Source organism: Chrysemys picta, chromosome 25 (genome assembly GCF_011386835.1).
Source record: "Chrysemys picta bellii isolate R12L10 chromosome 25, ASM1138683v2, whole genome shotgun sequence".
NCBI classification, from domain to species: domain Eukaryota; kingdom Metazoa; phylum Chordata; order Testudines; family Emydidae; genus Chrysemys; species Chrysemys picta.
The window spans coordinates 3,169,782-3,235,751 of record NC_088815.1 but is presented as its reverse complement, the minus strand read 5'-3'; the positions used below and the strand labels follow the sequence as shown (position 1 = coordinate 3,235,751).

Here is a 65,970-nt window from a genome sequence, read left to right as displayed (position 1 = left end):
AACACAGCTTATTGCAAATCTCTTACTATGTTAAACAATTAACTATCTTGCTCTTGGAAACGCACACATTTTCATGTCAGCCTGTGGAATGAGCCAGTGACTAATTTATCTTCAGCTGTAAAGTTCTGATAAAAGGGCAGGATCTAGGGAGAAAGCCCTGAGCAGTGTTCAGCTGAGGAACAGACAGGTGTGACGTTATGGGTGTAATATAATATTTAGTTGAAAGGTGACAGGGCCAGAAAGAGTTAATTAACTCCCAGACTGACCCATGGCTGAACTGTAAAGACTGGTTAGGAAGATAGGTAAATGAATAAAGCTTTGAAGTGCAAGTCTGCATTGTTAGAGGTAGAAGGGGAGATATTTGCTCAGGTCTTGTAATGTAAGCAAATAAGTCTTGTCTATTGCTATAACTTTAATTCAAAGATCAAAAAAGGAATATTAACATTTGTGATGATACTTGAGTAAAATAGTATTATTGTCTATATGTCTCTTTAAAGGTTGTAGTAACCTGTATCTGAACTGTTTAATGGATAAATTACCCTGTGCTAATTGCCAGGATGATTGGAAGGAGAATTAAGCCTATTGTTTTCTCAGGCCAAAAGGCTGCTGAAAATGTATAAGAACCTTGGGACATGATCCTTCTGCATCTCAGATCTGCTTTGGATTTCAAGAGGGGGAAACCTTAAGCCACAAAGATTGAGATCCCCAGTCATTGACTGGAGCCACCCTGAATATGGACATTGAACTATAACCTATGGACTATTTCTAAAAGGACTTTTGGCAACCACAAGCTCACCTCTATGTATCTAAAATTGAATTCAAGTCGGTATGTATATTGATCTTTTAACCAACACTCTCTCTCTTTTCTTTTTTAATGAATTTTAGTTTAGTTAATAAGAATTGGCTATAGGCGTGTATTTTGGGTAAGATCTAAGTTATAATTGGACCTGGGTATGTGGCTGATCCTTTGGGATTGGAAGAACCTTTTCTTTTATATAATGAGATAAGATTTTCAGTAATCAGCATCATATCTAACAGGTGTATCTGGACGGAGGCCTGAGGCTGGATACTTTAAGAAAACTGCGTTGTTTGAACTTCTAAGTAACCAGTGAGGTACTCTAAAAGCTGTTCTGTGCTGGTTGGTAAATCTAAGTATTGGGATAACCACCAGCTTTTGGGGTTTGTCTGTCCCGTTTTGTTTGCAGTTCATCCTAATTGAGTAACCTCAGCTGGCTCCCATGGGCAGCACTGTCACAACAGGGATGAAAGGTTAAGCCTGAGGAAGGCAGAAGTTGGGTTTATGTTGGTACTTTTCATTTAGGATTTTGTTGGGGGATTCCAGTGGCGAGCCCGGTGTGTCCTGACTCTGAGTGAAGGGTGAACATAGAGAGGTTGTGGGGAGAAGGGCTGGTTATAGGTAGGACGAGGCCCAGGGAAGTAGCAAGGGCAGGTCAGAATAGACAGATCTTGCCTGCTTACTATAGGGCTGTGGGCTGTAACCCAGTGGAGCAGAAGGGCCCCAATTCCCCTACAAGCCACCGGCAAGGTTGTGTGTGTCTGGAGAAGGGGACAAGGACAACAGGGGGCCTTGAGAGAAGGGCGCAGGGACCATGGGGCCCAGAGTTAGGGCCGAAAACCTTTTTGTAAGGATATTTGGACTTTTATTTGTTGGACTTTTGTGGGACTAAATTATGGCCTGGCTGGAGGGCTGAGTTACAGGAGGGTAGCAGGGCCGGAGCAAATATCGGCAGGGGGACGCTGGCAAGAAGAGAGCCTGCTACGCTATGCCACACCCAGCCATGAGGAAGCGTCACGCTTGAATGGTGAATCCACTCTTCTACGCCATCCAAAACAGTGGAAACGTTATTTTACAGTGGCAGGACAACTGGAGAAATGTACTGGGGGAAATGCAAATGTGTCAGTTACCTACTTAGCCACAAGCGTATGCAAGACATTTTATAGACATATACCATTAAACAAGAAAGTCAGACATTTTTAAGGCCAGAAGGGACCATTATGACAAAGAAGTTGGACCTCTTGCATAATACAGGCCACAGAAATTCATCCAGTGACTCCTGCATCCAGCCCACAACTTGTGGTTGAGCTAGAGCATCTCTTCTAGAAAGAGACATCTAGTCTTGATTTAAAGGCTTCATGTGACGGAGAAATCACCACAACTTGAGGTCAGTGAACTACTTTCACTATTAAATTTGACCTAGAAATAAGGCACACATTTTTATCTAGCTTTAGTTACAAGCTACTGTATCTCTGTATGATTTTGTCTACACGACTAAGAAGCCCTGTGGTATCAAGTTGTTCCTTAGTGTCAGAGAGTAAACTCTGTTCTGTTGCAGGAAAAGGAGAAGGAAAGAAACCTGCATCTTCTGGATTCCTAGTTTTCCGGTATCAACTTTAAAGTATCACCAGCACCGAGTTGTTGAAACTGTTTTTACATTTCTGCATTTCCTTTTGACATGTTGATGATTCAGTAAGTGACAATTAATTTGGGGATGTTACTACTTGTTTCCCCATCTTCTTAGGACTTATCACTATGAAAAAAAGAATAGGAGCAGTGAGTATTGGAAAGGTGGCAGAGAAGTTGTGACGGGGCGACGACTCACCGGCGCGGCGCCTCCTGCTGGTCATCCTGGGAATTACCTCTTCCAACCCAGAGCGCCCTCTTCAGGCCGGTGTCTCGCCTGCTGCTGGCCCCTATGTCCCTCCTGGACCCCAGTGCCCTTTACATCAGGGTTCTGCCCCTGCAGTAACCCACAATCTGGGTCTCCCCATCCAGGGGAAACCCCAACCCTCTATCCCCACCTTGCCTCAGTGGCTACTGCAGTCTCCATCTAGCCCCCGCTCCCTGGGGCAGACGGCAGTCTGTAAACCACTCCTCATCGGCAAGGGGGGGGTTGGACCAGCTGCCTCTGCCTATCTCTGGGCTGCCCCTCTACAGCCCCAGTGCCCTTTTGGGCCCTTAACTCGGCCTGCAGCCTGGGGCTCCCCAGCTCCCTCTGCCCTTCCCCAGCACTGCTCCACCCTAGGTCCCCTCCTCAGCTCCCAGGCAGCCAGGTCCTTCTCTCTCAGGGAAGCTAGAGAGAATGGTTTTTTTTAGCTTCTGGCCCTCAGCCCTCTTATAGGGCCGGCTGTGGCCTGATTGGGGCATGGCCCCACCTGTGGCTGCTTCTCCCAATCAGCCTGGCTTTTCCCCCACTGCAGCCTTCTCCAGGGCTGCTTTATCCCCTTCAGGAGGAGCGGGGGGGAAGTACTTTCATTAAGTAAACCGCCTGTTGGAGTTTGTTACAGCATACTTAAAAATGGGCACAAATGTGCTTCTGATAAGTCATGCCTGAATTAATATAAATATATATGTTACAACGTCAATGCACAATCTACTGCTCCTTGGTTAGAGGGTGGGTTCAGGATCTGAGTGTCTCCCTCCATGCGGCTTTGTAAAGAGGATGGCTTGGCTCCTGTAAATACATTTCCTCAGCACAATTTCACAAACATGACTTTTTATTCTTAAAGTAAGAGAGTTGTTCTTACCTCGAAGTAATGAGGGGTAGAATCAGCATTTTTAACATCCTCATAAGGAGCTCTCCAGGAAAAGAAAAGTATTGCTTCTCCTGTGTAAAGAACAAAGATTGATCAGGCAGGAGAATCAGCTGGCAGGATGTAAATAATGGAAATGTACACATTGTTCAAAGATACAAACATTACAGATTCTCATTCTTGCAACAGATCCATAATTCCAACTTTGTATCTTTTATTAAATCTGTTCTCTCCCCGTCATTGTCCAGAAATGATTGCTGAATCTTTTGGTCTTGTCTGGTTTTATGCTATATGGGGGGGGAGGGGGAATGTACTGGGACTGGCAATATGGACAACAAATAGAGTGTAATAAAGTGAAGGCAAAGCTGGAAAAGGATGTTAGACTACTGCACTTGAAGCATTGGAAGTACACTGTCCCCATGGTCCTGTAGCAATAATCAGAATCACTTTCTCAACCATCAGCTATTAGCAATATCAATTTCTGGACATTGTTGGTTATAGCTGTAAGTAGGGTCTGAATGAATTCTTCCCTGACAGCTAGCTGGGAGGGGGAGAGACTTCAAGAGCAAACTGTATTTACATGAACACACCTACTCTGCTGACATATCCAGCAGATAGAGTGGTGTATTGATCAAAGTAATCAACTTTGGCTGGTATTTGGTTACAAATCACTTTAGTACTGAATGCAGGGGTAGTGAAATGCTGTTACCAATGTTGTTATTATTGTATGAATAAAGAGGAGCAGAACTATGCTTAACCTTTGCCAAATGAGGGGGTCACCCTCAGCTGAAAGGACCACGTTAAGCCAGGGGCTCCAGTGCCAGAGCCCTGGGAAGGTAAGAAGGGTGGGGACAGGTGTCCTAGCCCGAAGGATTGTAGACCCTCCCCAAAGGTTCCCCTGGGTTGGTTTAACCTGTTCCTCCCCAGTGTTCAAAGAAAGAGCTAAGTAGGCTTCATTAGGAGCCTCTTTTGTTATTTTAAATGCTCCATCATTGAGAGCTGAAATCACTTGAGATGGGGCAGTGTCTCTCCCCAGCCTGCAAAGAGCTGAAGATCACTAAGAGACTGATCTGCAGAGGTCACAGCAGAGAGGCAGGTGGCAGCAGAAGGTGACTGACAGTCGGCTGGCGAATGAGTAGTTGGAGAGGCAGCGAGGTTGCTGTTGCCTGGTTACTGCTGGCTCCACCTGGCAGAAGGGTTACATACTATCAAGAAGTTGGGCCTTTACCTATCTTAGGTAAAACAGGCAATTGCAAGTGACATCCAGTGCACAAGTGCAATTGTGCACAACCTTTTCACTAGTTGCCCAATGCACAAAATAAATTGTAGATCCAAATGAGGGAGCAAAAGTAAACTGGTAAGCATGTTGGTCTGGTCATCTATGTATTCAAAACTTTAAGATGCAACATAGGCGTCAGCCAGTGTTCCGGGTACCAACCCCACGCATTAAAAACCATAACATGAACGTGACTAAAGGACTGCCCATAAATAGATCTGCCTAAGTGCCCCTCTCCCAACATCCTTAATGAAGGAGAAACTAGGGGCTTTGCCGCATGCCTAGAAGAGTAACAAAACTGGAGTCTGGGGGACAAAGGCAGGGAGCAAGTTCCAAAACCAAGAGCCCTGCCTGGACGACATCCTGCCAGCGGCTACCGCTCCTGTATACCGAGGGTGTTCCCGTGCCTCTGGTGACCTCAGCTGTGCCAGTGTGTCCTAGGTAGAGAGGCAGTTTCTCAGGTAACCAGGTTCCGTTTAGGGTTTTATAGCTTAAAATCAACACCTTTAATTCCACTCTGAAGCTTATTGGACACCAGTGAATATCGCGGAGCATGGGTCTTATGTGTTCCCAGCATGAAATTCCACTTACCTGGGCTGCAGCATTTTTCACTAGCTTCAGTTTCTGAATAGTTCCAAGGTATAGTGCTATGTACAGCATTTTACCGCAATCTAATTTTGAGATGACAAAGGTCGGGATAACTGTGGCATGGTCAGTATTGGAGAAAAGGTCATACTTGTCTTACCAGGTGCAGATAAAGTGCTCTTTGCTATGGCCACTACAGTGTCCTGCAGGTGCAACTCAGGATCTAACACATATTTAAGCACCCTCCCCCACCCCATTTTAATCCAGGTGTTAACCCGTGACACTAACCTGAGTCAATGAGTTTATGGGTCGGAAGGATGATTGGAAAGCTCGGCGGTCTGCTCTAATGCCATGCTCTCTTTTGGGTAAAAATAAATAAAATCCCAACAAAGCAGAAACATTTCATTCTGGCATTTTTGAACTGGAATTCTGACTTTTAGATTGGAAACAACTTTTCATGGAGAATTTTACTTCAATTTTTTATTTAATTGCTTTAAAAGGCCCCCTTCCCCCTCCCCCAAAAAAACCCGCCCTTGAGAAGGAAACAAAGCATTTTGTTTGACCCAAAACATTTTTTTCCTCAATTTTTTGTTCTGCCTTTGAACCAAAAAAGTTGATTCTTTGCACGGCTCTACCCTGGAGGCCAGAGAAAGGCAGGCCAGGCCTTTCTCACAAAAAATGGTGTAGGAGGTGCCCCTGTGCCCAATAGCTCAGTGGTTAAAGCATTCACCTGGTAAGTAAGAGACTCAGGTAAGTCTGTCTGACTCATAGGAGGGAATTAAATGCAGCTCCCCCACATCCCAGGTGAGTGTCCTACTCACTGGGCATTTTGGGCCTGGGGCTCTCGCAATCTCTCCTGTTGGAGCTTTTCCACTTTGCATCAAATACCGAAATAAATCACTCTTCCTCTGCGCATTTTGTGCAGGGCCTGATCTGCTAGACATGCTCCAAGGTGGTCTCGGAGAATACCTGCCCAGTCAGGGCCTTCAGGTGCTGAATGGCTCAGCCGCATCGGGACTTAGGTGGCTTTGCTCATGCTCACGAGCAGAAATCTAGGTGCCGAGAGGACTTTACCTGCAGAAACTTAAGCACCTATGGAATGTGGGCATCTGCAGAGTTATTTGGCAGCTGAGCAGGGGGTTGGAGGATCTATATTTTGGATTTCGGTGCCTAAAGTGGCAGCTGGGTCCTAGGAACATCAGTTCCTTTGTGGATCTAGCCCTAGAATGGCTTGCTCAAGGTCAAATAAAAGTCCTGGAGTGCAGCAGGAAACCAAACCCAGGCCTCCCCAATCTCAGGTTAGTGCCCTACCCGCTAGCCCATCCCTCCTCTAACATGCCTCACCAGTGTGCAACCTCTCCATGATAATACTGCTGCTGCACCCGGCCTTCGCCATTTCAGGAGTTTGTGATTTCAGCTCTGCCCCTGGGTCCCAGCAGTAATGCTGCCTGTGGCATTTACCTTATTTTCTGAATTAAAAATGAAAAAACTGGAGCTATTTGGTTTGCAATCCCCTTGCTCCATAGTAATTAATTTTACAAACGCCCTTGGAGTTGTAGCTACTCTGAACCAACCAGTGCTCACAGAGAGAAATGTACTTCTGTGCCCAGAGCCAGCACAGAGATTATGCACTATTGAAATCAAACTTCAGTCTAATTTTGAGGTCGTAAACTGGGGCCTGGGGCTCGTGTTGTCCCTTTGCACAAAGATGAATTTCATCAACAAGCTGCAGCTCGTGACCTTTAAAGGGACTAAACCCACATGAGGCTCAGGGGAGACGGTTTTGAACCTACTATGGTTGCACATGCTGCTGATTCCTAGAACTGACAAAATTGAGTGTGTGTGGGGGGGGGGGGGGAACAAAATATTCTGCTTTTCAGTTTCTTTCATCTGTAGTTTAAACAGCGCTCTGTGTATTGTCAGTATCACGGAGGGCAGGTCAGTAACCTGGTCTAATCCCTGGCTATTAGGTGGAGACTCTGGCTTTCACCATCAGTCTCCAACTCGCCAGTACCTCGGATTCCTCACAAATCGCAGGCACCATTAACACATGCCAGGCCCTCTCGCCAAGGGATTGTTGTCACAGCACCACAACTCTCTGGGGGATAGCTGTTGCCGATAACCTCCTTGCCCCAGCACTGGGCTTGGAAGGATTAAATTTGTATCTGTAAACGCTGATAAACATGGATTTCACTAGACACACACAAGCCAACGAAGAAATATTTCTATTGCTAATAATCAACGTGTACAGAGAGGCAGAGAAAGAGAAATGCTGCGAGAACTTGTTCGGGGATATTTACTTTGTATATTTTGATAGGACGTTGGCAATTGGTGTTTTAAGGCTAATAAAGCTTTAACTTTTTGAATCTCAGCATCTACTGTCATTAAATGATTGTCTGACCCCACCCCCACATAATTTTGTGCAACTTTGAACGTTTCAATCAATAAAAAAATTAAAAAATGCTTAATAATAAATGTCAATATGTGGTGAAATGATAAAAAAATAAAAAATCGACGTGTCCAGGCCTACCCTTCCCTGAGGCAGTCCTGCCCTGACAGCCGCTGTCACCAGTAACGCCCTTTGCCCCAATCGCTGACGGCCCATGGTACCAACAACCTGCCTCTCCCATCCCTAAAGGACTGCGGTCACCAGAACCCTTCCCAACGTCTGCACTGCAGCACAGGGCCACCCGACCTGGGCGCCTGGGGCTCAGAGTGTAGATGTCTGGACTTCGCCTGGAGCCTGGGCTCTGGGACCCTGAGACGGGGGAGGGGCTCAGAGGCTCGGCTCCAGCCCCAGCCCCCTCCCCAATTCACGAGGGATGCTGTCATTGATAAACCCTCCCCACAACTGATGGGTCAGTGTCACTGTTAACACTCCTCCCCATTATTGAGAGACTGCTGTCACCCGCCCCCCCGTCACCCTTCCCTCAGAGGTTGGTGTCACTGAGGATCAATCCCTGTCCCCTGTCACTGAGGTTTCCATGTTCCTGCTACACCCCTGGCACCGCTCACCCATTCCTGGCCTGCTTCAGGGCACCGAGAGAGGCCCCCACTCAGGTTTCAGGCCTCTAGGCATCAACATTCTCTGGCAGAAACTTGCATCCTTCTCCCACCAGACCGGGGATTGTGGCTGAAATTCACTTGCAATTGCCTGTGCTTATCCCATCAGGTCTGACTATAGACCAGCACCTGCATGTCTGCCTGGCCCAGGGACTATGACAGGCTCACCAGGGACCAGCCAGGTCCCGCAGGGCACAGGCCACTCATCTACAACAAAAGCACTGCAGAGAAAACAGCTCCGAAAAATGGTATTACCCACCACCCACATGGGATCCGGCAGGGCTGTACACGCCATCCTCAGCTCTGTTACGGAGTGCTTCGCTCCCTGTTGTCACTGATAACCATCCCCCTCCCCCCATCAATGCTGAAGGATCGCCGGCAACAATAAACACATTCCCCCCACACTGAGAGATCTCTAGCACTGATAGCCCCCCCCACATGCTGAGAGGTCGCCAGCATCGATAACTCCACGCCCCCCGAAGCTGAGGGATCGCCAACACCGATAACCCCACACTCCCCGACACTAAGAGATCACCACCACCGATAACACCACACACGCCCACGCTGAGGGACCGCTGGCACTGATAACCCCACGTCCCCCGGCGCTGCGGGATCCCCAGCACCGATAACCCCATGCCCCCTGAAGCTGAGGGATCGCCAACACCGATAACCCCACACTCCCCGACACTAAGAGATCACCACCACCGATAACACCACACACACCCACGCTGAGGGACCGCTGGCACTGATAACCCCACGTCCCCCGGCGCTGCGGGATCCTCAGCACCGATAACCCCATGCCCCCCAACACAGAAGGATTGCTGGCACTGATAACCTCAATTGCTCCACCCCAACACTGAGAGATCACAGGCACCAATAACCCACACCCTGTGATGCTCAGAGATCAGCAGCACCAATAACCCCACGCCCCCTATGCTGAGAGATTGCCGGAACCGATAACCCCACGTCGCCCAACGCTGATGGATTGCCGGCACCAATAACCCCATACCCCCCACGCTGAGGGGTCGCCAGCATCGAGAACTCCACGCAACCAGCTGCTGAGGGGTCGCCAGCACTGATAACCCTGCACCACCTATGCTGAGAGATCGCCACAATCATAGAACAATAGAATCATAGAATATCAGGGTTGGAAGGGACCTCAGGAGGTCATCTAGTCCAACCCCCTGCTCAAAGCAGGACCAATTCCCAACTAAATCATCCTAGCCAGGGCTTTGTCAAGCCGGGCCTTAAAAACCTCTAAGCCCTGGTTGGGATGCTTTAGTTGGGGTTGGTCCCGCGTTGAGCAGGGGATTGGACTAGAATACCTCCTGAGGTCCCTTCCAACCCTAATTTTCTAAGGATGGAAATTCCACCACCTCCCTTGGTAACTCATTCCAGGGTTTCACCACCCTCCTAGTGAAATAGTGTTTTCTAATATCCAACCTAAACCTCCTCCACTGCAACTTGAGACCACTGCTCCTTGTTCTGTCATCTGCCACCATTGAGAACAGCCGAGCTCCATCCTCTTTGGAACCCCCCTTCAGGTAGTTGAAGGCTGCTATCAAATCCTCCCTCACTCTTCTCTTCTGCAGACTAAACAAGCCCAGTTCCCTCAGCCTCTCCTCATAAGTCATGTGCTCCAGCCCCCTAATCATTTTTGTTGCTCTCCGCTGGACTCTCTCCAATTTGTCCACATCCTTTCTGTAATGGGGGACCCAAAACTAGACTCAATACTCCAGATGAGGCCTCACCAGTGCCAAATAGAGGGGAATAATCACGTCCCTAGATCTGCTGGCAATGCTCCTACTAATGCAGCCCAATATTAGCCTTCTTGGCAATGAGGGCACACTGCTGACTCATATCCAACTTCTTGTCCACTGTAATCCCCAGATCCTTTTCTGCAGAACTGCCGCTTAGCCAGTGGGTCCCCAGCCTGTAGCAGTGCATGGGATTCTTCTGTCCTAAGTGCAGGAGTCTGCACTTGTCCTTGTTGAACCTCATCAGATTTCTTTTGGTCCAATCCTCATAAGAACATAAGAACCTAAGAAAGGCCGTACCGGGTCAGACCAAAGGTCCATCTAACCCAGTATCCTGTCTACCGACAGTGGCCAATGCCAGGTGCCCCAGAGGGAGTGAACCTAACAGGCAATGATCAAGTGATCTCTCTCCTGCCATCCATCTCCACCCTCTGACAGACAGAGCCTAGGGACATCATTCCTTACCCATCCTGGCTAATAGCTATTAATGGACTTAACCACCATGAATTTATCCAGTTCTCTTTTAAACGCTGTTATAGTCCTAGCCTTCACAACCTCCTCAGGTAAGGAGTTCCACAAGTTGACTGTGCACTGCGTGAAGAAGAACTTCCTTTTATTTGTTTTAAACCTGCTGCCTATTAATTTCATTTGATGACCCCTAGTTCTTGTATTATGGGAATAAGTAAATAACTTTTCCTTATCCACTTTCTCTACATCACTCATGATTTTATATACCTCTATCATATCCCCCCTTAGTCTCCTCTTTTCCAGGCTGAAGAGTCCTAGCCTCTTTAATCTCTCCTCATATGGGACCCGTTCCAAACCCTTAATCATTTTAGTTGCCCTTCTCTGAACCTTTTCTAGTGCCAGTATATCTTTTTTGAGATGAGGAGACCACATCTGTACGCAGTATTCGAGATGAGGGTGTACCATTGATTTATATAAGGGCAATAATATATTCTCAGTCTTATTCTCTATCCCCTTTTTAATGATTCCTAACATCCTGTTTGCTTTTTTGACCGCCTCTGCACACTGCGTGGACATTTTCAGAGAACTATCCACAATGACTCCAAGATCTTTTTCCTGACTTGTTGTAGCTAAATTAGCCCCCATCATATTGTATGTATAGTTGGGGTTATTTTTTCCAATGTGCATTACTTTAAATTTATCCACATTAAATTTCATTTGCCATTTTGTTGCCCAGTCACTTAGTTTTGTGAGATCTTTTTGAAGTTCTTCACAGTCTGCTTTGGTTTTAACTATCTTTAGCAATTTAGTATCATCTGCAAACTTTGCCACCTCACTGTTTACCCTTTTCTCCAGATCATTTATGAATAAGTTGAATAGGATTGGTCCGAGAACTGACCCTTGGGGAACACCACTAGTTACCCCTCTCCATTCTGAGAATTTACCATTAATTCCTACCCTTTGTTCCCTGTCTTTTAACCAGTTCTCAATCCATGAAAGGACCTTCCCTTTTATCCCATGGCAGCTTAATTTACATAAGAGCCTTTGGTGAGGGACCTTGTCAAAGGCTTTCTGGAAATCTAAATACACTATGTCCACTGGATCCCCCTTATCCACATATTTGTTGACCCCTTCAAAGAATTCTAATAGATTAATAAGACATGATTTCCCTTTACAGAAACCATGTTGACTATTGCTCAACAGTTTATGTTTTTCTATGTGTCGGACAATTTTATTCTTAACTATTGTTTCGACTAATTTGCCTGGTACAGATGTTAGACTTACCGGTCTGTAATTGCCGGGATCACCTCAAGAGCCCTTTTTAAATATTGGCGTTACATTAGCTAACTTCCAGTCATTGGGTACAGAAGCTGATTTAAAGGACAGGTTACAAACCTTAGTTAACAATTCCGCAACTTCACATTTGAGTTCTTTCAGAACTCTTGGGTGAATGCCATCTGGTCCCGGTGACTTGTTAATGTTCAGTTTATCAATTAATTCCAAAACCTTCTCTCGTGACACTTCAATCCGTGACAGTTCCTCAGATTTGTCACCTACAAAAGCCACCTCAGGTTTGGGAATCTCCCTAACATCCTCAGCCGTGAAGACTGAAGCAAAGAATCCATTTAATTTCTCTGCAATGACTTTATCGTCTTTAAGTGCTCCTTTTGTATCTCGATCATCAAGGGGCCCCACTGGTTGTTTAACAGGCTTCCTGCTTCTGATGTACTTAAAAAACGTTTTGTTATTACCTTTGGAGTTTTTGGCTAGCGGTTCTTCAAACTCCTCTTTGGCTTTTCTTATTGCATTCTTGCACTTAATTTGGCAGTGTTTATGCTCCTTTCTATTTGCCTCACTAGGATTTGACTTCCACTTTTTAAAGGAAGTCTTTTTATCTCTCACTGCTTCCTCCAATTTGTCTAGGTCACGCTGGCCCCTATCCCTACCCTCCAGCATATCTACCTCTTCCCCCAGCTTAGTGTTATCCGTGAACTTGCTGAGGGTGCAATTAATCCCATCATCCAAATAATTAATAAAGATGTTGAACAAAACCAGCCCCAGGACTGACCCCTGGGGCACTCAGCTTGATACCAGCTGCCAACTAGACATTGAGCCGTTGATCACTACCCATTGAGCCCGACGATCTAGCCTGCTTTCTATCCACCTTATAGTCCATTCATCCAGCCCATACTTCTTTAACTTGCTGACAAGAATACTGTGAGAGACCGTATCAAAAGCTTTGCTAAAGTCAAGATATATCACATCCAATGCTTTCCCCTCATCCACAGACCCAGTTATCTCCTCATAGAAAATAATCAGGTTGGTCAGGCATGACTTGCCCTTGGTGAATCCATGCTGACTGTTCCTGATCACCTTCCTCTCCTCCAGAACTGATAATCCCACGCACCCATAAACTGAGGAATTGCTAGCACTGACAACCCCTGACACTGAGGGATCGCTGGCACTGAAAACTCCAACCCTGCAATGTTGAAAGATCACTAGCACTGATAACCCCACACCCTGCGACGCGGAGAGATCGCTGGCACAGATAACCCCAAGTCCCCTGATGCTGAGAGATCAGAGGAACCGATAACCCCTTGTCACCCGATGCTGACGGATCGCTGGCACCAATAACCCCATGCTCCCGCCCGACACTGAGAGATCAACAGCAATGATATCAACCCTCCCCAACGCTGAGGGATCGCCGGCTTCGAGAACTCCACGCCCCCACTGCTGAGGGATCACTGGCACCTATAATCCCACTCGCCCCAACACTGTGAAATCACCAGCACCGATAACACCATGCATCCCCACGCTGAGGGATCACCGACATTGATAACCCCACACTCCCTGACACTGAGAGATCGCCGACATTGATAACCCCACACTCCCTGACACTGAGAGATCGCCAGCACTGAAAACCCTGCATCCCCCGACACTGAGAGACTGTCAGCAGTGATAACCGAACAGCCCCGACGCTGAGAGATTGCCAGCACCGATAACACCTCACAGGCCCACGCTGACAGATTGCCGACACCGATAACTCCATCTCCCCACGCTGATAGCCCCACCCCCACGCTTAGGGGTTCCCCGGCATTGAGAACTCCACGCCCCCCAACACTGAGAGATCACCAGCACCAATAACCCCATACCTGTGACACAGAGGGATCGCCAGCACTGATAACCCTACACCCCCAATGCTGAGGGATCGCTGGAACCGATAACCCCATGCCCCCGACACTGAAGGATCGCCGGCACCAATAAACCCATGCCCACCCATGATGAGAGATCGGCGGCACTGAAAACCCCACGTCCCCCGACGCTGAGGGATTGCCGGCACTGATGAAAACCCCCACACACACACTTTGAGAGATCGCCAGTACCAATAACCCCATGCCCCCCGACGCTGAGGGATCGCCGGCACCGATAACCCCACGCTCCCGGCGCTGAGGGATCGCCATCACCGATAACCCCACGCCCCTGGCGCTGAGGGATCGCCGGCACTGATAACCCCACGCCCCCGGCGCTGAGGGATCGCCATCACCGATAACCCCACGCCCCCGGCGTTGAGGGATCGCCGGCACTGATAACCCCACACCCCCGGCGCTGAGGGATCGCCGGCACCGATAACCCCACACCCCCGGCGCTGAGGGATCGCCGGCACCGATAACCCCACACCCCCGGCGCTGAGGGATCGCCGACACCGATAACCCCACACCCCCGGCGCTGAGGGATCGCTGGCACCGATAACACCACACCCCATGGAGATGAGGGATTGCCGGCACCGATAACCCCACCCCCCCCGACGCTGAAGGATTACTGGCATCGATAACACCACGCCCAATGGAGATGAGGGATCGCCAGCACCGATAACCCCACATCCCCTGACAATGAAGGATCTCTGGCACCGATAACCCCACGTCCCCTGACGCTGAAGGATCTCCGGCACCGATAACCCCACGTCGCCTGATGCTGAAGATCGCTGGCACCAATAACCCCATGTCCCCGATGCTGAAGGATCGCCGGCATGAATAACCCTCTTCCCCAGTTACTGCTAGAATCACTGTCAGCGATAACCCCACTTGCTGGTCCCCAAGGGATTGTTATCACCGATAACCTTGGCCTTGGGAGCGCCATAGAGCAGGGAATCCAAATTCTTCTGCTAGAGCCCCTGAATTCTGAGTGACACATTGGGAGGGGCCAGGCTTGCATACAGGTTGGGGTAGAGGAACCACTGAAGCCACAGTCCCCACCTCCACCTCAGTGTCAATGTACGCACTCACTGTGGGGAGCCAATGGGTGGTTTACCTCATGTTTCGCAGCCACTCTCCTCTCTCTCTCCCTGACCGAGGCATTCACACTGCAGTCAGTGCTGGGGAAAGCATTCCCAGAACGTGCACTGCACTCTCTTTCTGGGAAGACACTGACTGAGAACACATCCCAGGTAACTTTGGCTGTGCAGGAATGGCCAGGCAGGATCAGCCATGGGGTCCACCTAGTCCAGTAACCTGTCTTCAAGGCCAGCACCAGATGCTTCAGAGGAAGGTGCAAGAGCAGTTATGGGATAACTTTCCCTCAGGGGCAGATTCCCCTCCCCCCATGGTTAGAGGCTGGCTGTGCCCTCACACAAAGTGCTGGAGATAACTTGTGTCTATGAATGCTCCAAGGGGTATTCTAAGACTAAGATTTTCAAATAAGCCTAAGAGGGTTAGGGGCCCCCCTCATTGAAATTCAATGGGATTTGGGCACCTAACTCCTTAGGGTTCCTTGAAAATTCCAGCCTAAATATCCTACTTGTTCATATCGGCTTTGACTAGGGCATAGAAGAACTAGCTCACGTCTCTGAGCAGAGCCACACGACCACACATCTCTTGCTCTGCTCTCCCCAGCTCAGCAGTCCCAGCGGGATCAGGCGGCTGAAATGCCTGGTCTATGTGTGTGTCTTCTCCTGAGAGGTGCCTGGTGGTCCAAGATGAACTTCTTGTCACTGCTTCCCAAGTTAGCATCCCCCATCCTGTAAGTGGGAACTGCATTCTTTGTTCCTAGATGTATAGGAATGCATTGGCCACTGTTGGAAGACAGGATACTGGGCTAGATGGACCATTGTTCTGACCCAGGATGGCCGTTCTTATGTTCTTCTGCATTTACGTCATATACCTCTACACAGATATCACTGGACTAGGCTTCCACGGGAGGTTGTGGAACCCCTGCCATTGGAGGCTTTAAGAACAGGTTGGACAAACTCCTGTCAGGGATGGTCTAGGTCCTGTGGTCCTGCCTCAGTACAAGGGGCTGAACTAGGTGACTTCTCAACGTCCCTTCCAGCCCAAGGTGTCTATGATTTTGTGATGTAGCAGTATTAAAAATTATTGTTTGCTTGTGCCCAGTTTACCAAGCAATTCCATATTGCTTGGTATCAATGACTTTCCCTCTTCATTATTTACCACTACTCTAATTTTTGTGTCATCTGCAAATTTTATTAGTGATGATTTTTTCCCCCAAGTCATTGATAAAAAATAGTGTACAGCCAAGAACTGATTTCTGTAGGACCCCAGTAGAAACATACCTATGCAATGACAATTCCCCATTTATAATGACAATTTTAGACCTGTCACTTAGCCAGTTTTTAACCCATTTAAGGTGCACCATGCTTTTTTTAATATGCTCTAGTTTGTTTAATCAAAATACTAACTTTATCAACCAAATCCGTAATCTCATGTGACGAAATGGGGGATTTTCTTGTTTTTTTCAATGGTTTGCATGCAGAGGGGATGGGATGCAGTTTCCCTGGGTATTACTGGTTTAATGAGGTGATGGGAGAGGGAGTTTGCTGTTACAGAGGACCAGCAACGGAACTTGGGACCCCAGCCAATGGCCTGGAGAATGGATACCCCAGCAACTGGTGAACTGGAGGCCCAGCTCGGGAGTCACAGCCAGTTCTGGCCAGGGGGAGGACAATGGGCTGCGAAGAGAGGACCCCGGTGACCTGACCAGCCGGTTCCAGCCAGTGGGAAACATAGGACAGCTGAGAGGAGAGGAGTGACCCTGTTTACCTGGATAGAAGACAGTGGACAGAGGCGGGGTTTGGGGGCAGGTGACATTGGATGCCCAGCTGGAAAGCATGGGGGGCTCGGGACTGGAGAGAGAGAGCACGCAGAGCCCACTTGGATTCAGGAGAGATTTAGATGTACTGTGCTGAGGGAGGCCAGGCCTGAGGGCCCTGAGAGTTTCCTGTGCTGTGTTCAACACTCAATAAAGCCTCCTGTTTAACGCTGGCTGAGAGTCGCTCAGGTCTAGAGAACATGGTTGCATTATTCCCTCTGGGAGTGAAGGCCCCAGGGGTCCAGAGCGAGTGCACTCCCTGAGGGGGCCCATGGCAAGAGACAGGTGTGCTAAGGCTCAGAGAGGCTCCAGGAGGCGGAGGGGCCTATGGCTTAATCCCTGAGAGAGAGTGGACCCCCGAGAAGGGCTGTCACACTGAAAGGGGTTCCCCCCAAGGACCATACGGGGCCAAGAGTGGGCATGATCTGTGAGTCTGTGACAACGTGGTAGCAGAGGATGGTTGGCAGATGCACCCTGTAGACAGTTGGCTGCGAGCGCAGGCGCTTTGCAGTGAGTGGCTGCCCACGATAAAATGAGGGAATTGAAGGAACCAGCGAGGAACTGGCCTAGAACCAGCTCCGTAAGAGCGACCTGGCACGTCTCTGCAGGGAGAGGGGGCTGAGCATGGGGCGGCTCACTAAGGAGCAGCTGATGGCTCAGCTTGTAGAGAATGACCCGTCTGAGGAACAGGCTCCAGACCCCAGGGGGGCTCCCGGGGTGCCCGGAGAGCTAGGGAGTAGCCGTGAGGGCAGTCTATGTAGCAACCGGGAGTCTATCAGACTCGACTCCCCAGTCAGCACAGGGGAACCCCAGTCAGGTTTCTCCTTGGAGGAGCTGCGGAGGCTGGAGCTAGAGCTGAAAGCGAAGGTGCTGGAGGAGCTGGAGGACTGTTCAGAACAACGGAAGCACAAGTTGGAGTTGGAGGAGCAGCAGGCCAAGAGGGCCTGCCGGGGGTAAGTGGGGAAGGGCCCCGAGACACCAGTTTTGTGGGGAATTTAGATACCAAAGTGCTGCCCCAGTTTAAGGAGGTGTGGGGGGGAAATATTGATGCCTACCTCACAGCCTTTCAGAAGGTTTGTGATCTGAACCAGATTGACCCCACAGACAGGCTTCACTGTCTGACCCCCCTGCTGGGTCCCAAGGCCATAGAGGCGTTCAGCCAAATGGATGGTATTGAGACGAGGACTATGACCTATTCAAACAGGCTTTGCTGCTGAAGTTTGAACTGACCCCCGAGGCGTACAGGAAACTATTCCGGGGTGTACGTAAGACCCCAGGTGTCACTTACAAGGAGGTCGCCAACCTGCTAGGGGAATATCTTCGTAAGTGGGGGAAGGGCACAGGGGCCACTACCGCAGAGGACGTGTATAACCTGGTGGGGTTGGAGCAGGTGTATGACATCTGCCCTCCAGACCTTAAGATGTGGTTAGTGGACCAGAAGCCTAAAGATCTGCGCAGTGCGGATGCACTGGTGGATGAGTTTGTGAACAGCAGATGGGGGGCTAAGGAGGGACCCAAAGAGGTCGAGGTGCACGATCACCTGCCTACCGAGGTGCTAATGGGTAACGACTTGGGAGAACTGGCCGGATGGCACTCAGAGCACCCTGGTCCTTACCCGGAGCTAGAGCCAGCGAGGGATGCGGGATCTCCCGAAGGGAGGGATCGAAGCACCGAGGGTAGGGCTTGACAGGGCTGGGCCGGCGCCTCCATCCCAAGGTGGGGAAACTGTGGCACTGCCAATCAGGGCTGTATCCTCAAACCCAGCAGCTGAATTCTAGACGGAGCTGGAGGAGGATCCCTCCTTGGAGAAGCTGAGGCCCCTTGCTGGCCACAGCGGTGCAGGATCCCAGGGGGAGGACCGCCGGGAGAGATTCCTGTGGGACAAAGGATTCCCGTACCGGGACTGGACTGGTTCGGGGCAAACTGAACCTTGGAAAGCCAGGAGGCAGTTAGTGGTCCCCCAGAGGTACTGCCGCAGACTGTTGTACTTGGCCTACGATAGTCCCCACTCCGGGCATCAGGGCATCCAGCGCACCAGGCAGAGGCTGCTGCAGAACTTTTACTGGCCCGGTGCGCTGGATGCCCTGACACACCCCAGCCCAGAGAACTGGCCCATGGCCTTGAGCTGCTCTTGTCACCCCCAATAATAGGGGCCTTAGCAACGTGAAGTTCACTTGTCTGCAGACAAGAGTCATCATGTGAGGGAGGAAATCCAGGGTATTTGAATTCTGACCTGGGATTCTGGAGGGCAATGGGGTGAGTGAGCGAGCATTCGCCCCAAGCTACCACGACATACACAGACTCTGCCCAACTCTTTCCCTACAAGCCAGAGAGGTGCTCAGCCCTTCTCTTTGTTTCCTTCTTTAAAAAAAACAACAGATGCCCATCCATACAGGCCACATGGCTGTTTCCTTACTGAGACCACCCTCCACCCCAGACTCCCAGCCCTGCCCCCATTCCTCCCCATGATCCCCACGATCATCCCCAGTGTTCCCGGCAGCCCCCCCTTCCTCCCTGCTCCCTCCCAATTTGCCCCATAACCAGGGCAGGGCCAGCAGCCACAGAGCACAGGCAAGGTACTCTCCTTCTGACCTGAGGCCCTGAGCACAGCTGTAACTCCCCGCCCACTATGGCATCTGGGGAGGGGCATGTGACCATTCCTACCCCTCCCTTGCATCACCTCTGATGGTAGCAGTACTGCAATCCCCTCACAATAATCTTGTGAGCACCCCACAACTCCTTTTTGGGTCGAGGCCCGTACAATTACAACACCGTGAAATTTCAGGTTTAAATAGTTGAAATCATGAAATTTATGATTTTTTAAATCCCATGACTATGAAATTGTCCAAAATAGAATGTGAATTTGGTAGGGCCCTAGCTCCAGGGCACGTGGGCTCATTGGGCACGGGAACACAGCAACCTGAACCTCAGTGGGTCATTGGGCACAGATGCTCAGCAGGCAGGGAGACTCGCTCGGCAGGCGTGGCAGACGGGGTGTCACTGAGAATCACCAGGCTTGGCGCTTGCTTCACTTAAGTAACCAGCTTATCTCTGCTCTGGGCAGCATGCTGGGAGACATAATTGAAGTGACAGACATTTCTAAATCCTGCCAGATTAAATGAGGTTGTTCCAGAATGAGCAGAGCTCTGAGAGGTAATAACCAAACCACAGCACCTCTCAACTACCTAGCACCAGAGCCAGCTAAAATAATGCCTACATCAAAAATCGGGAGGAAGTTGTTGCATATTCTAAGAGAACCAATGTAATCTAACACATATTTTTAACTTTGTGTTATTCATTAGCACTGCATCCTTGTCCATGGTCCCAAGGGTCCTGGGAAATGCTGAAAGATCGGATTAGTCAATTACATTTTGGCTCAGTTAATTCCTCTACAAGAAGCTCATAGACGAGAGGCAGCATGAGGGCAGGTATCAGAAATTGCTAAATTCTAATCCCACCTCTGCCACTGACTAGTGGTGTGGCCTTGGGCAAATCTCTTCATCTCAGTTGCCAGCTCTCTCTAATGGGGCTCACTATTTATTGACACACTTCCCAGAGCTGGTGGGAGGACTCCTCAAGCACTATGCACGTGCTGAGTACTATGACAACAGAACCTGGCTCATTTGCACAGTGGAGCAAATCCTGCACCTAGCAGTGAGCCTGAGTAGCTGGACCAGGAACAGGGCAGATGTGTGGAGAGGGGGTGGTGAAATGAACCTGCCCCCTCCATGCTGCAGAACTATTCCCCAAGGCAGCTGTAGCCTCTCCAAGGGAAAGGCCAGACAGCAGTGGGTACTCTAGCCCTGCGTCTCCCCTTCCCCACCCAGGTCCTCCCCCTGTCTGCACATTGCCAAACAAGGAGCCCTTGCAGAACTGGGCTCCATACCATGCTGGCTTGCTCTGTCCCCTCCTTGTGCAATGGAACTGCGCTGGTTCCTCTGCCAGGGACACCGCCCTGGCAGAGTGAGGGGCAGGGTTTGGCCCACTGTGAGTGAACGATTTCTGCAGATCAGGAAGTGGAGAAACCTTGAGACTGCGTGGAGGACTCCTCACCAAAAGGGCCTTTAGTTTGGCAACTGCAGTTTCGTTTGGATTCCTATGCTAACCCTTCATGCTGTGCCAATCAATACGTTTTGTGAAAATAAATAAGCATTAGTTCGAAGAGAGCCTGCTAATGCTGCTAGAGCTGTGCTGGGGAGCAGGGGTGAGATGAACGGGTGTTTTTCTCTGTACAATTTATAGCGTGAGGTTTAATTTCTACACAAAAGAAGTTTTATAGCAATAGTCCCGCCCCGTGATCCCACCCCAATTTTTCTGCACATACAATATGTTTCTGCCACTTACCAGGTCTGTCAGCTCCAAAACCCTCAGCAAAAATCCGAGCAGGCATCCAGTTACAACAGAGAGCATCGAAAGAGTCAACAGGCCATTCTTTCTCCAGAAAGCTCGGATCCAGTTCCAGATGGCCGAGCAGCTAACGGAAAGTGAGTTTAACGAGGCTTTTTTAATACATTCCCACATGATCCTCTTTAGAGGTCCAGAAAGTTCCACTCCGAGCAAAATGTCTCTTTGATGCTGCTAATATTCCCGAGGTTGCTAGTAGTCATCATTAGTGATCTTCCTTGTTCTGCAAAATCATTTCCCTTTGCCAGGTTCAGAACCCACCAGAAACCAGATCAGAATCAGAGACCTCTCTCTCACATAATCCCAAAGGGAAAACCAGTGTTACACTGCTATTTGGGACCCATTCGCCTTAATGGAAAGTGACATCTTAGACTAGTTAATCCAAGCTTTCTAGTTGGCTGGAAGAAAGGTTGATGACAAAAACATGCATAGGTTAACCCCTTCATTGCTATGTGGTTACACCAGGTACACTCTCCGCAGTGCTCCACGTGGACATGGAATCAGAGGTTAGAGGAGGGAGAGTTGCATTAGTTCACACAGCTCAGAAAGCCAGTCCTGGATGGTCAATCCTACAGAGCTGTCATTTGGGGTACACGTGCTTTGCACAGGGTCGCAGGTCGAGGGTCCCTGCTGTGGGTCCCACACTTGGGCTTTAGTAGGCTGACAGCAGTGACTGGAACTAGGATCTGCAGAAAAGGACATAGGGGTTACAGTGGACGAGAAGCTGGATATGAGACAACAGTGTGCCCTTGTTGCCAAGAAGGCTAACGGCATTTGGGGCTGTATAAGTAGGGGCATTGCCAGCAGATCGAGGGACATGATCATTCCCCTCTATTTGGCATTGGTGAGGCCTCATCTGGAGTACTGTGTCCAGTTTTGGGCCCCACCCTACAAGAAGGATGTGGAAAAATTGGAAAGAGTCCAGCGGAGGGCAACAAAAATGATCAGGGGTCTCGAGCACATGACTTATGAGGAGAGGCTGAGGGAACTGGGATTGTTTAGTATCCAGAAGAGAAGAATGAGGGGGGATTTGATAGCAGCCTTCAACTACCTGAATGGGGGGTTCCAAAGAGGATGGATCTAGACCAGAGGTTCCCAAACTTATTTGGCCGACCGCCCCCTTTTCAGAAAAAAAATTACTCCGTGCCCCCCTGGAAATCTACCTTCTTTAAGCGAACAAACAGAAAGATGCAGTGACAAATTTGCGTTCTTTTATGTATCTATATTTCTACCTACGTCCTACAATATAGTAAAGAAAGATGTTGTAAATAAGACACTTTGAAGCTTGAAATTATAAAATTATTTATTAAAATCATCCATAGTAACATTCTCATTACACACAGAAAATTAAGACAACGAAGGATAATATTAAAATAAAAATTACGAATAACATTAAAAATAATCCTAATGAGAAGGATGAACCTGGTGCTGCTATCAATTTATTAACGTTCGGCTCTATTTTTGTCAGCAGCATTCTTAAATCACCGCAATGAGCTATTTGCAGTCGGTTCCTTTTTTTAGTTAACAGATTTGTGACCGCACTGAACCCACGTTCCACTAAATATGATGAAGGAAATGCAATTAAAAACTTTTGTACTATAACCCATAATCCAGGATAAAGTGGAGGTATCTGCTTTTGCAGCCAGAACTGTTGGTAGACATCTTTGAATTTAAATTTCAATTCCTCATTTGTTGTTACTTCTATCAGTTCTTCTTGTAATTTTGTAGATTCTTCTGTGTTTGTACTTGAAAAAGGGTCCAAAACCCAATCGGGTATGTTCATTTTAAGAATATCTTCAAATCGTTGATTGAAGTCAGAATGGAGAGCCTCCAAGTGCTGACAATAGGTAAGCAAGTCTTCATCATGTTTTTCTACTGTTGATAAATTTGGAAACTGGCTGAATTCTCCTCGTCCTAAATTTCGTTTGTACAGAAGAAGTTTTGCCACAAACGCGGAAATAACAGTTTTTGTTTTGATTAAATTCAGCTCATCGCCTTGGAGCTGTAAATTTGTTTCATTAAATTTATTAAACAAGTCTGTCAAATAAGCTATGTCATTTTTGGAATCAATCAAGTTGGCTCGTAAAGCATCATCTTTGTTTTCTAGGAACTCTAGCACTGAGTCAAAGAGTTTATAAAACCGATCCAAACAGGCACCTTTTGATAGCCAACGAACTTCTGTATGAAGCAGCAAGCGATTGAATTCTTCATCGTTTTCAATACAAAGTTGTCCAAACAATCTGTCATTCAATGAATTGCTTCTGATTTTGTTGATTGCTTTAATGACATAACGTAATGACCTATGTAGGTGTTCACTCAGATTTTTGGAAACTAAATGTTGACGATGAATGACACAGTGTACAGCGAATACATTCGGAACCGCTTTTTTAAAATATACAAGAAAACCCCTGTAGCGCCCTATCATCGCTGGAGCACCATCAGTAGCAACTGACAAGATATTACTCAGGGGGATTTCTTTTTCTTTAAAAAACTCCTCCAATGCATGAAATATCAATTCTCCTTTAGTATCAGTTTGCAAATTTTTAGCAAATAATAATTCTTGGCAAATTTTTTCTTCTTTTATGAATCGCATGTATGCTAAAAGTAAGGCTTCATTTCCTGGCAAAGTTGACTTATCAAGCTGTATAGAGAACTGGGATGTTTTTAAATACTCACATAATGAGTCTTGAACATCTTGAACCATTTCATCAATTCTTCTTTGCACTGTATTATTGCTCAAAGAAATTTTCTTGGTAATATCAGACGCTGGCTTGTGTAGCATAGTGCGTATTACCTCACTTATAGCCGGTAGAATTAGTTCTTCACCAATCGTATGCGGTTTTCCCGATTTAGCAAATAGTAACAAAATATTGTAAGAAGCACGCAACCCATCGTCATCTTCTTTGGATGCTATTGAAAAGAGTTTTGCCAATGTCGGCTGTCTCAAAAAATTTTCTTTAAGTGCTTGAAAATAAGATAAATCCTTATCTTTCTTATCAGCATGAACTTTTGTCAAATGTTCTTGTAGTCTTGAAGGCTTCATAGCTTCATTTGATAAAACTTTTTGGCAAATCAGGCACATCGGTAATGTATTGTTTGTAGGCGACTGAATAAAGCCATAGTTCAAATATTCAATACTATATTGTCTACATTTTTTCTTGGGTTCAGCCATGATATTATCTGTAAAAGAAATAAAATGTATGTGTTTATTTATCATAATAAGGGTTTAAAATTATCAAGATATATAACAATTTATATAATTTAAAAAGTGCAATTTCTCTCGCCGGAACCAAAATTTTTTGCAATAGTTGTGTTATTAGAATATCGCCCACGACATCAGGTATACAGTGGTTTTTGCGTAAGACGGCAAAAGACAACCAAACTAAAATACTAATGAAACTAATAAACTGGGTTTTGTTCTTTGCTCAGCATTAGATATATGTATTTGATATTAAATTGTCAAATATCAAACTAAATTTATCAAGAAATAATTAATTTAAAAAATAATCAATATGCAATTAAAAATCAGTTAATAGTTTTAATTTAGTTTGCCCTTATTTAAATAATTGTTCCTTATTAACACACACCTTATTTACCAATTAACACAGATGATTCGATAGATATAAATAAATGTTAATAGTTACTAGTTTTTTTACGATTTCATTCCCCTGTTTTCGTTAATATTGTAATAAAAAATATGACAAATATATTGACTGTACACTTCAAATAATACTGTACTGACACAAGCCTGCTACGATTTTATTATTAGTAAGTGCTAGAGACACAGAAACATATGGTAGATATGTAAGAAAATGTATAAAAATACTCACGTGTAAATTGCTGTTTTATTGAAACAATAATAATACAATTTGCTTTGTATGTGATCCGTAATCCGTAAAGATCGAAGGTATCGAATATGAATAAAAAAATTTAAATACTTATTGCACTATTGTTAACTGCTTTTTACACAATTCAGAAACAATCTAAATTAGATTTCATACATGTCGCCTATTTATAGTATCGTATTGTAAACAAGTCATTACACGCACATATTCCTGCCGATGCATGCTGGACTTCCCGACAATGGCGATACACTCGCCTGCCAACACTTGCTTGTTAAGAGCTGTTGGCGGACTTGACACCTGATCGGTTATAATTTGTGAATTTATTTGGAAAATAAAGTAATCACTACAACTTTAACTCTATGTTACACAACAGATGAAACATGTACGAACGGTTTTTCAAAATTTTCTTATATTGTCTTCTTTCTTTATGCTTCCACCACCCCCTTATTTTTATTCAACGCCCCCCAATTGCACCTGAGGCTACTACTGCCCCCCTGGATCGTTCCAGCGCCCCCCGGGGGCGGTATCGCCCACTTTGGGAACCTCTGATCTAGACTGTTCTCAGTGGTAGCAGATGACAGAACAAGGAGCAATGGTCTCAAGTTGCAGTGGGGGAGGTCTAGGTTGAATATTAGGAAAAACTTTTTCACTAGGAGGGACTGGGTTCCCTAGGGAGGTGGTGGAATCTCCATCATTGGAGGTTTTTAAGGTCAGGCTTGACAAAGCCCTGGCTGGGAGGATTTAGTTGGGGATTGGACTAGATCATAGAATATGAGGGTTGGAAGAGACCTCAGGAGGTATCTAGTCCAACCCCCTGCTCAAAGCAGGATGAATCCCCAACTTTTTTTTTTTTTGGCCCCAGATCCCTAAATGGTCCCCTCAAGGATTGACCTCACAAGCCTGGGTTTAGCAGGCCAATGTGCAAACCACTGAGCTATCCCTCCCCCCTGAGGTCCCTTCCAACCCTGATATTCTATGAACAGAGATCTGCACATTTTCTTCTTGGTCCCTAATATAACAAGGCCTGTCTGGTGCCTCTGGGTGCCCCTGCAATATCCTTGTTTAATAATAATTAGATCCTGGAGATTTTCTTCTTACTGTACCCTCAAGGCCCTGCTGATGGATAAGGGGCTCTGCAGCATGAGAGAGATTTTCAAAAATAAGAATATTCACTATGATAATTAATAAGGCAAATGAAAGAAATAGAGTAGTACCAAGATCCCAACCTACACAACACCTAAGGGTGATGTGAAAGATACAATCACCTAAGATATCACCAGATTTTCTAAAGCAATAATGCAAAGATACGTTTCCTTTAGGTAAAACACGGTATCATCAGAAATGTGTGAACAGAGAGCTAAAACTGTGCAACTGTTAAGCTTAGGCAAGCCTGTTACAAGACAGATGGAAAATACCGACGTCCACAGGAGGTCTTGTTAGGAGCAGTGTCCCTTGATGTAATCATATTTGAGGCCCTGCCTTCACTGCAAAAGTTAACTCAGGTCAACTTGAATCCTGTCCCCTGCTAAACCCCTTCGCTCGAGTAAGCTGGCTCATCAGGGGCATAGCCAAGTGAGCACAACTTGTCGGCTACTAACACAACCATTCTGCAGTGTGGGCACAGGCTTGCTCCACGCCAGTGGTGCTCGTCCTTGCGTACCTTCCAATAATTCCCCATGTGCCCAGAAGGGTCAGACAAGTTCTGTCAGGGCCCATACATGGTAAAAAGCCCAGAGAAGAGTTGCTGCAGGATAAGTATAAAATTAAAGAATTAAAGTTAGCTTAGCTTTGGTGAAGGAAATATATCTGTGTTCCAAAGAAAGATCCTGACTAGCAAGACGAAGGAAGGCCTTGGGGAGAAAGGCAGTTGTAAATCTTCTCTGGATTAAGACTGGAAATGAGGGGGAACTCTCTCAGATTGGTTTTTAGCCGGTCAATCATTGGCAATGACATCACTTGTTTGTTAAAGGGTATAAAACATAATCTCTGAAAGGGTTCATTGCTAATACCTGCCTGACCACGCTGGAGCTGACCAATATGGGTCTAAGCTCCTCTGGGGTTAGCCCATTGGTAAGTATCTTGAGCAAATGCTTAGAAATGTTTTGTTACTGTTTGGGTGTAGTAAATTGCTTATTAGTTAGGCTTTTTAGGCATGTTTAGAGCAACTGCTCAAAGTACCACTTGGCCTTTGGATTTAATAAAGGAATTTACAGTTCAATTGGTGATTGGTGATTTCCCATATAAATAGTGATTTCAAATATTATTAATAATTCCAACAGCCATGGTCTTGGTCTAGAGTCACACCCAGGGTCAAAGCGGTGTCACAGGTAGAAGCGACACCAAGGGTCAAAACCAGAGTCATTACTGGGGTTAAGACAAGGGAGCAGGAACAAGGCAAGGTGGCAGGAACTTGGTCTCAGGGGTCTGACCAGCAGCAGGGGCAGCGGTGGTGGAAACAGATCATCCAGGAACAGCTTCAGGATGCATCCATGAAACGCTGGATGGACCTTCCAGGATCGATGGATACATTCAAATGCCACCAGATTGATTTGCCGAAGAATGGGCAAGCCCCAGACCCTGCTCCCCAGCAGGAGCTCGAGGGCTAGCTTAAAATGGCTGGTGGGCCAGATCCAGCCCACGGACTGTAGTATGCCCACTCCGGCTGTACATGCTCCTTTAGGTTAGCCTGGATCTTATGAATAGTCTGTACCATATGTGAGGCAGCAGGAACTGCCACAGGTGGTGGGGGACAGAGGGATGGAGCCATGGATGAAAACCATACTTGGAGTAAAAAGGACTGAATTTGGTAGAAGCATGTTTTGCATTATTATAAGTAAATTCGGCTAACAGGAGTAATGCAACCTAATGATTTTGGCATTGGTTCAGGAAACAGTGTAGATACTGCCAAGTACCTGGTTGACTTGTTCTGATTGGCCGGCCGTCTGGGGCTGATGGGAGGTGGATGTATGAGAACGGATATCCAGGAGGTGAAATGTTTCCTTCCAAAACATGGATATCAACTGAGAGCCCCAATCTGTGGTAAGATGATTGGGGAGACTATGGAGTTGAAAAGCATGCATAATTAGGAGTTGTGTGGTAGTATCTATGTTCAACAGGTGTACACGAGGAATAAGATGCATCATTTTGGTGTAGGGTGACCAGATGTCCCGATTTTATAGGGACAGTCCCGATTTTTGGGTCTTTTTCTTATATAGGCTCCTATTACCCCCCCACCCCGTCCCGATTTTTCACACTTGCTGTCTGGTCACCCTATTTTGGTGAGCTAATTGACTATGGCTAGTATGATATTGTGTTGTTCTGCTTATGTACGACTAAGAAATCAAGAGTTATATGTGACCATGGTCAGGAAGGGGTTTTGGATGGTATCAGGCTGAAAGACTTGCTTTTGGAGGTCTTAGTCAGAGTTCAGGTATCACAGGACCTCACATCATCTGGCATCTGCAGCCACCAGAATGAGTGAGCTACTGCACGCCAAGTCTAGGACTGTCCAAACTGACCCACCCAAGGGGTGGCATGGTGAATGTGCAGCACCTCGAGTCACAGGGGACCCTCGGGGATATACAGATGGTCATTAACATAGAAGAGCTCGTCGGACCAGGAGTAATGGTGTAGGGTGGTCCCAAGGAGGCCCTCCTTGGATGAAGTTATGAGCTTTACAAAAGGACCATGAGGAAGGGCTACTTGACGTGAGGTAGGGAAGTCCAATGACAGTTCCACAAAGGCAAAGATGTGGTTTTATTATGTTGGGTGGTGGTTCTTCGAGATTCACAGGTTCCATATAATTCTCTCCCTTTCGTGAAAGGGCATCTGCCTTACTGTTCTTGTGGCCTGGGCAGTACGTGATCGTGAAGTCAAACCTTGAAAAGAACAAGGCCCAGCATAACTGCTGCTGATTCACAGACTTGATGGATCATATATATTCCAGGTTTTTGTGGTCTGTTAAGACTCGTATGGGGTCTTTTGCCCCTTTGAGGTAGTGTTGCCATGTCTCAAGCCCTGCCTTGATTGGGAGTAAATCCTTGTCAGCTATTTCATAATTGTATTCAGCTGAAGTAAGTTTTTGAGGAGGAAAAAAAGGACAGGGATGCATCTCCTGTTGGCATCCCATTCTTTGGGACAGTACCGCCCCAATGTCTACATCAGAGACATCAGTTTTAAGGATAAAAGGCTGGTTGGGGTCCGAGTGGGCTAGCACTGGGGCTGAGGTGAAGTCTTCCCTCAGATGTTTAAAAGCGTGATAGGCCTCGGGAGGTCAGTGAAATTTAGCAGGTTTATGAAGGATGGTGGTTATGGGAAATGCGATGTTTTAAAAGTTGGAGATAAATCTATAGAAGTTGGCAAACCCCATGAATTTCTGAATGTGTCAAATAATCCAGGGCTCTGCCCAGTCCTGAACCACTGACACCTTCTGAGAATCCATCCATAGCCCTCCTGATGATGGATGAACCCCAAAAATTTGATGGCTGACTTATTGAATGTGCTCTTTTCCAGCTTTGCGTACAACTCATGCTGGTGTAATCTTGTGAGAACTTCACAGACATGGTGGTCATGGCTTGAGTACATTAGAATATCATCCAGATATGCAACCACATATTGGTCGAGGATGTCTCAAAGAATGTTGTTAATTAGGTACCGAAAGGCGGCAGGGGTGTTAGTAAGGCTGAGGGGCATTACTAAATATTCAAAATGCTGATACCTAGTCCTAAAGGCTGCCTTCCACTCATCCTCCACCCTGATGCAAACTAGGTTATATTCTCCCCTAAGATCCAATTTGGTAAACACCAGGCCAACCGTATTCTATCCAAAAACTCCAGAATTAACAGCAGTGGGTGCTGATTGAGTACGGTTATTTGGTTGAGCGCCCCGAAGTCCACACGAAGTCTCAGAGAGCCGTCTTTCTTTTTGACTAAGAATACTAGGGGGGCCTGCAGTGGAGGTAGAGTGGCAAATAAATCCTTTTCCTAGGATTTCATGGATGTATTCTCTTAAGACTGGCTCAGACATGGAATGAGTGTGTCTGAATGGAATTTTAGCTCCAGGTTGAAGGTCTATGGAACAGGGGTGGCCAACCTGAGCCTGAGAAGGAGCCCGAATTTACCAATGTACATTGTCAAAGAGCCACAGTAATACATCAGCAGCCCCCCGTCTCCCACCCACCAGCAGCACCACCGATCAGCACCTAACGCTCCATTCCTGTGCCTCCCGCCCGACGTGATCAGCTGCTTTGTGGTGTGCAGGAGGCTCGGGGTGGGGGGTGGAGGAGGAGACAGGGCACGGCAGACTCAGGGGAAGAGACGGAGGCCTTGGGGGAAGGAGTGGAGTGGGGCCTGGGCCTGGGGCAGAGCCAGCACCCTGTAGCACATTGGAAAGTTGGCGCCTGTAACTCCAGCCCCAGAGTTGGTGCCTTTACAAGGAGCCACATATTAACCTTTGAAGAGCCGCATGTGGCTCCGGAGTCACAGGTTGGCCACCCCTGCTATGGAACAATCGTAATTACAATGCAGGGGCAATGTGGCTGCATTTCATTTTGCAGAGACCTCCTGGTAGTCTCAGTATGTTGTGGGGAGGAATGGTTTTTCATGGAGAGTTGGCATTTCTGGAACTGACAGAGCGTCCGCCACTGGGAGGAACCTCTGGGTGCATGAAGCAGTTTTCCGGCTTGGGTTCTAGGAGTCTGGGTTCTTGAAGTGGGAGGCAGTTCTTTCTACAGAAGCTCGATGGGAAAGAGATGGTGCCCTGGGACCACAGGTTATGAGGTTGTGCTGGATTAGACAGGGTGTCCCCAAAAATCAAGGTAAAATATGGGGAGCTGATAAGACTGAACTGTAGGACTTCTTGGTGTTCCCTAATCACCACTTCCAAAGATACAGTCTTCTGAGACTCTGGGCCTGCTGTCAGTGGGGACCCATCCACTGTATCCACCATATCGGGGATGGTTTGGAGTTGTACTGGGAGGCACAGTTGCCAACTTTCACACGGTAAATAAGCACCCCGACTTTCACAATAAGCAAAAAATAAAGCTAATCCCATTTCAAAACAAGGTCAAAACAAGCCAATGCCTAAGAACCCCAACACTCTATGTGACTAGATCCCCCCAGCGTGCAGTCTGGGACTGTGGTGGGCCTGCTGTGCACCCCGACTCTCTCTCCCCATTGCCCCTGCTTGCTCCTTGCCACTGCTTTCCCCCCCCTTGCCCCTGCTTGCCCCCCCTTGTCCCTGGTTGCTGGGAGTTGATCAGAAAAAGAAGCAACAAGCTACAAGCCAAAACTAGCCAACAAGAAACTCACAAGCCAATTAAGCCAAAAAGAAGCACAATTTCTGTGTTTATTTTGGTGGGTCTGCTGGGAGGCCGAGGACCTGGGATATGGAAAAATCCATTATGGAAAAATCCCCCATTCCTGAGTCAATCAAGGCCCATTGCATGGGAAAGGCCTGCTTGTCCTGCAGGATCCACAATTTCAGGAGGATTTGTAGAAGTGGGGATGAATGAGGGCAGAGATGGTGTTAGCTCATCGGGGGCCTTAAGCAGGAATATTTCCCCCCCCCACACACACACACACACAACACATAATAAAAAGTGAATAGGGGGCTCCCTGGAGCTGCTCAAGGCCCTAAACAATTGCTTAGTCTGCTTAGGCCTAGTACCAGCTCTGACTGAGGGCCTCCTAGTTGAACTTAACCTTGGATCTGTCAATGGTGGTGACTAGATTCGGGACCCCAGCCAAGCCTGAACCTGAGGTTTTCCTGTTACTGGGCTGGCGGAGATTTTGGCGGGGCACATGGATACTGCATGTCCTGCTCCTCCACAGTAGAAACAGGTATTCCTATTTTCAGTGCTCTTGCTCACCCAGGGACAGGTGGGGCTGCACCACGTCTATCTGCATGGGCTTGACCACCTTTGAGTCTGAGGGCTCAACCGTGGGCAAGGGCGGAACGTAGACGGTGGCTTCCTGAGTTCCATTGTCATTCATGAAGCGTAGCGTCTATCCTGATACACAACTCCATAAAAGCCTCTAACTTGGCAGGAGGGCCTACCTGTGTCAGCTTGTCCTCTAATTCATTGCAGCGACTGATGGACAAGTGTGACATCATTCCAGGAGGTGTCTATGGCCAAACATCTAAACTGGGTGACATAGGAAGGGGTTGACCCAGGGTTAGCTGGAGATCATATAAGGCAGTCTCCATTGTGTGAGCTTTATGTGAGTTGTCACAAATGGGAGTAAACCCTTGCAGGAAAGAATCCCAGGTGGTCAGTGTGACACCCTGGCACCCCAATGTTCAGCACTATCATGTAATTAGGACATGTTTTGTACAAAGTCTGCCTTGTGAGGTATCATTCTAAAAGTTTTGAACTGCTAGACCGTAATATCTCATTGGATTGTACGTGTTATCGTCGTATGGAAAGTTATGAAGTTTGGCTACGTAGGTGTTACTGAAACCGATTGTGAGGTTGAAAACACCCACAAGCAGACTTTCAAGTACAACCGTAAAAAGGCCAAACAATGTTAATGGCTTATTGAGGAAAGGCACACAAGCATAAAGATTATCCCAGGAACTGTGTACAATAGAAACCTCTCAGAGATAGCACTACACAATGGGAACTGTTTGATCCAGGTCACAGCAAAAGAGCTTTCCAGCGAGTGGGAAGAAAATATAAAAGGGGGACAATGACATCATGCTGGTACCTCACTCTCCCTATAACAACACACCTGGAAACATGTGAGGGGTAAGGACTGAACTGTGGGAAGTGATGGTCTCAGGCTAGAAGGATTTTTACCCTGTGTATGAAAACCTGGGAAAGCCAATATAGCTTGTGCCTTAAGAATCTGACAGCCTGTTTAGCACTCAGGGTGAGACTTCGCTAATTCATATCCTACCTAGTGTGTTATGTGTGTTAAGCTCAGTTTGCGATTTTGTTCATTTACTAAGGTAATCTACTTTGGTCTGTTTGCTATCACTTAAAATCTATCATTTGTAGTTAATTAATCTGTTTTTGTTTTAGCTAAAACCAGTGTGTAGAAATTATAACTTGGGACAGAAAGCTGTTGCATACATAGGCACCAACTCTGTGGGTGCTCTGGGGCTGGGGAAAAAATGGTGGGTGCTGAGCACCCACCCATAGCCCCCCGTCAACTCCCCTCCACCCCCCCAGCACCTCCTGCCCACCAGCAGGCCCTGCCGATCAGCATATCCCCCTCCCTCCCCGCGCCTCCCACCTGTCGTGACCACCTGTGTCGCAGCATGTGAGAGGCTCTGAAGGGGAGGGAGAGGAGTGAGGACTCGGCGTGCTTGGGGAGGGGGATGGAATGGGGCAGAAAGAAGTGGGGTTGGAGTGGGGGGGTGGGAAGAGGTGGGGTGGGGTGGGGGTGGGGCCTTGGGGGAAGAGGTGGAGTGGGGGCAGGGCCTGGGGCAGAGCCAGGGGACAAGTACCCCCCGGCACATTGAAAAGTCGACGCCTGTGGTTGCATCTCTCTCTCCACATTGAGGGAGGGGTCGACTTTTATGAGCGTACACTGTACAGTTCCCTGTGCAGCCAAGACGGTACAATTTTGGGTTTACATTCCAGAGGGGGGTGCGAGCCTTAGCAACTGGGAGGTGCCTTAGCTGAGGCTTCCCAGGCAGAGCTGATCTCAGCATGTGTGTGTGAAGCTGCAGCTGGGTGTGTCCCTGGGTGTGTGCTGGTGAAAGCAAGCTTGGAGAGCTTGGCAACTTATCACAGCACCACAGTGTGAGAGGGAGCCCAGGCTGGTGGGTCAGGCGGGCTCAGTGGTACCCCAGTTCCAAGTGGCACACTGGGGGGAACCCGTCACAATCAGCACTGGGTGGTCCTGCTCTAAAAGGGGAGGCCCTGTGACATTCTATACCTTGGGGGAGCGTCCTATAACCCCTATATTCCTTATTTATATATAATTGTGATATTGCATATAAAGCAGGCCATGTGCGGTATCAGGGGAAAGGTTATGATCTGCTGAAAGTCATTTTTCTATTTAAATATGTATCTCATTAATGCATATAAAGTTATGATAATTGTGTTGTATTGTTGTCACTAAAATATGCTGTGGGTTTGGGAAGCGCCCAGATACTAGCTCTCCAGAGACAATGACAGGGGAGGCAACCAACACCCGGGTGGGTGCTGAACAGACACCACCAGCCATTGTCTAGCAGAGGATCTACAATTCAATGACTCACTCACAGGAGCCACGCCGGGGTATTGCTTTACCTTGTGACAGCAGTGCCCACCAGACATGCCTGGACTTGTGTTCTCCAAGCACATGCACTAAGGGTAGAAAACAGAACACAGGGTCCCCATGCTTCGCCTTTTCTCCTCCACCCACCTATGCTGCAAGGAACAAGGATACTCAGAAGACTGAAGACTCCAACAGACAAGATTGGGCCAGGTTTCAAGGGTGAAACCTGTGTATTGTGACCTGCAGTATCCAGTGGGGTGAGAAAAACTGCTTAATTTAGATGTTACCCAGTCTAATAGAGTTGAGAGTTTAGACTGCGTGCTTATATTTTATTTTATTTTGGTAACTAACTCTGACTTTTTGCCTATCACTTATAATCACTTAAAATCTATCTTTTGTAGCCAATAAATTTGTTTAACTGTTTATCTTTACTAGAGAGTTTGTCTGAAGTGTTTGGTAAGGGTGCTTGCTCAGGTTTACAAAGGCTGCTGTATATCCACTTTCCATTGATGAACCAATTAATAAATTTGCACTGCTTGTCTTGAGCAGAGCAAGGCGGTATATTCCTGGGGTACAGTGCTGGAAGCTGGGGGGATTCAGCTGATGCCTTTCTCTGTGTGATTCATGAGTGGCTCTGGGAGCATTCATGCAATCTAGCTGGGTGTGGGGCTCCACATGTTGTTGTGCTGAGTGATCACAGCGCCTGGAGGGGGTTTGCTGCTTGTCACTAGCAAAGTGTTGTGAGAGATAGCCCAGGCTGGAAAGAGTTCAGCGGGCACAGCGGTCCCACAGTCCCAGGCTGCACCCTGGGGATCCCGTCACGGGCCCATGCTAGGGCCTCCTCGGCAAGCAAGCATCTGGTCTGTGGTGTATTCCTGGGGCTGGAGCATAAATAAGAGTCTACACTGGGTAATAGACGTGCAAACCTTGCTGTGGATGCCATCATATCTCTCTGGTAATGGAACTCTGGGGCTGGTGTCGTAAGGGAGACAAGGGGATACCTGCAACTGCTCTGAGGGCTGCAACTTGTTCCCGCAGGGAGCAATTTTCTGTTTGCAGATACCATACTTGATCCCTCAGCATCTGGTTCTCAGCCTGGAGGACAGCAATCTGTCCCCACAGACTCCTAGGCCCCTGGGGCATTGGTGTGGCAGCAATGTCCATACTCAGTTCAGAGGTTCAGCAACAAGTCCTGGAAGAGACTGAGAGGGTCTGAGCAAACTGTCAGGGCCCATACGTGGATGGTCTGATCTAATGGTCAAAGCCCAAGTAGAGTTGGGGTTGGGGTCTGGAGTCACGCCAAGGGGGTCAGGGGTAGAAGCCATGCCGAGGATTAAAACTGGAGTCAATACTGGGGCCCGGACGAGGGAGCAGGAACAAGGAGTGGGACCCAGGCAAGCACTTGGTCTCAGGACTCTGGCCAGTTCCAGGCCTAGCAACTATAGGGTTACCATACGTCCGTTTTTTCCCGGACATGTCCGGCTTTTTGGTAATCAAACCCCCGTCCGGGGGGAATTTCCAAAAAGCCGAACATGTCCGGGAAAAATACTCCCTGGCTTACCTTAGAGCGGGCGCCGGGGGCTGCTGTGCTCCCTGACTCCTGGGATCTGTAAGAGCCGAGCTGCCCGAGCGCTACCGGCTTCGGGCAGCCCCCATGCCTCTGGACCCTGCGCCCCCGGCCGAGCACTTCCCCTCCCGGGCTCCAGCTACGCTGGGGAAGCGCCGGCCGGGGGCGCAGGGTCTGTGGGGAGCCCGGCAAACCATGAAGCCAGTAGCGCTCGTGCAGCCCTTTTCGCGTGGCTGGAAGGGAGGAGGGGGAGTTGGGCGGGGACTTTGGGGAAGGGGCGGAGTTGGGGCGGGGCCGGGGGTGGGAAAGGGGCGGGCCAGGGCCCAGTGGAGTGTCCTCTTTTTTTATTTTTTAAATATGGTAACCCTAAGCAACTAGTTGCTCACAGCATGGCTGTGGCAGGAAAGGGAAACTTTATGCTAGAAGATGACAAGGTTAAGATTTTGGCACTGGGATTTTTATTAAAATTCATGGGCAGGATGTGGACAATAAACCATAAATCATGGAAGCCAGAGCCCTGCGGTGTGGGGCTGAAGCTGAAGCCCTGCATGGGGCGGGGAGCTGACAGCTGGAGGCCCATCGTGGGGGGCTAACAGCCTGAGCCCCACTGGCCTGTGGGCAGACAGCTGGGGCCCTGCCGCGCGGGAGGGAGGAGGGTTTGAAGCTGAAGCAGAAGTCACGGGGTCTGTTAAAGTCACGGAATCGGTGACCAAATTGTATCCTTAGAGATGACCAATCAGCAGTTCAGCAGATTCCCCAGTCAGTGAGTGTAGCCTCTGTTTGTGGGGCATGAGCTGCAGGTTCCCCAGCTAGCCTGGCAGTCTGGTGCTGCAATGAGTAAGACTTGTGCTCAGCAACACTGCAGGCCCTGGTCTGACATTCTCACAGGTTCCCTGGGGAAAGAGTTCACAGAGCAGCTCCACGTACGGCACTGCAATGAACTGTAGGCCAGGCACCCAGAAGTCTCTCCTGAGGGAGTGCAATGCCAGTGTGGACCCAGCAACTCAAGTTTTGTTTTGTAGCGTGTCTGTTCTCGCTTGCGCTATGGTAATGCTAGTTAACTCTGCGGTGAAGATGGACCCAGAGCCAAAGGTCCATGTGTGAACTCCTGAGGCTCCTTGACATTTGAGAAAACAGTCACGAGAACTAGTGAACGAGAGCAATGGTAGTAAAGACATCTTGGAAACAAACTGCATCTTTATTTGTCTTGCAGTGGTGCCGAGGCCCCAGCCAAGATCAGGTGAGCCCCATGGTGCTAGGCGCTGTACATATATATAGGAAGAGTCCCTGCCCCGAAGGGTTCACAATCTAACCGGACAGACAGAGGAAGAACCAGTATCCCCATTCACAAATGGGAAACTAAGGCAGATCACGGTACAAAGATCGTACAGAGAGTCTATGGCAGAGCCAAGAACTGAAACCAAATCTCCCAAATCCCCGGCCAGTGCTTTAATCACAAGACCAACCTCTGTCTCTGTGTGGCCAGCTGCCAGGGGAAGACTCAACTGGATTGTCACTAGCTCACTTGCAAAGAACAAGAAATTGGGCTTGTCCCTTTTTATTCCATTCTGAGCTATAAAGGCCTAAAGGGTTTTTGAAAACTCCACTTGTCTTTCCCCTCAAGCTATCAGGACTATCCTGTTTGATCATCCCTAATTTGGCTACATGCCACCTTAGCGGGTGGCAGAAATGGAGCAGAAGCCTTCTCAGATCTCAGTTCAAGGGATGGGGCTTTGCATCATTAACAAAGATATCCTTCCTCCCAACTGTGGTGTTGTATTTACACCTGTGTAACTCAGTGTTACTGAACTCTCCGTCCCTCCTCAGTTGCTGAGGCTTCACATACTCGGAAGCAGAGATATCAGAATCTTCTCAGGAAAAACAAGACAGACGAGACCTGGATTTCTAAGCTAAACAACCAGCAAAATTTAAAAAAAACCCAAACTCTCAGGTCATCACCATTCTTTACACAGACAAAAACAAGAAACATGGCAGATTGTTTATTTGCAGCTCACTTGTAACCTGTTTCTCTGAACACTATTGTGGTTCCTGTCCTACTTTTGAGTAGTTTTGCTGAATGCGGGGAAAAATCCTTCCAGAGGCCCAACATCTTAAAATTAACCACGCTACCATGTTACAAGGGACACGTTGCCTTTGGAGCACTAACTGTGGAGAAGGCAACTCCCAATTTGAAGAAGGAAACTTGCATTTAATGTTTTTCATGTTTCTGTCCTCACAGCCCCCCCCTCTGCTGGTGAGATCACTTGCTGACGTTGGTGGAAGAATTAATTTCATCTGAGGAAGATAAGCAGAGAAAATATGTATTCATTAGAGAGCTAATAACTAAAGATCTGCTGTACATCCGTGTAGGTACGCAAATGCCTCAGCCAGCCCAACCAGTAACATCCGTTCTCATGTGGTTCGTGGTGGATTCAAGGGAGGTGAGCTGAAGAAACAGTGGGGGGAAGCTAGATGAGAAGGGAAACAAAGTAGGTCAAACCTTCCGGGAGCTCAGAAACCTCTGGGGAGGAGAGAGAAAGATGGGGTCTCTCGGGGAAGAGAGACTGGGGAGAAGGAAACCCGAAAGAAAGGAGAAGGGGAGTGGGATCCTGGAGAGGGCAAGGGTGAGCCTGCTGTCTGGTTCCTGGAGACTGGGCAATCTAATATACTCAAATTCCTATCTACTATGAATAAGCAAATAGTACACATATTTGGTGGCCCAGCATGGGCAGGTCTGGCAGGACCCTCCACAGAGCAGTCTCTGCACCGCAAGGGGTGAAATTAATGCCATTAGCCATGATGGGAGGTGTCATGTCTAGACTCAAATATCTCCAGTGAGCTAGGCTACTTGTCTCACTGTAGATTACAAGCACTTAGCCCTATAGTCACCTCTGAATCTGGGGTGGGGGAAGGGAAGTGGGGTTAATTTGGATACCTACCACAAAAGGCAACGTCATCGTAAATGTCAGTGTCCCTATGATAGAAAAGAACAAGGTACTGTGAGATTTACAGCCTTTGAACAGCTGTTTTGCTTCGCTCATGTGTCTCTGGGAAGCCATGGATAGGCAGAGGCATAGTCACATGGGCATAGTCCACAAGTTTAAAAAGCTTTAAATACAGAGCATAGGAACATGGGAATAGCAAGACCAGATCAGACCCAAGGTCCTTCTAGCCCAGTACCCTGTCTCTGACTGTGGCCAGCCATAGGTGCTGGAACTAGGGGTGATGGCATATAGTAGTAATAACAACCCAAATACATGGTTTCTGCCTTCAGCACCCCCACGATAAAAATTGTTCCAGCACCACTGTGGCCAGCACCCAATGCTTCAGAAGAAGGTGCGAGGAAACGCCATCGCAGTAAACAATTATGAAATAATCATCCCATAGTGGAATTTTCTTCCTAAGCTCCATCCATTCAAGGCTGGTGTATGCCCTGACACAGGGGGGTATACATTTCCAATGTAACAATGGGTGTTCTCATTATCCACAGTAAAGGTCCGGTCCTTTTGTGAATCCTCCAGGGCTCTTGGTCTCAGTGATATCTAGTGGCAGCTAGTTCCATGGGTTAATTTTGTATCATGTATTTCCTTTTATCATTTCCCAATGTCTTGCATTATAAGAAAGGGCAAATAGGAATGGATGTCTGACTTTCTCTAAGCCATTTGTTATTTTCTGTTCCTCTCGCATGTCCCTTCTGATTTGTCTCCTGTCTGGATTTAACTGTCACTATATTTTCAATCTTGTTTCACAGGAGAGGTTTCCAGGCCTTGAAATCAGTTTTGTGGCCTGTCTCCGAACCTCCCTAAGTACCATTGTGATCATCTAGTCTGACCTCCTGCACATCACAAGCCACAGAACTTCACCCAGCCTCTCCTGCAATGGACCCAGAACCTCTGGCTGAGTTACTGACATCCTCAAATCATGATTTAAAGACTTCAAGTTACAGAGAATCCACCATTTACACTAGTTTAAATCAGCAAGTGACCCGTGCCCCATGCGGTGAGACTTTGTCAGAGGCTTTTTGAATGTCCAAATAAATTACGTCAAAATTACATCATCTAAAAGTCTCCTTTATCCATTTTTCTCACTCACAGAAGGAATCCTCCAGGCTGGAGAATGACAGGTGGGCTAAGCATGCTCACAAAAGTCACAGGAGGAGCTGATAGGCTAAAGATATTGGGCACAAATCCTCAAAAATTTCAGTGAGGGGGTAAGTGCCTAAATACCTTTGAGATCTGCGCCTTGGTGCCTTCCAGGCTCTGCCCATATAACCCTAGGGACTGTAGAACCCCCCAGTCTGCTGCGTGACAGGGAGGGTCCCTTACAGGTTGCTGAGTGAATGGGCTGATGTGGGCTACTCTCTGTGTGTTGCCATCAGTGTCAGACCATTCAGGTCACTGGACAGAGCTGGGCAGTGTCCAGAACTCATGGACAGACCAACCCGTCGTGGGGATTTGTTCATCTCCAATATATCAGTTTGATCCAGTATGTTCCCTTGTGACACCTTAAATACCTGACAGCATCTCAACTTTGTTACCTGAAAAGGCCCGGTGCAGGATAGTCTACCCTGGACATCCTTAGACTAATGCAGATTAAAGGGTTTTTCAGATTATTTCTTTGTGGCAACATACTACTCTCCCATCTCCACAACCTGACCTGTTCTCCTGGGGTAGTCCCAGTGAGCTGTGTCATTCCACTATGTTTCAGTGATGCCTAATATATCAAGGTCATAAGAACATAAGAATGGCCATAGTAAGTCAGACCAATGGTCCATCCAGTCCAGTATCCTGTCTTCCAACAGTGGCCAGAGTCAGATGCTTCAGAGGGAATGAACAGAACAGGGCAATTATTAAGTGATCCATCTCCTGTCATCCAGTCCCAGCTTTTGGCAATCAGAGTTTTAGGGACACCCAGAGCCTGGGGTTACATCGCTGACCATCTTGGCTAATAGCCACTGATGGACCTGTCCTCCAGGAACTTATCTAATTCTTTTTTGAACCCTGTTATAGTTTGGGCCTTCACAACATCCTATGGCAATGAGTTCCACCGTGTTGTGTGAAGAAGTACTTCCCTGAGTTTGTTTTAAACCTGCTGCCTCTTAATTTCTTTGGGGGACCCCTGGTTCTTCATTGGCTGACCCCTGGTTCTTGTATTATGAAAAAGAGTAAACAACATTTCCTTATTCACTTTCTCCACACCTGTCATGATTTTATAGACCTCAATCATATTCCCCCTTAGTCATCTCTTTTCCAAGCTGAACAGTCCCAGTCTTTTAAATCTCTCCTCGTATGGAAGCTGTTCTATACCCCTAATAATTTCTGTTGCCCTTTTCTGAACCTTTTCCAATTTCAATATATCTTTTTTGAGATGGGGCGATCACATCTGCATGCCATATTCAAGATGTGGGCGAACCATGGATTTATATAGAGGCAATAAGATATTTTCTCTTATCTGTCCCTTTCCTAGTGATTCCCAACATTCTGTTCACTTTTTTGACTGCTGCTGCACATTGAGTGGATGTTTTCAGAGAACTATCCACGACTTCAAGATCTCTTTCTTGAGTGGTAACAGCTAATTGAGACCCCATCATTTTATATGTGTAGCTGGTATTATGTTTTCCAATGTGCATTACTTTGCATTTATCAACAATGAATTTCATCTGCCATTTTGTTGCCCAGTCACCCCGTTTTTGTGAGATCCCTTTGTAACTCTTTCCAGTCTGCTTTGGACTTCACTATGTTGAGTAGTTTTGTATCATCTGCAAATTTTGCCACCTCACTGTTTACCCCTTTTTCCAGGTCATTTATGAGTATGTTGAATAGGACTGGGCCCAGTACAAATCCCTGGGGGACACCACTATTTACTTCTCTCCATTCTGAAAACTGACCATTTATTCCTACCCTTTGTTTCCTATCGTTTAGCCAGTTACCAATCCATGAGAGAACCTTCCCTCTTATCCAATGACAGCTTACTTTGCTTAAGAGCCTTTGGTGAGGGACCTTGTCAAAGGCTTTCTGAAAATCTAAATATGCTATATCCACTGGATCCCCCTTGTCCACATGCTTGTTGACTGCCTCAAAGAATTCCAGTAGATTGGTGAGGCATGATTTCCCTTTACAAAAACCATGTTCACTATTTCCCAACAAATCATGTTCATCTATGCGTCTGATAATTCTGTGTTTTACTATAGTTTCAACAAATTTGCCTGGTACTGAAGTTAGGCTTACCGGCCTGTAATTGCCAGGATCGCCTCTGGAGCCTTTTTAAAAAATCAGCATTGCATTGTTTATCCTCCAGTCATCTGGTCCAGAGGCTGATTTAAATGATAAGTTACATACCACAGTTAGTAGTTCGTAGGGTGACCAGATGTCCCGATTTTATAGGGACAGTCCCGATTTTTGGATCTTTTTCTTATATAGGGTCCTATTATCCCCAACACCCTTTCCCAATTTTTCACACTTGCTGTCTGCAGGGCCGGCTCCAGGCACCAGCCTAGCAAGCATGTGCCTGGGGCGGCCAATGAAGAGGGGGGTGGCACGTCCAGCCGTTCAGCGGCGGGGCTGTCACTCCGAAGGACCTGCCGCTGAATTGCTGCTGTAGAATGAAGCGGCGGTAGAGCTGCCGCCACTTGTGATCACGGCTTTTTTTTTTTTTCTGCTTGTGGCAGCAAAAACGCTAGAGCCGGCCCTGGCTGTCTGGTCACCCTAGTAGTTCTACAATTTCACATTTGAGTTCCTTCAGAACTCTTGGGTGAATACCATCTGGTTTTGATGACTTATTACTGTTTATCAGTTTGTTCCAAAATCTCCTCTATTGACAGGTCAATCTGGGACAGTTCCTCAGATTTGTTATCTAGAAGGAATGGCTCAGGTTGGGACTTTCTCTCACATCCTCTGCAGTGAAGACTGATGCAAAGAATTCATTTCGCTTCTCTGCAACAGCCTTGTCTTCCCTGAATGTTCCTTTAGCACCTTGATTGTCCAGTGGCCCCACTGATTGTGTGGCAGACTTCCTGATTCTGATGTACTTAAAAATAGTTTTGCTGTTAGTTTTTGTGTCTTTTTGTAGTTGCTTTTAAAATTCTTTTCTGTCCTCCCTGATTATACTTTTACACTTGACATGCCAGAGTTTACGTTCCTTTTTATTTTCCTCACTAGGATTTGACTTCCAATTTTTAAAGGATGCCTTTTTGCTTCTAACTGCCTGTTTTACTCTGTCGTTTAGCCATGGTGACGTTTTTTGGTCCTGTTACTGTTTTTTTGTTGTTTTTTATTTGAGGTATACATTTAGTTTGAGCTTCTATTATGGGATTTTTAAAACATTTCATGCAGCTTCCTGGCATTTCACTCTCCTGACTGTTCCTTTTAACATCCATTTAACTATTGTCCATTGTCAGCTATTCTGGTTAATTTTTAGAGCTTGAAAAAAAATTTCTAACCAAGAGAAAACAAGAGGGAAAGGTATCTGTACTCACAGCTGCAGCAGCGCCACCCTGGGGACGTAGCCATCTGGAACAGGCAGGAGAACGGACACATTTAATGGAAATATAAATTCTCACCCAGGCAGCGAAGGAATCAGGCAAGCAGACCCCTAGGGCCACAATCCCAGCAGAATGTCCACTCTCAGAGTGGGCAGCCTAGCAGTGCAGGACATGGATGCACAGACATGGGCTGTATGGGGTTGGTGTAAGTGATCTGGGTGTGCAAGGAAGGAGAGGAACCAAAACCAGGACTGGCCTGGAGAAGCTAAGCTGGATCCCCTGTTGAGCAGCCAGTGTGGCCTCTGGCAGTGGCCAAAGGGGGCAGCAAAGTGAGAGACAAATGTTTGATCTAGGGAAGCCCCACTCAGCGTGCCCTGTTGGCTGGACTCTCCCTAGCAAAGTCTGACAGTCTAGGAAGGGACACCCCACGACCCCGCACTGAAGGGCAGGGAAGAGTCTGCCTCGGCTGGGGGTAGCCACGGGACCGAGAAGAAGGTCCAGTGTGTGGCAGGGCCCTGACATCTGGTGGCTCCAAGGCCCATTTCATCAGAATGTGCATGAGTGGAAATAGGGCTATTGCGAGTCTTGTGGCCAGGGGCAACGAGAACTCCGATAGGCTGGAGTTTCGGAGACACCCCCAGGATTCAAACCCTCCTGAGCATCCCTTTCCCATCCTCCTCCAACCCACTCATCCCTTTCCCTTTTCCTTTCCCCAGGCTCCATCTCTCCATTCCCAAGATCTCCAGCCCACCAGCAGCCCCCCTCTTAAAGACACGTTGTGCACAGCACGGACGTCGCACTTGGTTGGGCTCCGGCTCTTGGCTGTGCCGGGAATGAGATGAAAGCTGCCCTCCCCCTCACTCGGGGAAACACACATCCCACCAGGAAGCCCTGGAGCTCCTACAATGTGCAGGCTGCAGCTGGCCCAGGAGAGATGCCAGACTGTGTGCAGCCAAGGCCTCCAGCTGGTTTTCAGCAAATGCTGGGGCTGTGGGGAAGGAAAGGCAGGACACTGAGCTGAGCTTTTTGGCCCCTAAACTTGGAAATGTTTGAGATCTAGGATAAAACTTGGCTCTGTTCCACCCAGTGGCAGATTTCACAGTCTCGGGGCGTAGATTTTCCTTCAGTTCAAAATGCAGGTATGAAGCCAGGTGTTTTACTGCCAGGAGCTGCCGAAAGAGCCATTCATAGCTCATCTCTATATCTGCCTAGCTGGCATATATACCACAGCCACATAACCACCCCCGCTCGGTGTGGTGCTGTCTCCCTCCAGCGGTGGCTGGGTCACAGGGAGAGGTTGATGCACCTCCTACAGCCATGGCTAACAGAGCTGGGGGTGTTAGTTCAGGTGCTAGCAGTGCCGGGTTTTTAGAGTGACCCGCCCGAGAAGCATGGCATTACACCGGTCACCGGAGCGCCTCAGACTTACACTTCCACTGGTTGTTCCGGCAGAGTATTCTCTCGGGACTCGTTAACTGAATGACGTCCAGAATCTCTCCTCGTTTAAGCGGCAGATTCTTCCCTCCCCCTTTCTTCTCAGCCACGTTGGGATCGACCATCATTCGGGTCAGAGCGCGGATTTCCCCTTCAAACTGTAACGTGAGCAGGAAGGAGACATGCTGGAAATGGCTCCATGGCTCGAGGTGCCTGTCTGAGGGGAGTGCAGGCCAGACAGCTCTGTCATGGCAGTGTCATTCCTCGTGGGGGTGGGGGGTCACTCCCAGGAGGCCGGGTGGTCTAGGAACTGTTTCCCCAGCCGTGGTGACCTAGTTTAACATATAATTACTTTCCTGGTAGGTGGATGGAGTTGGGGGCACAGCGGCCCTGAAGGTGCCTCCATGCTTAGCCAGGCTCCGTTTTACAGGCCCTTGTTTCTCACAACTGGCACTAACCGTCATCCCTGATAGGAGCGCGCCCATCACTAGCATGTCACTCCCCGTACACGCTGCAGGAGCTGCCGACAGCCGCAGGGAGCAATCAGGGACGACACTCATGGACATTGTGACTGTAGTAGGCCAAGAGCGTCACTGAACAGGGACTGTGGTTGGGATTTGAGTCCAGCACAAGTCCAGCTCGCATGGTCAGAGTACCAGAATGGACCAGCAGACTTCGCATCAGTCATCACCTCATCTGAGAACGGGAGGGAATCCACGGAGAGGCTGGGTCCTGCGGTTACTGGTGCTCTAGAGCTACTGGGGAGCAGCGGGGAAAGTCCCTTCCTTCTGGAGAATGGGTTGGCGCTAAAAGTGCTGGACTAAGCATCAGGAGACCTGGGCTCTAATCCTCGCTCTACCAGCCTTGTTACATTCTGTGCCTTGTTCCCCATGGGGCAATGGCCCTAGAGCTGCTCAGAATGCTTTTCCTTCGGATTCATCGAAATCTAAACGTTTCACAGGAATGTGGCGATGTTGATGACATTTCAGTGGGAATGGAGGCAGGTTTCTGAGGGAAGCCGGCCTGGTTTCCTGTCAGCTCTCTCGTCTTCCCAGCCCCCTGACTGGGGGGCAGCTGTGGAGCTGGGACCCTGGAAGTCTCTGCTTAAGCTGGGATTCTTGGGGCTTTTAGGATGGGAGCCGGGAGCCGGGGAAATATTTTGAAAAGGTTGGAACATAACCTTGTTTTGATTTTTTCTAAGCAGCGTTGAAAATCTCAGTCCGTGGGAAACTGACATTTTGAGATATTGTTCTGATGTGGAACAATTCCTTTTTTAATTTTGGAATTTTCCCTAGCAGGGAATTCTGGGCTCTGACCCCGCTACGGATAACACTGCCCTACCTCATCAGGTAAATTCCTGAACTCAAGGCCTGGTCCCTGTTAAGGGAATTTGCCCTTTTGCAACTTCATCGATGTAGTCCCTGGTCCAAACCTCTAATATAGACGTCCTGCACTGGCACAAAGTGGGGTGTAATTTGGTAACTTGCTTAATACCTGTCTTTGTGCTGACCTCATGCATCCATACTAGGGGTTGGCACACAGCCCCGCTCACCCCCTCCCCACATCCCTGCTCAATCCCCTCATCCCCTCCCCACAACCCTGCTCGCCCCCGTCATCCCCTCCCCACAACCCCGCTCGCCCCCGTCATCCCCTCCCACGACCCCGCTCGCCCCATCATCCCCTCCCACGTCCCCGCTCGCCCCGTCATCCCCTTCCCACAGCCCCGCTCTCCCCCGTCATCCCCTCCCCACAACCCCGCTCGCCCCTGTCATCCCCTCCCACGACCCCGCTCGCCCCTGTCATCCCCTCCCACGTCCCCGCTTGCCCCGTCATCCCCTCCCCACAACCCCGCTCGCCAACGTCATCCCCTCCCACAACCCTGCTTGCCCCCATCATCCCCTCCCACGTCCCCACTCACCCCTGTCATCCCGTCCCACATCCCTGCTCGCCCCCTTCACCCCCTCCCCACGTCCCCACTCAATCCCGTCATCCCCTCCCCACAACCCCACCCGTCCCAGTCATCCCCTCCCACATCCCTGCTCACCCCCGTAGTCCCCTCCCCACATCCCCGCTCGCCCCGTCATCCCCTCCCACATCCCCGCTTGCCCCCTTCATCCCCTCTGAAGTCCCCACTCACCCCCGTCGTCCCTCCCCACATCCCCGCTCACCCCCGTCGTCCCCTCCCCACATTCCCGCTCACCCCCGTTGTCCCCTCCCCACATCCCCGCTCACCCCCGTTGTCCCCTCCCACGTCCCCGCTCACCCCCATCATCCCCTCCCCACAACCCCGCTCACCCCCGTCGTCCCCTCCCACATCTCTGCTCGCCCCTGTTGTCCCCTCCCATGTCCCCACTCGCCCATGTCCTCGCTCACCAATGTCATCCCTTTCCGTGTCCCTGTTCACTTGTCTTCCCCTCCTATGTCCCCACTCACCCCCGTCATTCCCTCCTATGTCCCCGCTCGCCCCTGTCATCCCCTCAGACATCTCCACTCACCCTGTCATCCCATCTCCATGGCCTTACTTGCCCCCGTCGTCCCCTCCCCACGTCCCCGCTCCACCCATCGTCCCCTCCCACGTCCCCACTCACCCATGTCCTCTCTTACCCCCATCATCCCCTCTCATGTTCCCTCTCACCCCCCTCTCTCTTCATCTCCCTTCTTCCAGCCTCCTCCCAGATCGTGGCCCATTTCCCCCATATCCCCCCATTACTGTGCTCTCTCCACAGCCCCATACCCCTGCACACAGCCCTGCTCCCCCTCGCACCCTGACACAGCCTCATTCCCCAGCAACTCCTCCCCCACGCTACGGCCCACTATCCCAGTCCACTTTTGCACGTTGACCGTAGGCCACGTCTCAGGAAGCAGACTGTGTATATGGGAGGGAAGCCGCGTCGCATGGTGAGAGGGCACATTGAAGAATGTGGCATGGGAGGAGGCTGGGGGCAGAGCGCCTGTGGGGATGAAGAAGCTCTGCAGGGGATGCGGTGGAGGAAAAGCACCCAAATCAGCCATGGCTCTGACAGAGGGAAAGGATGGCCCACTGCTTTGGGCACTAGCTTGGGAGGCAGGAGGCCTCGCGGCAGTTCCTGCTGGCCTACAGAGGTCCTGGGGGCCTTTGGGCAAGTCTCTGTGCTCAGCTCCCCATCGGCAACCTCAGGCTAGCAGCACTGCGCGGGCGGGGAGGTTATGGGGATACACATGTTAAAGACTGGGAGGTGCTCATATAGCGTCAGAGACTGTAAGGCCAGGACGGATCTCTAAGATCAGCCCTCACCTCATGCCTGGCACTGGCCAGGGACCGGCTGTGCTGTAGTGGGGCCGGATCACGCCGGAATGGCAGACCAGCACTTTGGCTGCATGGGGGAGCCGTTTTGTTGTCAGAAGGGCGTCCTCTGCAGAGCACGACCTCGCAAGTACGGGGGGTGTTAGGTCACGCTGGTGGGGGTGTTCTGGCAGATGGTTTCACCACTGGGAACTGTTATTTCTTCCCTGAGCCCATCACTTCTGCTTGAGCTAGGGCAGATCTTGTAGTGGGGAACCTAAGACCGTTAAGTCTAAGCTAACGAAGACTTTGGTCTGGGTTTCTATTGAGCGTTGTTTTACAGAGGAGAGCTCTCTCTAGCTTTGTATGAAATCCCTCTGCCAGAGGGCAGCATCCTCACTGTGGCTGCAGGAGGGGAATGAATGACTGACTGCACCTCATGGGGGGATTGCTCTGAAAAAGGGCCCATTGCTGCTCACCTTGAATTTCTTCCGAAATTCCTTGTCCGCCTGCTCTTCTTTCTTGCACTGTTTGAGATTCTTCCCATGTTTCCCGCTTAGCTTTGAAATCTGGGATTTTCTGCAGAGCCAGGAAAAGTCACAATGATCTTCCGGAATGTTCAGGAGACCAAGCGTTTTCCACCCCCGCCCCCCAATCCTCCCTTGTCATCTATGGCAATAACACCGCATCCCATTTCCACTGCTGGGGATGCCCCACTACAGCCCAGGGTCTCCATCCGTCCAGGGCTTTGGGGCTGCATTCCAAACCAGCTGAGAAGTTAAACTGTTTGGGCCGGATTCTCCACTTGGTTCTGTGTCAGCTTTACGCTAGCGCAATGGAGTGCAGAATCAGTGCCTTTGTGTTGAAGTTCGTCGGCCCAGCCGTGTGTTCAGGTATTTACTCCGGCACAGAGCCAGAGTGAAACATCCCCGGCCTGTTTTGCACTCCCGTGCTCTGGTGTAAATGACTGTGCAAGAGGCAGGGCTATAGTGAATCGAGCCCGTAGATGGCCTGGAGAATCATTCCGCACCGATCCCTGTTCTAAGCTAAGATATATTCCATGCAAAGAACCACAGCAAGCCCTGGCTTTGATGCAGGGTGAAGGTAAAGAAACTACAACTGGAAATTCCAAAGGTGAAGGCTCAATTCCTGTCTTTAACTCCGCCCAGGTGGGGGCCTCTTGATCAAAGTTGAACTGCAAAGTCAAATGTGGGGTTATAACCATCAGGCTTCTTTATGATACAGACTGTTTTCTGATATTAGAGCTACTGGGCTCTCACTTCCATCTGCATAACGAGGACTCGGAGAACCAATGCCCCACCAGAACCCTGAGGCCCAGACTGAGCCAGCAATCCCATGGGCTATGAGCAGGGGGTTGGACTAGATGACCTCCTGAGGTCTCTTCCAACCCTAATATTCTATGGGGAGAGTGGGTCAAGAATTTTTCATCCAAATAGTGGGAAATGCAGCTTTTTGGTCATTCAAAATTTTCAATGGGAAAATCTCAATTTTGCTGAATTTTTAATTTTCCATCAGAAAAAGTAAAACAAAGTATTTCATTTCAGGTAGGGCTGAAACATTTGGGTTTGTTGAATTTTAATACAGCCAAATGCACAGTTATACATAGGGTCCTACCAAATTCATGGCTGAGCTTACCGAGCAAAAATCATGTTATTTCTATGCAGTTGCCTTTATCAACCAAACAGTGCTTCCCTTCTGCCTGCCCAGATTGGCCAGAGGACGGGGAACGGCACCAGCACACACATAGGCATATGGACAGGGACTGAGCCCAGCGCCCCTAGAGACACACAGGGCATTTAGCACAGAGCCCCAGTAAGAGAAGTTTGTGTTGATCCCGTGAGTGAGGAGCTCAGTTTTCTGTCCTGTTTTAGCCCAGCTGGAAATCTCTACCCAGAGCCATGTGTACTCTGCAGTTCCACAGCTGTGCAGTTTAGGCCTGGTCGACACTCAAAAATGAGACCCACCTAGTGACATCGCTCAGGGCTGTGAAAAATTTCAAACCCTGTGAGACATGGGTGCATCAACCTAGCCCCAGCTCGAGACGCAGCTAGATCAACACAAGTGTCTGTCAACCCCACTACTGCTTCGTGGAGAGGAGGGTGAACTGCCCTGACAGGAAAACCCCTTCCGCTGGTGTGGGGGGCGGGGGTGGAAAACGCTGGGTCTCCTGAAAAAGAGAGAACTTGGGAAATGTGACCTGACCGCTGGCTGCCTGAGGCTGTTACGGGGCCTCTCTGCCGGTGCCCAGAGCAGAGGACGCTGTTGGAGCCCTCGCTAGGCAGCTGTGGCTTATGCTATAGCCACAGGCTTATAGCTCTCAGTCTCCCTGGGGCTCAGCTAAAACAGTGGCCCTTGCAGAAGCACCGCAAATGCCCTAGGCGATTGCCAGTGTTTAGGCATGTGGGTAGCACTGAATTAATAAATCCATTGATTACCTGGGCTCAGCGGGCGGCGGGGGAAATCTGTCAGGGGTCAGCTTGGCACCTGCACAAACAAACGGGGCATGGAGAAGTCAGTGAGGCTGGTGTGGCAAAGCCGCGTGCTGAGACGAGCTCAAAGGGGTGGCTGGCGGGAATGCTTTGCCGGCATCGGAGGTAGAGGATGGGTCCCATTCAGCCCTGTGAGCCTGTCCCCCAGGGCTTTACCCTGGCTTCTCTGTGCCAAACGATGGGGCTTCCTATGTGGAGATGACGCCACAGCTAGACCCATCTCGCTGTCAGGAAGGCTTTCTTGATGTGCAGCTTACATTTACCCTGTCCCTCTCCCCCTTGCAGGGGGCATCCTGGACTGGCAGGAGAGCACTGAATGCCCTAGTAGGTTCACTGGGGGGGAGGGATAGCTCAGTAGTTTAAGCATTGGCCAGCTAAACCCAGGGCTAGGAGTTCAATCTTTGAGGGGGCTGTTTAGGGAACTGGGGCAAAAATCTGTCTGGTATCAGCCCTGCTTTGAGCAGGGGGTTGGACTAGGTGACATCCAGAGGTCCCTTCCAACCCTAATATTCTATTTCTTTTTCACCCTTATGGGATAGCTCAGTGGTTTGAGCATTAGCCTGCTAAACCCAGGGTTGTGAGCTCAATCCTTGAGGGGGCCACTTAGGGATCTGAGGCAAAATCAGTACTTGGTCCTGCTAGTGAAGGCAGGGGGCTGGACTTGATGACCTTTCAGTTCTAGGAGATAGAATATCTCCATTAATTTTTTTTTTATTCTTCCTTCTATGATGTTGTCCTCTGCAAATACCTGGAGACCTTTGCTGTTGCTTAGCCAGTCTTTAAGAAGGGTCAGTAATCAGTCTCTCCAGCCCCTTCACTTTGGCTCTAACCCTCCCCACTCCAACCAGCACTTCCCCAGAATCCCACCACGTCACCATAATAACATTATAACCCTGCTAGGCAGCACTGTTGGTCATCTGCGTGCTGACTGTGCATTCACTCACTCTCCTAGCCTCTGCCCCGCAGGAAACGGAGACCGAGGACTTCACCGCAGGGGTTCACAGGGCCACCTTGGTGCTTTGCAGAGGATTTTGGGTGTTCAACCAAGAAGGGGAATTTTCAAAGCAGAGGTGGATGGTGCTTTGGCTTTAAAAATCTGCTCTTAGCACTGGGTGTCCAAGCTGACTCGGGACTCAGCTAGGCCCCGGCCTCTGAGGTTTCCAAACCTCACTGCTAGAGGGCACTGTGCTCTCCAGGTGCAGCTGTTATCCTTGGGTTAGACCCAAAATCCTTTCCCTTGTACCCAAGGATAACAGCTGCACCTGGAGAGCACAGAGCCTAGATGTCATTGCCTTCCGCATCCACCCCAAGGCCTCAAGCCCCTTCAGCCACCTGCTCATGGGCACCTGTGGCTGCTGGGACAGTACCACGACCTCTCTGGTGCCTGAATTCCTAGGAGAAGTGGACAGGGGCGGGCACCTTGGTGCCAGTCTCTGACAGTGCTAATACAGCCCCTTTTCCCCACGCCGTGCTAGCAGGCTGCAGAAGCACAAGACGCAGTTTCTATTTGCTCTGACTTGAGTTCTCAAAAGCTCGGCCAGGTCCTATTTGGGCCCCCACTCAGGGGCATCCCAGAGTTGGTATTTGGCCACATTCAAGCTGTCTGAGCACCAGAGGTGTGCGGCATCTCCCCGGATTTGGGTTGACCAGAAATGTCTTTGATGCACACAGGGAGCGGGGGAGGGGGGGGTCAGGTTTGCACACTCACTTTTCAGAGTGGAGCTGCACACTATGCTCGTAGTGGATGGTGAGCTCCTCGTGAGCTGTGCTCTGAATAGCTATTAGTGGGCAGTGGCCACCTTTTAATTTGCCGTGCTGGCTACACACTCCATAACCCCTGCTCCAGTCTGGGGTACGTACCTGTTCCAGAGCGAGGACTTGCTGGAAGCCGGGAAGCAGGTGATAATGGACGTCTTTTCCCTTTGCCAAGTGGCCCAACCGCTTCCACATCATCATAGATCTGCTCTTGGTCACTGAGGCAGCAGAGAAAATGGGATTAGGAAGCTGAGTGGTGGCGGGTGTGATTGCCGCGCGAGAGCCGAGTTGAACAAACTGTCACAAACATCAGCACTGCAAGTGGGTGGATGACAAGGGGCAGGAGGCCAAAATGTGCCTGGGGCTGGCCGTGGGCTGCAGCAGGGATAGGGACCTGCAACACTGTAAGGCACCAAAAGGAGTGGGGCTTGGGGCTGCAGCCTGCGCCGTCATTCTGCAGAGTGCTCTGCAAGGGCCTGCAATGCTGCGCCTCCCTTATAGCCATGAACCGCAGCAGGGTGTGTGCTGGACAGCAATCGGTACCTGAGCTGCAGAGGGAGCCCAGCACCAGAGGTGCCCCAGTGTCTAAGTCTCCCACACGAGACACCTCGGGCTGCTGCGGCTCTCCAGGCGCTCCCATGGATTTCGTTTGGAGATCAGGGTGCCCAGCACCCCGGAGGTCTGATTCTCCTCTGCCCTGCAGCTTGTGCACCATTTAATCTCATGAAACACCCCCAGAGCAGAATGGCGGCACTGAGCACTGGTGTGCATGACTGCCCAACGGGGAATCCAGCCCAAGGGGTCTCACATCGGGCACCCAGAAACTGCAGCATCCAAAAACTGGGGCCACGTCTGAAAATGCTGGACTGTATCCCCAGCTGTGGCCCTTGGTCGGCAGCAGCCCATCCTGTAGCTGGGGCTGCAAAGCAAGAATAAGAAAGAATTACCATCTCAGTACTTCCCCCGCCGAACTCGGGACACGAGGAGACGGAGCAGCTTGAGATGAAAGTCGCACTGGGGAAGACACAGCAGAATTTGGCTTCAGGTGACCTATGGCAAAGGTTGTGGGGACGGGGAGGGGTAGAGGGGAAAGCCAGTTCACTGATGGCTTCAAGCCCGTTTCCTGAGTTTGACAGAGCAATGCAAACCTCCAACCCCACCAAGAAACTCGTGTTTAGATTCCAGATCTGCCCCTGACCATTCTGTACGCAGGGGCATGCTGCCTTCCCCACTGGAGAGGGCTGTGCCCAACCACACAGTCATGGACTCCTCCATAGTCCCCTGGCCGGGGCAGTGCTCCGGTCTCTTAATAATGCTGCCTCACTGGTCACCTTGCTGTTTCAAAAAGGCTCCTATTAAAATGCTCCCACCCCATCACTGCTCCCAGGAATTCCATTCAGACAAGTCCGCCCCTGGGATGAACTACAAGGACTTTCACTGGCTCGAAACAATACACACAAATCCTAGCACAGCGAGGGGCTCCCAAGTCAAAAGCTACACCCAGTCCACTCGTTCCATCTTGGGTTCAGTAGCCAAGCAATTGCAACTGCAGCTGCTGCCCGATGACATGTCTTTATACAGCATCGTCAGCCCCAAGCAATGAAAAACCATGAATCAGCCCCCCCAAAATCTCGAGATTGGCTTAAAAATCATGAGAGGGTTTTTTAATACGAATAAATCTGGGGTTCTTTTTGTTCCTGGTTGTTGCTCTTTTAAGTCACTCTCTGGCCATGTTTTCAAGCTTTCCTCAAAAACCAGTGGGGCTAGAAAGTTACTTTTCTTTTTAAATGCAAGCTGACCACATGACTCATGAGCTGGGGCTTTACGAAGTGCACTAAATATCAGCCCACTTGTGTGATAAAATTGTGACCGTTCGCAACACTGTGTGCCAGTCCTTCAAGGTGCAGTAACCACAGCCCCCTCCCCCAGTTCTTCACACTCCATCCATCACAGGCTTCCATCAGCCCTGGGAAGAGGGGAGGGAGAGGCCAGGCTCCAGGGCGTATGGGAACAGAGCAGAACTGACCCCTAATAGTCCCTGTCCATTGGCCCTGGGAGAAGGAGAGAAAAGGCAGCTGAGAAAGCCCTTGTCTATGCTAGAAGGGGTTTGCTGGAATGGCTACGCCGGCAAGTGGAGCTGCAGCTTAGACTGATAAAAGAGTGGATTGCAATTTTTGCCAAAACACTTCTATGCCACTCTAACTGCATAACTGTGTCTACACGAAGGCTTTTGCTAGCATAGAAATGTAGCAAAAAAATCACATACCTGACATTGCTCTACCGGCAAAAGTCTCTAATATAGCCCTGGCCAAAATCAATGCAGAAAGGCACTGTGGGAGTTCACTGGACTTACAGCTTGTACGTTGCATTGCAGTGAATGAGTCGGGTGCTGTGTTGCCTGTCAGTGTAATAAAACCACTTCTGCGGGAGGCGGGAGAATCTCTCCCACCAACAGCACTGCCTGCACTGGCGCGTCTGTGGGTGTAACCTATGTCACTCGGGGGATGGTTTATTTACACACGTTATGCCGACATAAGCTGTAGTGTGGACACTGCCTTAGAAAGGGCTGTATGGTGACTTCTAATAATGCAATTACACTGTTGATAGCCTCTGAGGAAGGAAGGCCAAGCAGGCTGGCTGAGGCTGGCTGATTTGCTGGGGAACTCACCGTGTAGGCAGGGAACTGTGCAGCCTGGAACAACCCAGCTCAGGAGGGCGAGAGCCTTGGTCTCCACCCAAGGGAGGTGATGGCTGAGGGGCTGGGAGCCTAGAGTGGGTGCCCTGGCTGGACCCCAGAGCAGAACATACAGGTGCAGTTGCCCAAACTAGGTCACCATCACAATGGTTTCGGAGCACTACACAAAAGTGTAGCTATCCCCACACAACTCCAGTTCTCTGTATGGACCAAAGAACAATGGAGTTAATGGTCCAGAGGCAGAGCTATTGGACAGAGTGATAAGCAGCACAGTCAGTATTTTTTAATTCTATGTGATGGGGGTTTCTGTCCCGTGCGCAGCTCCCATGCGCTACTAAACCAGAATCCTGGGAGTGCATCACTGGTGGCGATTAAGTTGATAGTTCTCCGAAGAAAGTGAACGAGGCTCGACTTCCCTGCCACACCCTGCAGGCCATACGTCGCCGTACACCGGGATCCAGGATCATATTGACTGGCATTGACAATGGCTGCAGGAAGGCCCAGCCTCCCCCCACCCCAGAGAGAGCTACAATGACAACACACATCACACTCAGCCCATCTCATTCTATTATAGCTTCATTCCAGCTCTCTCCCTTCCATTGTCCAGAAATGGACCCTCCCCAGGCCCGGCTCCCTAACGGCCCTGGACTGACCCCCTTCCTATATCCAGCGCTCCCCTGGACTGACTCCCTCCCCCCGCCAGACCCTCACACACCTGGGTCCCCAGCTCCCAGACCGGGCATTGTGTTCCAGGGTCTGGCGCCCCCTAGTGGCTGTCCAGAGGACAGTAGCACTGCTGTTTGAAATGCCTTTGCTGAAACGTGGAGTCAGGAAGGCTGGGACAATTTAAGTGTTTTTAGACCCCCGCAAGTAAAGAACAAATCAGCTTCCAGCCCAAAGACCCCATGAAGGCAGAGAGGGCTGGACTTGCTGTGAGGAAGCTTGAGTGATCGGAAATAAATCCAGTTCCCTTCCCTTAGAGGGCAAACCAGGCATTTCTTCAGCCACAATGGGAAGCCTGTGAAGTTTCAAGTGAACTGGACAAGGGCGCTCCCTAGGTAAGGATTGCAGTGAACAGACTGTTCCCATATTTACCAGCATCTCATGCTGTCTGGAGCACAGCAGCAGGTGGTTACAGAGCCCCTGGAAGCACAGGAGAAGCTCTTCCAGCCATCCAGGAACGTGCTGTATGAATGCACTTAGCTCAGGGACACTCCGAACCCAGGGATCAGCTCACAGGCATGTCTGGCCATTGCATGGTAAACTGATACAAGACGCCATGGCACTGGACACAAGAGATGCAGATGCCAGGGCTCGGATGTGAGGAGAGGCCAAGCTAGATTCTCTACGTTATAGATTTGTGTCTGAAAAATGAATTCAGCCCAACCGAGGCAAAACCAGTAATGGGGGGGGGGAGGGACACCTGCACAGCAAAGAAACGACAAACAGCAGGAAGAGAGGACAATGCAGAAACTATTGTGTATTGAGATTACTGTGTATCATTGTTGTGCGCGAGCCAGCGTGTGTGGGCAGAGAGATGTGTCCAACTGACTGCACAGGTAACAGAACAAGGTCCATTTGGATGAAGGCAAAAGAGACCAGCACACCTGACGTATCCATAGTCAGTATTATCGGTGCAGATAGAACACCAGGAAAACAGCTACGCGTGGGTCCTGGCAAGCAGCCAGGTATGGAAATTCTGTCTCAAAAAGGACTGTCTTGTGACCTAATAGCTGCACCAATTACTGACAAGAGGCAAACCCAGCTTTGCAACAGTGTGAAGTCAAACTAAGGTTATGTGATGATTCTTATCAGTGAGCTGTACATGTACGAATTACAATTACGGACTTAACTTTGAAGTGGTAAAAGGGTTACAGAAACCACTTGTTTCAGCTGAAACCTGTAAGGAAAAGATTCTAATTACAGTGATGGGGAACCTGTCTGCAAGACATCTCAGAGTGAAAATGCACCAGGACTGCACTACAACTGATGCAGGAGACGAGCGTGGCTGACACCAGGATTATATTATGGAGTTAGGCTCTTGCTTGATGATCAGGGTAGCTCAGCATTTAGGGGCACCTCCTTACTACTCCTAAGAACAGGGTTTGATTCCCTGCTCCCCCACACAGGGTCTGTGTGCATAAGTCACTCCCTCTCTCTTTGCTTGTCTTCCCCATCAGTACAAGGGCTATAACAGCACTGCCCTACCCCAGGGGATGTAGTGAGGATAAATACACGAATGATTATGATGTGCTCAGATGTTACAGCAGTGGAGGCCGGAAGTACCTGAGACCAGCAGAGAGCTGTTTGGAGGAGGGCCCCAAGTCAGGGGTGCCAGAATGGGGGGGTTGGAGGCCATGGCTAATGCACTTTTAAAGGTGGGAGGGCCATGCCTGTCCACTTTTTAACATGGGTGTAGCAACCTTGGGCAGGCGTGGAGGGGTGGCAGGAGAGCTGATAAGCTGGGTGGCACACCTTGAGAGGTGGAGACATGGGCTGGGTCTGCTCTCGGGCACCCCAGTCCCCTGCCCAGCACAGGTGGCGCATTCAGGGCTCCCCACAGCTCCTCTGGCTCCCTGGGTGGCCCTTGCCATGGCCAGGCTCTGGCTTCCGGCCTGGCCAGGGGGCAGGGCCCTGAGGGAAGAGGGGGGCAGGGGACAAGGCCACAGCTCTGGCACCAGTGGCACCACCACTTCTACACAGGCTCTGGTGCTCCTGCCTCAGGTTTAAGACAGTGGAGCACGAACTGGCTGAAGGGCCCAATGTCCATCCTTCAGAGCAGCGCAAAGAACAACAAAGACCCCAGCCAGCTTGTGGAACGAGGGCGTTGTGAAAAGAGCTGGGATCAGCAGGGCCGTGATCTTATGCAAGTTGCTTAGACCCTGAGGACCTCAGCAGAGCGCTATTCCCTGCCTACCAGGGGAGAAGTGTTGTCACATGAAGCCAACACAAAAGTCTTTGCAGTCATTAATACCAAAGGTGGCTTGTGGCAATTCAGGTTGGACACAAAAAGCAGGAACATGACAACTGTCTGGGCCCCACTTGGATGCTCCTGCTGGCTCTGAATACCCTTTGCAATTCCACCCACTCCACAAAAGTATAGAGAGCATACAGGGCTGCACGGGGAGAGATTGTTCCCGCTGAGTTACTGCCAGCTACAGAGAAGTTCCTTAGTTCCCTAAGCCAACCAGTGCATAAGCAGCTCTCTCCAGCTCAGTGGAGGAGATCTCCATCACTTCCTAACTAGGCACCGCTCTGGTCTTTCTTTCACTACAGGCAGATTTAAAAAATAAACAAACAAACAAAAACAAGCTCAGCATCTCAGTCATTTCTGAGTCCCATTAATTTCCTCCATCTCCTCATTTATTAATGGATCAACTTCCTCTCTAGTTCTTCTCCCATCCTCTTACGTTTATAAAATCCTCCTCCTCTTTGCCAGAACCTCGTCTTCCCCTAAAGTCTCAACACTTCCACTCACAAGAATTCCAGATCCTAATTCAGCAGCTTTTCCTTCCTGCACTATTGACTCCCCGTCCTGTAGGACAGCTCTCCTCTAGCTGCCTGGGGATTCTCATGTAACACTCCTGGACATACCATGCCTCATGCCTCTCACTGGCTCTGGCGCAGGATAAGCATGTGCTCTGATAGCAGCAGCCTTCCAGAACCTCTCTAGATCCACCTCAGGAGGGCGCTGGGGTTTCATTGGCTTGAGTCCCAGTGCGGTTGCATGTGGCAGCGGCTTTCTCTTGGGAACCTTAGGTTGCCATTTCTCTGATACGCTTCTTGGAGTGTCCAGTAGGGATGGGATGGCTGTTCCTTTGGCAGGAACCAGGGGGGCACCAGCATTTACTCCTTGGTTCCTAGCATGCTTGATCAGTGGCCAGGTCTGCTGAGTCTGGCTTCTCTGAGGAAGGTTTGAATTCCTCCTTGTGCCCTTTTGTTCAGGGGGTGCCTCTTGTATTCCTGTTTGCAGACCGGCTGGGTGGAGGCTGGATTCCATAGCATTTCTATCCTTGGAGTTAGCCATCCAGGCGGGGTCTTCACAAAGGGGCCCCAAGCCTGGAACGTCATCCTGAGAGAAAGGAGCATTTTTCAAACCCATCCTCTTGGCTTTGGGTAATTTAGTAGATTGGTCCCTCTCAGATCCAGGTTTAAGTGCGTGTGTCTCCTCCTTTGCAAGTGAGTCTGCAAGCTGAATCCCTGGCCTGTTGCTTGTTTCAGGCAATTTTTGCCTGTTCTCTTGGAACTTGGCCCGTAGGCGTTTAACACGTTCTCCTTCCTAGGACAGAGTAGACAATGTTAATTTTCACGTGTCTGAGGATCATTCAGGACAGTTCTAGGCAATCAACCTGAAAATGTCCATGGAGTAAAATTAATCAAAACGACAAACATTTCACATCCCACCTGTCAAATGATGGATGGGATAGCTCAGTGGTTTGAGCATTAGCCCCCTAAACCCCGAGTTGTGAGCTCAATCCTTGAGGGGGCCACTTAGGGATCTGGGGCAAAATCAGTACTTGGTCCTGCTAGTGAAGGCAGGGGGCTGGACTTGATGACCTTTCAGGGTCCCTTCCAGTTCTAGGAGATAGGATACCTTAATTTATTCTTTATATTATAGTAACAGGTAGCGGTCCCATTATGAAAGATTCTGCACATAACCGGAGGGAAAGAGCCTACAGTCCAAACAGCCAAAGGGGCCCTGCAGCGGCTGTGGAGCCATGGGGCCCCGATGCTGATGGCACTGGCTGAATGATCTCAGGGCTGAACCTCCTGCTTGTTCTGGGGATGGAGGCAAAGATAAGCACCCGGCCCCCAACAGAACAACCTGGAGAAGCTCCATGGGTCACTCTTGGGGAGTTTTTCTCCCCTGTTCCTTGTCCCTCGGTGCCCTCCCAAGGGGTTCCAATGGGAGGGGCACTCTGGCCCCATATTGGCACCAACATAGTGAAAAGTAGAATTTAGTATCCAAACACTGCACAGGGCTAGGAGGGGAGCAAAGGGCCTAGTCCTGCTCCCAAGCCCAATCAAAGTCAACACCAAAATGAGTAGGGTTACCATACGTCCAGATTTTCCCGGACATGTCCGGCTTTTTGGGCCTCAAATCCCCGTCCGGGGGGAAATCCCAAAAAGCCGAACATGTCTGGGAAAATAGGGAGGGGCCAGCTCCGCTGGGTGCTGGGCCGGGGGCCGGGCCGGGGCCGGCACCCCAGGGCCCGAGCCGAGCCAGGCTGGAGACGCTGGGGCCGGGGCCGGCCGCCGGAGGGAGCCGCTCAGTTGGGGGGGCAGACTGGGCCACGCCTCCTCCCCCCACCCGCCCCAGCTTACCTGCTGCCTGCTTCAGGCTTCCCGCGAATCAAATGTTCGCGGGAAGCAGGGGAGGGGGCGGGACTTTGGGGAAGGGGTGGAGTTGGGGTGGGGGCGGGGCTGGGGGCAGGGCCGGGGCCCTGTGGAGTGTCCTCTTTTTGGACACTCAAAATATGGTAACCCTAAAAATGAGGGGAGGCAGGAGACAGCCGCATTCCCTCTCCATCCTGCTCCTCATCTCTCTGGGATCTGAGAAGTGAGACCATCTCGCTGCAAAGCGATTCCCAGGGAACCTGTCAGCCTGGCCGCTGTGTGAACCGAGAGCCCGCTGGTGCCTGGGGCGCTGGCTGCTGCGTGGCTGGGCCTCTCTTGACCGGTAATGCAGAGTTGCTGGTGTTGGCTGCACCCTATTACAAGTGCAATTTCCGGTGCAAAGTATTTGTGCCCTAAAACCGGCTTGCTCTTAGGTGCATCCTTTGGGTCACACACCCCTTTGAAAAATTCCCTCCTGGGGGCAGCTGACTGGCCATGGCTCTAGCAGGCACAAAGTTTGGCAGCTCACTTGTACCCCAGTTGCACTTTTCTTTGCAAAGCCTGGCAGGCGCAAATTAGGGTTACCATCCATCCGGATTTCCCCGGACATGTCCGGCTTTTTCAGCTTTAAATGGCCGTCCGGGGGGGATTGCTAATAAAGTAGAAATGTCCGGGATTTCCCCCTTCCCCTCATGCAGAGTGCGGCGCGGCTGATTGGACGGTTGGGCCTGATTGAAAGCCGCTCGCAGCCACTGGGTCCTCTAGGAGCCAGAGTCCCTCCCCCTCCCCCCGCTCCCTCCTCCCCCGCAGAGCACCGCGGCACAGTGTTTGGGTCCACGTGGAGCCCGCAGCTCTCCCTATGCCGGGTGAGCCGGGGAGCAGGGCAGGCGGGGGGGGGTGCAGAGGCTGCAGGGCGAGTGGGGAGCAGGGAAGCACTTAGCAACCCCCAACCAAGATCAGAGAGGGAGGGAGGAGGAGGAATGCAGGGTGCTCAGAGGAGGGGGCAGAGTTGGGGCAGGGACTTTGGGGAAGGGGTTGGAATGGGGGCGGGGAAGGGGCGGAGTTGGGGCGGGGCCCTGTGGGGTATCCTCTTTTTTAAATGTTTGAATATGGTAACCCTACCCAAATGCCATTTGCACCTGTTGCTATGAGTGCAATAGCCTGATTCAAGGGGCCAACTGAGGCTGTCCTTTGGGACCCACGGCCCCACTAGTGAGCCCTGCAGCTGCAGGCAGAGGCAGTCCCAGTTGCATGCCTCTGCTCATCTCCTTGCTGTTGCTGTCACCGCCATCTGGGAGAGCGAGTTCTGAATTTGTGTGGGAGGAGCTCCCCATGCTTTTCAGAGCAGTGCCCAGAGAGTTTCCTGTGCGGTTCCTATTGTGCTGAGCACACACTGTGAAGTGGGGCAGGCTGGTAACTGCACCAGCGAGGGGCTGGCCCCTACAACAGCATTTCAGAGGTGCCCAAATGGCCTAGAAATCTCTGTGTTGGAAATCCCTGGGGAATGGCTGCAAAGAAAAGGGCCTTTGACTGCTTTTGGGCTAGCACTGCCAAACTAGTGCATGTCGGGAGAGCAGCGGGTATAATGTAGTTGGAATTTTGTAAAGCTTGTAGTTGTAAATTTTGTATAGCAGGGACCACATCCCCACAAAGGGGTGATCTCGTGAGCTGCCCACCAGTCATTTCCCAGACCATGCAATGCTGATTTTGTCCCTTTACAAAACAGCTAATTAGCATGTTTGGATTTGCTCTCTCAAAGTCACTGGATCTGTCTCTTCCCCCTGCTACTCCCAGACTTAAATTGTACTTTGTACTTGTACGTGATTTCCTTTTACAGATGAGGGATTGGACACAAAGAAGTTAAAGGCAACATTTTAAAACTTGGGTGCTTAAATGTAGGCACCTAAATGAGTAGCCTGATCTTCAAAGGCGGGAGCACCCCAGCTTCCTTTGACATCAAGGGGAGCAGGCACGGAAGTAGCCACTATCCCCAGCAGTTGCAAGATGAATATTGTTACCGGCCAGCAGTAGCACAGATGGAGACAAAATGTGGCATCTGTCCTCCAAGCCTGGACTACCCAAAAGGCCAGGTGGCTTCTGAAGCAGCAACGGTATAAAACAGCTTTTTCACGATTCACAAGTGCAAATATTTGACCCAGAATTGCTTTTTGAACCACGCCAATGTCCATTTTGCAGCCATTTCATGAACTCAAAAAAAAAAAAAAAAAAAAAAGTCTAGTTGTGAACTAAAGCTGCTGATACCCCCATATCCCGACCAAATTCCAACTCAAGTTGTTGTATTCTACCTCCCTAAACTCCTCTTTTGTGTCACTCATGTACAGTAATCTTCTCTGCTTTCATAGATTTTAAAGCAAGAAGGGACCACAATCTTCTAGTCTGCCCCCCTGCACAAGCCAGTTTTGCCCTGTGATTCCTGCATCGAGCCCAACAGCTTGTGATTGAACTAGAGGGTAGCTTTGAAAAAGACATCACATCTTGACCTAGTTTGTTTAGTGTTGCTGTGTGCCTCTATCCAGCTTCTGGGTTTGACCCTGAGGTGGCTGCATTTTAGTGCTGAGTGAAGTGATCCCCGTTTGGTTTACATCTCACACTGCAAAGCAATCTGAGATCCTTTGGTGGTTCTTTATGCACCACATTGGACAAGTGCAAAAGTCCTATTGTCCATGGGGATGTCCTGCACAGTGCTTTTTGCTGCTCCTCTGACCCAGAGCAAGGTTCACCACCCTGTGTCGCTCTTGCTGAGTCTGGCTGGTAACCAGCTTGCAACGACAGGGCAATAAGTAAGACACTCCATCTTTCCTAGTGCTATGGAGGGATCCTGCCCCACTACCTGTGCCCTGTTCTCCTCCCCTTGTGTTCGTCACAGACCAGGTGTGAACAACTGAGACACGGTAAATTACTCACCATTTTCTGTCACCAGGCACTTGCTTCTCTCCCCCTCTCTCCATGGAGAGTCAAATGTCCTCATGCATAATTGCCTGTAGGAGGTTGGGATCCAGTATTTGTATGTAGCGTGGTCACCCTCTGCCTTTACTGCATCTTGAAACCAAAGGCTTTTGCCAGGTGCGTAGCAAGCGACTGTCTGACTTCAGGAAGTCGTTGTGGTCTGTATGACAAGCAGCAAGGGGCGGAGGAGCAGCTCTTTCTGACCTACCTTCAGTCAGTGCCAGAGTGGTAGCACCGTGTCCTGCTAACACTGAGCTGGGCGTAGCTACACAGCCTTGGTTGGAGTAGAGCTGGACAATTTTTTTCTGGCAAATAGAAATTTCATCCAAAAAATGCATCTTTCAGGGTCCAAAATTATTTGCAAATTTGGGTCGACTTTGGCAAATAGTTTGTCTGAAAAAAAACCCCAAACCCAAAATTGCAAATGTCAGCATGTTTCGTGTTGACATTTTCAAAACAAACCATTTTGAAACTTCTGTAGAAAATGTTGGCATTTCTTTCAAGCCAACATTCACGGTGTTTCATTTGACCTGAATTATGTCATTTTTTCTGGATTTTTCAGTTCAGCTACCAAACCCAAACCCCAGCTCTTCCCTTAGCTCTCATTTGGACGTAAGAACTGTATCTATCTTGATTTGAAGTTGAAGTCTGTGTTATTGGTTGTTGGCTGCGTGTGCTCTCTCTGCGTGCTGCACCAGCTCTGTGCAGGGCCGGCTCCAGGCACCAGCCTAGCAAGCAGGTGCCTGGGGCGGTCAATGAAGAGGGGGAGGCCGGTGGCCATTTGGCGGCGGGGCTGTCACTCCCTCTCGGAGCGAAGGACCTGCCGCCGAATTGCCGCCGTAGAATGAAGCGGCGGTAGAGCTGCCGCCGCTTGCAATCACAGCTTTTTTTTTTTTTTCCTGCTTGGGACCTCGATTGAACTGCCCAAGAAGGCCACAGACTTGGTTCAGTAGCGAAGGCGCTCGGCCAGGTTTCTTGGCGACAAAGCACAGTACTAACACCTGGCAGCCTCTACAGGGCCACTAATACATGTATGCCCGTGACAATGGACTCCGCTCAGCGAGGGGCAGGACCTTCCACTCCCTGCTAGGCCAGACAAAGACACCCCCTCTGTGGCCCCTTTTTTATGCTGATACAACCAAGTTACATATTGCCCCTCTGATGTGATTAGTTCCCATCTTTTTCCTTGTACATGTTGGCTCGATCAAAACATCTCCAGCCATCACCCTGTCATCCTACCATCTCTTTAGGAGGGGTCTGTGTGTCCTGTATTATCTTTGGGGAGTGTGTTTATACCATAACCTTGTATCAGGGTGTCCTGGTACCTCCCTTCTGGAATGTGTTTATGTGAATATCTAGTGCCTAAGAATGCTTGTGTTTTTGGAACGCAAGCCAGGTTGTTGCCAAGTTCCTGTGCCGACAGTGCACCTGCAAGCAGGCATCTGTTTTATAACAGGGCCCGACTTTTGCTCATAGCCTGACTCTTGCTAACTTTGTTTTATATCAGCAGGGCCTGACTTTAGTTCAGGCCTTAGGCTTCACGCCAGGCCCCTTACAGCATGCCTCATGTCTCAGGTTCTCTCTGTATACTACAGTAAGATGGTTGCGCTCCTGTGAGTGACTGTCTGGGCAAGTTTTGTTAGTTAGTCGTATAGTTTTACAATGGCCAAACTGACCGCACTGCTCCTGCTCCTCAGAGGATCGTGAGATTTGCAGAGCACAAGGCATTTGTGATCAGCATCTGTGTTGTCAGGGTGGGGAGTTGTTCCTGAGTGGGATGGTAACACAGTCACTCTCAAAGCACTTTCCAAAGGAGGCCAGTATCAGTACCCTTGTTACAGATGGAGAAACATAAAGTGACTTCCCAGAGTCACCCAGGGACAGAACTCAGGTATCCGGAGTCCCAGCCTGGAAGGTCTTAAATATGGCAGACTCCAGTCTCCTCCACATAGCTACCCTGCCTTTTGAAATGAATGTGCTAGGCCTTGTTTTCATCCACTGTTCTAAACACCAGATCTCATTCCCCTCCCATAGCCAGGAACAGAACCCAGGAGTCCTGATTCCAACTGCTTTGTACTGCTGTCGAGCGTAGCTCACAAGCAAAGTGTATGCCAGCTGAAAGGGTATCTGGTTGTGATGTAAATCTGAGGGCCTGTATTTAAACCTTGCTGCTGATCCATGAAGGGACAGTATGGTTCTACATCAGGACTTTTTTTTTTTTTGTCAGTTCAGTTAAAGCAAATTTGTCAGTTCTGCTTAAAAACAGATTTGCAAATGCAGATTTGCATCTTCTAAAACCTACCCAAAAAGTCAGATTGTTCTGCGAACAGCTAGGTCAAGTACCTGACAGCTTGGAGCAGAATCAAAGCCTCACCCATAGCAAAACAACTCTTTCCCACAGGCCCCCTTGGGTGCACAGTAGAGCTACCCGGCTGCATACCCACTTCTCAGAAGCACTGAGACCCACTGCTGACAGCAAATAGCTACCTATGAATAATGTCAGTGCAATGAACAAGGAAAAGGAAGGAAAGGAATGATCTTGTGATCAAGGAAGTAGCTTCATACACCTGCTCCTCTTGAAATCTGGGCTCTGTCCCTGGCTTACCAGAGACTTCCTATTGGCTGAGACATTTAAAACAGATCTGCTGCAACTGGTACCTGCTTCTGAAATCTCACTGAGCCTCAGTTCTCTGTGCAAAAGG

General features: G+C 49.4%; 1 protein-coding gene across 3 annotated transcripts; it reads right to left on the bottom strand.

Moving 5' to 3' along the window:
• Nucleotides 1-22,494: 22,494 nt before the first annotated feature.
• PRAM1 (PML-RARA regulated adaptor molecule 1) lies at nt 22,495-63,430 on the bottom strand. Of its 3 annotated transcripts, XR_010594905.1 has the most exons (11): nt 63,227-63,420; nt 58,559-59,243; nt 53,217-53,319; nt 52,375-52,487; nt 50,461-50,509; nt 48,484-48,583; nt 44,738-44,900; nt 43,303-43,336; nt 38,768-38,802; nt 38,036-38,123; nt 22,495-24,387 (listed from the first exon to the last, which is right to left on the bottom strand). XR_010594905.1 is itself a non-coding variant. In XM_024107878.3 (10 exons), the coding sequence occupies exons 1-10, from the start codon at nt 63,227-63,229 to the stop codon at nt 38,089-38,091; spliced, it is 1,320 nt and encodes a 439-aa protein (XP_023963646.2). In that variant the 5' UTR covers nt 63,230-63,430; the 3' UTR covers nt 37,008-38,088. The 3 variants fall into 3 exon arrangements, 2 of the variants coding, with proteins under 2 accessions (XP_023963646.2, XP_065434359.1); XM_024107878.3 differs by lacking the exon at nt 22,495-24,387 and having other exon boundaries at nt 37,008-38,123; nt 63,227-63,430; XM_065578287.1 differs by lacking the exon at nt 22,495-24,387 and having other exon boundaries at nt 37,008-38,123; nt 53,217-53,283; nt 63,227-63,412.
• Nucleotides 63,431-65,970: the final 2,540 nt, after the last annotated feature.

What these genes read in the sequence shown, in the direction of transcription:
- PRAM1 (XM_024107878.3), bottom strand. An exon ending in AATTTCGGAAGAAATTCAAG is followed by an intron (nt 44,901 to 48,483) that starts GTGAGCAGCAAT and finishes CTCACGTTACAG; the next exon opens with TTTGAAGGGGAAATCCGCGC. An exon ending in CCGGAACAACCAGTGGAAGT is followed by an intron (nt 43,337 to 44,737) that starts GTAAGTCTGAGG and finishes TGCCTGTTCCAG; the next exon opens with ATGGCTACGTCCCCAGGGTG.